This window comes from Limanda limanda, chromosome 23, assembly GCF_963576545.1.
Source record: "Limanda limanda chromosome 23, fLimLim1.1, whole genome shotgun sequence".
Classification (NCBI taxonomy): Eukaryota; Metazoa; Chordata; class Actinopteri; order Pleuronectiformes; family Pleuronectidae; genus Limanda; species Limanda limanda.
The window spans coordinates 12,172,472-12,244,560 of NC_083658.1; the positions used below are offsets into that span (position 1 = coordinate 12,172,472).

The 72,089-nt window shown below is 40.2% G+C and overlaps 1 protein-coding gene across 1 annotated transcript; it reads left to right on the forward strand.

Annotated features, from left to right (window-relative positions):
• The first annotated feature begins 11,417 nt into the window (after positions 1-11,417).
• Positions 11,418-27,355, forward strand: slx9 (SLX9 ribosome biogenesis factor). The gene is made up of 6 exons (XM_061067274.1): positions 11,418-11,659; positions 15,467-15,587; positions 21,222-21,299; positions 21,899-22,076; positions 26,790-26,855; positions 26,972-27,355. Exons 1-6 carry the CDS (start codon positions 11,492-11,494, stop codon positions 27,096-27,098), a joined length of 738 nt encoding a protein of 245 aa, XP_060923257.1. The 5' UTR covers positions 11,418-11,491; the 3' UTR covers positions 27,099-27,355.
• The last annotated feature ends 44,734 nt before the right edge of the window (positions 27,356-72,089 follow it).

The window sequence follows — 72,089 nt, forward strand, 5'->3', positions numbered from 1 at the left end:
GACACACGGAGCTTCTCTTTTCTGCTTCTCCTTCCTCTTCTCCATACTTATCACATCAAAGTAATTCTTATCTGATCAGTACATGTTACTAACTAGACCCCTTTCCCCGAGTTTCTGTGCCTTATCCCACGCAGATGCAGGGCCACAGCTGTGGCCGCACCATGGATTATGATTGTGGATCGCGCGTCAGAGGTCGCAATGGTGGATCCAGTTTGGTGGATTCTGTATCGTGCCAGCTGATCGTAGTGGTAATGGAGGATCCTTTGTCGCATTGATGCTGGATCGTGATCTTGCTGGCTGCTGACCAGAGACTATGATTGCAGCAGGACTACTTGACATATAGTATTGAAGTTATCCTTCAAAAATGTTTACCCTTATCGATGCTGCTAAAAAACTTTAATCCCGATGATGTTTTCCTACACTTGACATCTATTGCACTTCTGTCTGTCCTGGGAGAGGGATCCCTCACATGTGGCTCTCTCTGAGGTTTCTACATATTTTTACCCACCATATATTTTCCTTACTCTTGTTAAGGGTTAAGGACAGAGGATGTCACACCATGTTAAAGCCCTATGAGATGAATTGTTATTTGTGAATGTGGGCTATACAAATAAAATTTGATGTCACTAAACAGTGACATCAAATTTTATGACATCAAATCAAAACAAATAAAATTTGATTTGTATCCAGGTACGTCTACTTCAGCTCTGACAGTTTGAAATTAGATAATAAAGTGGTCAGAATCTGGTCAGAAAACTACACTCTTTTGTCACGTCTTCACAACATCCAGGATCCACCTGATGTCCTACTCTACGGTCGATGTTTTTTATTCATTGCTTTATAAACAGTCTTTTTAAAGACTCACTCCTTTCTTAGTAATACCTTCCTGCACGTGCAGTAGACCTATTCGTAGCCTAATCCAAGGAGTAATTTGCTCCACAGTCTTTTTAGAAAGCTTGTAGCCCCAAGAGCTAGCCTTCTAGCTAGCTAACTTCTTCCAACTGCAGCTAGCCCTTTTCTCCTTAACACCTACCTTTACATCTTCAATCATCCACCGTGTTGCAACAAATAAAACACCAGTACTTGAATACTATTCTGTGCTGTCCCTGTCTACATTGTGTACTGTTGGTTTTGTTAGGAACCATTGCTTAGTGTAACGGTGTAAATATGTTGATTTTTAAAATCCTGTCCAACTCGGAACTGCAGTCATAATTTTTTAAGGTATTTCTTTTATTTTGCCGTGTTTATTTTATTTTTAGGGCCACGACAGGAACTTCCGGGGATTATTGGGGATTAGTGGGGCGCAACATCTTTTTTCTCTCAGATGCAGTTACCCCAGCACTGAGTAAGTTGTGTCCCTTCGGTCTGTCAGTGTTTTAGTTGATTATGGTTAATTTAGTGTTTAAAACGTGTTTAATAATATGCATCTTTTGTAACTTTTCTTTTATAGATGATTGTGTTCCATTTGTGGTTTCAGGTATGTTTGTTCATAGTAGTATAATGTAAATCTATACGATCACGATGTTAGCCAGATGCAGTTACCCCAGCACTGAATGATTGTGTTCCATTTTTGGTTTCAGACACAGAAAATAAAGTTTAAACTATTTTACCAAGCCTGAGTCATGAGGGATGAATGAAAAGAGCAGCAGTACAAACACAGATCGTCACACTAGCACACCGCCGCTCCCATAACGCGCACTACGCGCTGTGCGTAGGGCACCAAGTCCTGAGGGGGAACCAAAAAATAGGCAACTGAAAGATCATCATAGTTCTAATAATTATGTAGCCGAGCGTTTGGTTGTGTCATAGGTCCGGCCTCAGCCGATAAAGGACACGAGAGCAGGTCATGCGCTCGGGACAGCACACCCGTTTATTCTCCGCTCACTTTGCAACTTCACTCATCACAGAACCCACTTTCTTTAAAACCCCCTTTCAAAATAAGAGTCACTACCAACAACCCGCTCAGAACAGGAAATACAAGTCAACCCTCAACAATAACGTCATTAAATAAAATAGCTTACAATTTTAATGCCGATATTATTTCAGTATAGCAATATTAGGCAGCTTTTGGGCATATATATCACAAAACAAGCAGAACAAGAGATATATTTAATTGCTCAAAAAAAAGTTACATGACAAGTCCTGTCATTGAGAGTCCATCAGCAGGTGACAATGTAGCGACCCGTGTGCCCCCTCCAAATTATCCTGCTCTTTGGCCACCACAAGTTTTAGACGCAGATCGTGTTGAAATAGTACGAAGAGGTCCATTTAAAATCCCATCAGATTTTAATTTTCCAAGGGGACTAGATGGCAGGGCGTTTAATAGTAGCCTACAATTCAAAACACTCTCAAATGGAGAGAAAATCATGAGAAGTTGGCTTGTTTACTTGCAACAAAGCAAAGCTGTGAAGATTTTCTCAATACTTGGATGTGTGTGTTTGTTCTACATAGTGTGTTTACAAAGTAAAGTAAAATTGTGTGAATTTTCTGCTTCTAAATCTTTGCTTTATTAAAGAAGATTGCTAATTTGTATACTTCTGCTATTAGTTTGTATTTATGGATGACTATTTAATTTCTACGAAGATTTTGCACATCCCAATACGTGTGTGTATGTATGTTTTGGCTGTTCTGTGTACTGTGTTTACAAAGTAGATTTTCCTTTTTCGTTTTAATAAAATGTTTAACTGGTGGGGGGGGGGGCATCATAAAGGAGTTACACTTAGGGCACCGAAATGGCTAGCAGCGGCACTGTCTGTCATTTTACGGACCATTTTTTAAATCTCACAGTTATACGATAATAATAACAAAGTGCGTCCCTTTTCAGCTCAATACGGGACGGGTGCTTTTGTTTCTAAATACGGGACGATTCCGTATTTCAAGGGACGGTTGGCAACCCTATGTCAGGCCTATCAATAACAATATTCTATCTATCTATCTATATATGGTGGTGTAGTTGAGGACGGCGGTGGCGGGCGGCGGGGGGCCCCAACTACCCCTAACCAGCTTTGGGGGGGCCCCGCTTTCAAAAGTTTGAGAACCCCTGGTGTAGACGATACCACACTTGACTGTTACCTGACGGAGCATGGACTGCCCATGGCAGGGAAAAGGAGGGGATAGCAGACACTTATTAAGTGGGTCTCGCCAAATGTGCAATTGACACACTGCGTTATACACAGAGAAGTGCTAGTGTCAAAGCAGCTTAGTCCTGAACTACACAAGGTTTTGGCTGCTGTTGATAATGTGGTCAATTTCATCAAAACAAGACCACTGAAAGCATGGCTGTTCTCTGCACTTTGTGACAAGATGGAAGCTCGACATTCAGCAGTGCTAAATCTCAGCAAAGCGGGGTGGGTCTCGCAAGGTAAATTGTTTGAGCTCAGAGAGGAATTTCGGGTGTTTTTGTCTGAGGAGAAGATGCACGAACTTGCAAAAAAGTTTAGTGATGAACTATTTCTGATGAAACTGGCCTACCTCAGCGATGTATTTGGAAAGCTGAATGAATTCAATCTTCAGCTTCAAGTCAGAGACAAGCACTTTCCACACCTGGCTGACAAGATCAGTGTATTCACCCGAAAGCTTGAGATGTGGGGCAGGAGATTTTATCAAGGAAATACTAATTCCTTTGAGAATTTGAGTGAGTTTGCTGACACCAGTGATAGTTTTCATTTCAGCCAATAAGTTGATAAGACTTGAGTTCTCACATAGTGACTTGCCCATCTTTCTTACCAAATATCTACATGTGCTATTTTTGGTTATAGTTTGAACTTTATCAACTTTGAAACAAAGTGATTACAATTTAATTCATTTGTTCTCTATTTTGGAAAAAGTACAGACTGATGGAGGCATGTAGTGACAAATGTAACAAAAAGTACTTAAATTAAGTTCAACTTTAGCAAAGTGATTTCTTTCTAAAGCTCATTACTGAAAGAAATGTGAACGTTATGTTCATGTGTATGTTATGTCACTACACAGGTTTAACTTGGCCCATATTTTCATCATTTTGTTGGAGCAGGGGCACAAAAAATATTTTCCCTCCACAGTGGGGCAGGACAGAAAAAGTTAGAGAACCACTTCTCTAACCTGAGGATAACCCCTGTCTCTCAGTCAATGAAAGGTGTTATCACACACAATTTACAGTCATTGGTAGCTCGAACAGTCTAACAGTGTTACGTGTCTAAACGCTGACATGGTCACTGATATTTTGGAAAACTAAGTTACTAAAATGAACAATCCTCATAACTCTGGAAATAAACACAACACTGAAGATTATTTGAATTATACAGGTGTAATTAATATGCAAAAAAAAGTACACAGCCTGCAATGCTTTAGTGACTGAACAAACTGTACACAGGAAGTTTAGCATGGTTGTATTCTGTAAAGGGTATTGGGTTTAGACAGCACCTGAAGGCAGCAACAAAAATGAAACTCATAGGGTAAATCTGATTCGATTGGTAAACAATGCTTTCTGTCATCTTGTTGACCTCTGGTAATGCATCGGGTCAAGCTAGCCTCCACTCCGAAACACACGGTCAAAAACAATACGTTACTGGGGAGCAAGTTAAATTTATTTCTAAATAAAAGGCAGCCTTCCTGTAAATGGGACATCACATTTGTACATGTAAATGCAGGAAGGAAATATTGAGGTTCCAAAATAATCAACTAATTGATATTTGACTCACTCTGTGAATAAGTAAGACATTTGAATGAAGAAAAATCTGTCATTAAGAAACTACCTATTTCCACTGACTTATTTCACTTCAGAATGACAGATAACCACCTCAGAGTCTCATTCTGATAACATCAGGACAACTTGATGAGAATTTGGAGAATACTTGTACAAAAGGCATATTTTTAATACAGGACACACATAGCTGAAAGCCTTTCCTGAACCCTGCTGTTCTACTCATGTATTCATGAATAGCCCACACAGGGCACGGTGTACTTAGCTCATTGTCCACCCACTAAGAAAAACAGGCAAAAACCAAGGGTTAAAAAAAGGTGAAGTTTTATTCTTCTTACAAACAGGCAACACGTGTCTTTCTCTTTGTCCTACACACAGTCCAAGAACAAAAAAAAAACGTCCCAGCAAAGATAAAGGTTCTTTAAGCTGAACAGCATTAGAAGAAAACTCAACTTAGAATGTCCACTGTTTCACGGTCTGGTTATGTACAGAATGAGGCCATTGACCACACATATCTCATGCCAGAGGACTGGATTAGTTGCCCCAGAATCCACCTGAGGGCCCATTTCCTCGAGGATTTCCTACTTGATATGCTGATAACAATGTTATGGTACTGAGAGAGCATGGACGCAGTGGCACTCTATTCTTGAAGTAATTTTTCTTTCTCAGATATTGCGTATTGCAATAAATAGTTAAATGTTCTATATCAATTTGTATTGGGTCTGTTATAAGGATAACTGTGACTTTTGTAAGTCACAAGGCACTGCTGGCCTTCCAATCGCATTTGTAAATGCTTTGTAAGGCATAGATGGTCCTCACTTTAGATGAGGTCATACAAAATACTTAACTAGCAACTAGTAACCATCTGAATTAATCATGAACTAAAGTATTAATAAGTATTTACAAACAGAGGTGTCAAGTAACGAAGTACAAATACTTCGTTACCTTACTTAAGTAGAAATGTTGGGTATCTATACTTTACTGGAGTATTTATTTTTCAGACGACTTTTTACTTCTACTCCTTAAATTTTCACGCAAATATCTGTACTTTCTACTCCTTACATTTTTTAAATAGCCTCGTTACTCTGATTTTATTTTGGCACACAACCGCACCGGAGGGTTCCGAAAAAGGAGGAGAGCAAAGCCAGAGCTGCGCGCGGCACCGTCCTCGCAGCATCCGCCATCCATCCGCCTCCGCCTCCGATGACGCGCCTATGTGCCTCGCTGTCAGGTCCGTCGGAGCAGGCCAGCAAAGGCGCACGGAGGTGGGGTTCAGAAGAGCGGAGAAGGAGAAGGAGGCACCGCACGGTCGTAGACTGGGCTCAGACAAAGTGGAGGAGACAGAAAGAGAAGGGGGGGGGGGGAGCACTCGCGTGCCAACCCACACACCTCGGCAGACACGCTGGCCCTGGGGCGCAGCGCGAGACCCTAAGCACCTGTGGGGGGGTTTGTGTGCCATGCTCGACCAGAGTCGAATCAGGTTGTACCGGTAATGATCCTTCCGCAGGTTCACCTACGGAAACCTTGGTACGACTTTTACTTCTAGGTATAGGTTATTGATAACATTCCACTGAAGTTTGACTTGCATTATTACAATACTTATTGGCAACTAGTTATCATATGTCTTCCGCTCCATGAAACGCATGTTAATGCATTTTATTACAATGTATTTTCATTGTAATAAAATGTGATGATTTTCAATAGGCATATATGCAGCTGAAACGGGTAGCCTAGTGCATCCCACATTTTTCAACATAACATTTTAATATAACATGATAGTCATAATGGCCTTTAGAAAACTGTTTTATTAGGAGGAGGTGGGGTAGTGCACTATAGGCCCCTGAGAGGCGGCTTAAGAGTTTGTCCTTAATGGAAAAATGTTTTCCCTTACATTACTTTTACTTTTATACTTTAAGTAGTTTTGAAACCAGTACTTTTACACTTTTACTTAAGTAAAAAGCTTGAGTAGATACTTCAACTTCTACAAAAGTATTTTTAAACCCTAGTATCTATACTTCTACTTGAGTAATGAACGTGAATACTTTTGACACCTCTGTTTACAAAAGACCTATTAATTAACTCACTAACCATTGGTGCATGTCTAACTCATCAGGAACTGTAAGGTCCACAGTTCCTCATCTTCATGCCAAAGTTTATAGAAAAAGTGTGAATGTGTGGCGAATACCTGTACTGTAAAGTGATTTGAGTTGTTTTTAACAATAGAAAAGCATTGTATAAATACACACCAATTAAGGGACGTTGAGTGCATGCTGAACATTTTCAAAAGATAGAGATATAAGGAGCACTGAAGGTTTGTGCTGTACTCTTTAATTTATTAGCTCTTTCTATGTTTGATGTTATAAAACATTATAGATTCCAATTAGCTTATTTAAAAGTTTACGGTCAAGCGGAGTATCCTCCTAATCTCTGGATTTATTTTGTCTTCTCAGGTTCGTCATATTCACCTCTTACCCAAAGATGGGACAAGTATTTTTTTTTTCCTCCGTATTTGAACACATTAGGATAACAGGACTGGAATAGTTTTAGGGCTAACTATAAGAATTGCTTTTAATATCATTCTTATTTTCTTATTGTATGTTAACAAATACTATGCCAAAAAAAGTGACTGTTCTAAACTATATATATATTACACACACACACATATATATTGTATATAATGTTTTTGGTTCAAGTTCCAACATATGTGTTCCTGTGATTAACTTGAAATGTCTCTTGTTTTAGTAAGGGAGGCAGGTAAGATCACTGTATTGTATTTTCTTTACTTTTGGTTGAAATAAGTAAATTAGTTAAGATTATAGGTAGTTTTGGCTGTGCTCTTCCTAAAACTTTTTCTACCTAATTTATCAAATAAATCACTTTTGTTTTGGACTGCAAATCTGCTGTGGCACTGGTCATCTTTGGGAGTGGGGAAAGAGGGGAGCCAGACCTATGTTATATGCAGGTCTCTCCTTGGCCAGGCGTAATACCCTACCATTCTAAGCATTTTGTGAAGTGCACAATGCACTAACCTTAACCTATTTAACACTATTTGATTTCTCCTATTTCCACCCCTTGCTGTGTTAACTTTAACACTCTGCTAAATATAATACAAAAGCCTCTCTCTCTCCTCTCTGCTTAACTATGTTTCCTGAACACACTACAACCGGTTTCACAGCCATATCTGTCAGGATTTGGGGAAGCAGATGGACCCAGGATATAGAGGTTTAACAAAAATAGTATTCTAATGTCAACAGAGTCTTTAACCAACCAAAAACAAAACATAAACACTAAAGGGGAAAAAACTGGCCCTTGGCCAACAAGCTTCTAGCATTCCATTGTTAGAGGATTAGCATTGTTGTGATTATTATACCTTAAGCGTGGAGCCATTAAATTGTGTACCTTTGGGCATTCAATAAATTTGGCTATCAGAAAAATAGTGAATATTAATATTACAAAATATTAACATTCATGTGTATAATAATGGGTTATCTCAGAACAGCGGAACTTTAGTCAAAATCAGCTTGACAAGTGCAGTTGTCTGCAGTTCCTATATGTAGCAGGTATAAAAAGTAATGTTGCATTCCACCAAAAATCCCTTTGCTTTTGTCTAGCATTGATTTTTGTATTGGGTGTTTTACATGTGTTTGGCGTCCTCTATTGGTCCTGGGTTGATATAGTATTTATTTTCCCGACTCTCGACAGAATGTTCTGGAGCTGACTGAGAGCGGCATGTGACCAAGCTGTTTTGCTGAAATTCTGAATAGTTGGCTGAGAGCGAGAAATAAAAGTCCTGTGCAAAAAGCAAGTTCCGGTCGTCTTAATTAAGACACAACGCAGAGTTTATTACACCAAGGAGAGACAGGTTACATAAAGATATATATATCGATGGAAAGTATCAGGAACCTGAAAATGGTGCCCTCCCCTCCATTTTACAAGTCCTAGCCTTTGTCACTGGGGCATGATCACACATTGGCTGTTAATCAAGCAGGCTTCAAGAGACAGATGTCTTCTGCCACCACAAGTTTGTTAAAAAAAACTATGCAACTTGGACATTGTAGCCAATACATGACAATTTTCTACCACTTTGGATTGGATTGGATTGGATTCAATTTATTGTCATTACACAGAGTCAGGGCCGGGTCTAGGCAGGGGCAAGAGGGGGCCTGGCCCCCTCAAATAAATGTTGTGCCCCCTCAAACTAAATCCCAATTTATAATAATAATTATATAATAAAGCACAATGCCCCCTCAAGATTTGTGGCTGCCCCCTCATACATGCCTGTCTAGACCCGGCCCTGCACAGAGTACAAGTACAGAGGCAACAAAATGTAAAGAAAGGTTGAAAGATTACAGCATAACATGAGGGGAGGGAGGAGGGAAAACACAACCCCCAGACTATGCTCCTAGAGGAGTACAGTTTGGGAACAGCAAAAAAAAAACCAGCACATAAGCACAAACATTTTAAACATGACTTGCAACGGGCAGGGGGGAGGGGGGATGGAGGTAAGCCAGTGACTGGGTGTTCCAAGCCCAGCCAGTTGGGGGATGGAGGTAAGCCAGCCTGACAAGCAGCCATCCGGTCCTTCAGCCTCGCGGCGCTGGTCACAGACCTGCCTGTCACACTGGAGGTACGAAGCAGGCAAAGGCGTGGGATGGGGGGTGTGGGTGATGCATATCTGTGTGTAGTATGTAGGTTTGTATGTATGTAAAGTTCGTGTATAAGTAGGCCTGTGTTGTCGCCTCCCCCAAGGCCACATCGGACAGATTCTCAGTTCGCAAGATTGTCGTTGCCATGGAAACAGCCTCGATAAGGTCCTAGACAGGGACAACAATCCACAGGTGTCTGTGGGGGGGGAAGGGAAAGCAAGAGTGTCTCACAGCAGCGCTCTTCAGGGGAGTTGATGTTCCAGCAACGGCCTTGGCCGGGCCCGTGCTGGCTGGGGGGGGGCCGAAAGATAAGATTGGGAGTGTTTGGACTTGCAGTAGCCGCATTCCAATTTGCGCGTCTACTCTCCTTTCTCCATCTTTTCCACCAGGTCTCCGAATCGATCCGATTTCCTTTGCAGAGCCGTGAGCTTCTCCATGTTGTTATCCATCTGGCGGTTAAAATCCGCGGTCTGAGTGCCAACAGCTCTGCCCAGCGCATATATCATCAAGGGCAGCTTTAAGGGGCTCTTGACAGCTGTCACCGTTTCCATTATTTAGATAGGGAGATACAGCGGAACAAGTCCCAATTTGCAATTTATATACTAAGTATACTATATACTTACAAAATAATGATTCAGACAGCTGACGACAACAACACCATCCCTCTTAAGTAATTTTGGTAATATGTATTTAATAGATGAAACTGTTATACACTCACACACACACAAACAAACACACCCACACACACACAAAGATATAATGTATAATGATATAATCAAAAAGTCCATGCTCTAGTATAAGGACAGGAAAGAAACAAGGTTTCCCCTATGACATCTTCATAGGAGTACATTCAAAAGGCTTTGATTAATTAATTTGCAGTGCTTTTTCAAACTAATAAGGCGGGTAAGGGGATAATTATTTTAAGGATTGCTGTATGCTTTATCCACCAATAGACATTCAATTCAAAAGACTTTGTATTCAATACACAGGAAGAAAGAGGTGTTCAAAATAATTAAAATTAGATTTAAACATTACATTCATTGCAGAAAACTTAATATACCCGCCCCACCTATTTAATTAATTAATTAAAAATTGTACAGAAGATATATAATATCTATGAGGGGTACAGCCGAATCTGACCTAATTTTCGAATTTATCTTTCTCCACTTTACTGATTGTTTCTTGCCATAATCGAATCAAATGTACTTGATTTATATTTATTATTATTATTATTATCGTTTGTTTATTGTTGTGCAGCTTTATTCTCCTGCCTGCTTTCTGTACTACCTATTAAATAATTAATGCTGCATACATTGTGCTTGGAAACTGCATTACAAGTGCATAGACTAATCATTATTTTGAGCCCATTCTGACACAGGGTCATCATCGAATAACGAGGGCAGATAATGTTTATGAAGGATACAGAGCTCTGCATATTTGATTTTGTTACAACATTGTGTACTTGCTTGCCCAACTTGTTGTATTATATCAGAAAAGGTAAATTCTGCGACAAAGTATTTTTGATGTACATTTTGCAGATTATCAGTTGAGCAGCAATTGTTATGGAGGACTCTGACTTGTAATGTATTTCAGTGTAGTATTGATACACAGCACAGAAACTAGTTTCAGCATAATTTTCTAGATATAAACAAATATTTGTTTTCAAATGTAAATACATACGTTGTCAGACATGCCCATTTCATAGTAAATTAATACTTACCTGCTGTCTTACCACAGTAAAAGTAGGTAATATTACTAAATCCCTGGATCAATAGTTAAAGGGTGGAACCATTACACTGTGCTGTTTTTAACCGAGTCTTTAGCTTCGGTACACCAGTTACCCTACCGTGTTCACGGAAGCATGCTCTGTAGTTAATATTTTTCCACAATAAAAGCCTTGAATAGTCATATGATATGTGTACGTGTTTTAGGTACAACGAGTATGCACTGTAAACAAAACATTGAAGCAACAGGAGTCCACATATAATTTATTTATCACTTTTCCATAAGTTAATTTGTACAAAAAGGACATTCAACTCTTGAATTGTAGCTGGCAGGGTCACTTCCGGTGATATTGTCGCGGACTTGACACAGGGGGCAGGAACACGACTGTAACTCTCAAACGGGCGATTTTTGTTTTGAGATTTACACAAAATACAGTCTGATGGCTTGGAAGGTAAGACACGTCCGACAGAAGCTTCACCAGGAGGCAGTGAAGCTGGACCGGTCTTGCAGTCTCGATGCTCCCACCGACTTAGTGTTGTCCCCCAATGTCCGGGACAAACCTCGCATGATGCATCCACGTCCAGAGAGCGACCGGAGGAACAATCAGGTCTGTTCTAAGAAACGTGACACCTCACTGACTTTTAATAGTTGTGAACCAAGAACCAGTGCCGAACTTGTGTCGTTAGTCAGTAAGTTACCTGCCGATGTTCCAGTTTAACTTGAACTTTGTTTTCTTGTTAGCTTTTCGACGTAAATGCCAGCGCCATATAATCGCAGATTCGACATATTTATGAACACTACACTGCAAAAGCCCACGTTAAAATGCCACAACCATACATAAATATAAACTGTTTGCAAGACCCGTCAACATACACGTGGGCGCGTGGAAGCAGTCGTTGGTGAAGACTGAAGACACGGTCGAGGCAGCCATTTCTTTAAATTTGATGGCTGCCTATTTGAGGTGTTACGGTAGGGTGCATGGAGCGCCTAAAAAGGGAGAAAGACAATACCTTTACACGTCCCTTCTTTAAGACGTTTAATGAATAAATTAAAAAAACCTTGAAATTGGAAACACTATAATGGCAGTAATGTTCCAAATTAGATATTATATAGTAAATGAATGACAAACAATATTACTCGCATTGTTAAATACGTCAAATAAAAAAAAAATCTATAATGTGACTAAATTATTAATTGAACGCTTTTTAAGATTTATTCATGTTAAGTGTCATAATTTTTCTTCACCAACGTGTCATGGCTTCCCGGACCAATTTTGAGGTGGATCTAATGAAAAAGCTTTGTCTTGCCATGTCAAAGTAAAACACATGGTTCTTCCTGTCACATCTAAGAGGCGCTGTGACCATTATTGTTTATTGACATATAGATGTCTTCAGGGCGGGTTTCTTATCACACATCGGAGTAAAGACATGGAAAGTACAGCTTCTTGAATGTTCTTGGCGAAACATTTTGAATCGGCATGAGGCTTAGGACACTTCCTTTTACAAAAACAAAGTATCATTTTTTTTTTTCATTTTGTATCCACAGGACACCAAAATGTGATATTTCCTGTTTCAGCTAGTGGGCGCTATGACTATAATTGAATATTATCATAAGGATCTATTCTGGTGGGATAATTGTTGTACATGTGAAGTTTAATGTACAATATACATGGCCATTATAAGCACTTCCTGTCTAAATGTCAAAAATCACACAAAATGTGTATGTTCAATCCAAAAACTTTATATTGGGTGTGCTGAAGAGTGTCAAGACGATTTTTCGTGTCTTGGCATAATACACACGTGCCAAATTTGGCAGACCGGTTGTTAGTTTTGAAACAGGGATGGGATTTGATACACTGATAAATGGTCAATCTGAAATTTGGATATTCTTACATACTGTTTGTTGTTCACTCTCTATCATGTGTTATCTGATTGAGTCTGGTGGATCCATTTGAATTTGTACTGAAGCGGATTTGCCCGGCAGTAGTGATAAAATTGTGTTTGTGGGCGTGCATGTTTGTGTGTGTGGCGTAGCAGAAACTGCAGACACAAAGCAGAACACAACAAGAAGAGGCCCATATATATCACAAGTAGTTCAAAAAATATCCAGCAATGTGCAAAGCACATATTGTATAGAACAGTAAGACCTGGATGCAATAATACACTGCTCTAAAAGATTAGGGAAACAATTAAATCACACATCAGAACTTGATGAATGAATTGATCAAGTTCAAAAATCGTGTATATGTACACAGTATAATTAGTTGAGAACAAAATTACGTAACAACGGTCAATGGAAACCAAATCCTCCACCCATTGAGGGCTGGATTTAAAACGACACAGAAATTCAAAGTAAAGAATTTTTGTCCCAGGCTGATCCAACCTGCGTGAATTTGATCACAGCAACTCATTATGTGACTCAGTAGTGTGTATGGGCTCTACATGTCTGTATGCACTCCCGACAACATCTGGGCAGTGTATGGTGTACCTGGGGGATCATCACAACCTCATTGTTGCAGAAGAAGCCCCATTTAACCATGACTATAAATATGAATTCACTCAACGTTTGAGTCATGAGAAAAGAGCAGAGGAGCAGAGTCTGTTAATGCACCTGGCTGCGGTGGTGCTGCCAAGAGGGGTGCAGCTAGAGGGCCCACCTGGATACAGTAAAGGCTATAATCAAAGTTTTTCACCAAACAAGTCTTGATGTGAAATATTCAAAATAATAACATAACTATTGACTTATTATTTATTAATTTATTGCCTTCCACGCTGCTTAACAAAATCCTAGAGGAAACACTGAGTTAATTTTGATATGTCATGATATATGTTTGGTATGTGTATTGTAATGACCACTATGTGCACTATTTGCAAAAAAAAAGCAGTTTCCATTGAGGTGGAAATGTTCACATATTCTTCACACCTTGATTTTCACAATTAATTAGGTGATTCTTTTGCCAGTATCAAAGTTTAGGGTTAGGTTTGTGGCTGGGGTGTGTTGATGAGATGTGTCCAACACTGAAGGCTTAAGATAGAACTTTCTGTGTCCTCTTGCACCATCTCCATTGTACACACACCAAACACCAAACAAGCCTTAGTGCATTGATGTGGAGAGCGTCCGAATAATGGATTTTTCCTGGAGGAAACACTGCACTGGAACAAATGTATACACGTTGTAGGCTGTATATACTAGGGCTGCCGCGATTAGTCGACGTCATCGATGACGTGGACGCTGATAATGCGTCCAATATTTTTAGTCGACGCGTTGGCCCCACACAAATTATGAATTTACCTTTTAGATTTCTGAAACGTTTCATTTCAATTAATTATAACAAATGTTCTTCTTCAATATCACTACGTGACGCCGGGTTTACACCGGACGCCAAAGCACTGAGCCGCTCCACGCAGCACAGCGCTATTCTCAATCGCGCTGGCCCGGCTGTTCACACGGGACGCGCTTTTCTCAGCGCCGGTCAGCCCGCGATCTGGCTTTCTCCGCTTGTTGTTTTATGTAACCCGTTAAATGTACTGGTTAATGATGATGGTCTTCATAGCCCCCCTCTCTTTCTCTCTTCCTCTCTCTGTCTATCTGCTTGTGTGCTTGTAGTGGATGGGCAGAGGGGGTCATTTAATTATGTGATTGGGAAAATAAAAACTCCAGGACAACAGAAGGGGAATACAAAGTATGGGATGCATATTTGATCATTTATATCATATAAAATATGTTATTAATATCGTTTAAAATCTTTTTCCAATGTGTTTCCTGGCGCAATACACTTGCGGCGAGCGAAAAAAAAAGACTGGTATTGTTTAATGTTATTCACAACAGTTGATTGACATGTAGGTTTAGCTAATAGGAACCCCCTACGTTGGAAAGTTGTGGACCAATAGGAGGAGGCAATGAATGTTGGGGGCGGGGTCAGACACGGAAGTGAAGACCCGAATAGAGATGTCAACATTAGTAGACAGTCTGTCCCACACACATTATTAAGCGAACTCGACAGACTCGACGCCTAAACCATCAGTGCAGGGCGCGAGGCGCATCGCAGCCATTGTGAACCGCACAAAGGTTTAACAGGGGGGTGGATAGGAGGCGCATGGCTTTCTTTGGCGCTGCGCGGTGCGGTGCTGCGCTTCGGAAAATGAAATGGTCACTTTGATTTTTTGGAGGAAAATTAATCGTTTAGATTAATCGACTAATCGGTAAAATAGTCGACAGATTAATCGATAGAAAAATAGTCGTTAGTGGCAGCCCTAATATATACACACAATGAAAGATATTTCTATGATATGACAAGGTCATTTCAGGATACAACTATTTCAACTACTTATGCAACTCAGTAAAGTTTCATTTTGAAGTTGCATTTAGTAAAGATGAAGTGTATTGTTAATTTACATATTCTGAAACCCCACAGCCCCTGGCAGAGAGCCCCTTCCCGACTGGAATCTTTGCTGGCACTAAAATCACCCCAGAAGCTCTGGTACAAACCCTGAAGTTTGTGGAAACTCCAGATACACCCATACTTGGCAGAGAAGGTAAGATGTTGGCCGTTCATCAGATGGATTGGATCAGTCATTCCCAAAGTGTGGGCCGGGGCCCCCTCGTTGGCCGCGAAGCCACTGTTGGTGGGCTGTGAGAGGTCATTAAAAAATGTATGAATAAGTTATAGATTAGTAAATAAGAAATAGTTATGATTGATTTAAAAAAAACATCACAGGTGAGGAAACAAAGCCATGAGATTTTAATTGTACATTATTCTCATTTTATCAGCAGGTGTCATTGCTTTTGCCGTCCGTCACATTAACACCTCAATTATTAGCGGAGAATCATAGGTGAGGGAAAACTTTGAGATGTGCTGGGTCGAGCTAGCTGGAGCAGTGGCTGTCAGGTCGAAAGAGGCAAGCTGTTTATGACCAAGGGGAATTAGAAAATCAAACTGAATCATTTAAAACAAAAAAGAGGACTCGCATAAAGTACTCAAGTGAATACCTGTCACTGGGATTAACGAGTGCCTGTGTGTGTGCTGTGCTCTGAGATGCTAGCTAACAAGGCCCTGAAACCATGTAAACTGCGCTGCCATTTAGAAACTAAACATGGACAATATTTATCCAAGCCTTGAGAATTTTTGGAAATAAGCTGAGAGAGTATATGAGTCAAAGGTAATCAATCGAATCCACGTGCCCTGGGAGTGAAAATGCCATGCAGTACAGGCGTTATACTGCACAGATAAGATGAAGCCACACACCATTGAGGATGATTGAAATCCGCCTGCAGCCAAAGAGATGGTTGGAGTGGTGATTGGTGAGAAAGCGGCTAAACAACCCTAACCCTAACCCAACTCATCAGGAGCATTCCCAAACGTTGTCATATCACATACAGGCACATGGAGGCCATACACAGTACTGAGAAACATTATTAGTTTCTGTCATAAAAGTCCCACAAGTTGGATCAGAATGTAATTTCTGTTTTTTTCTTTGATTTTGTGTATGATTCTGAATCCAGCGCTTAATGGGTTAATGATTTTGGTTCCCATTGACAGTTGTTGCATAATTTATTTTAACAAATTTTAGAACGTAAACAGTAATCAGTAAAGATCTTCAACTTGATCAATTTGTTCATCAAGATGTGATGTGTGATTTAAATGTTCCCTTCATTTTTTGGAGCAGTTCACGTTAGGATGAGCTCAGGTCAGGTGAAAACTCGTGTGACTGACGGCTGCCAGGTCATTTTATTTATAGCTAAATTATTATTAATTGTTAAATATTCTTAATGTAGGGCCATGGGGATGATTTCACAAAAACGTATATATTAAAAAAAAGAAAATATGCTTATAAACGTTAACGTGGCCGGCGGCACATGTTAACATTTATGATAACTGTTTAATACTTCAATGTGGTAGAAACAAGAGCTTTACTTAAGTCTTCCAGGACGAACATAAGTGCAATAGATGCCACATGTAATGGAAAACATCAGAAAGATAAGGTTATTTGCAGCATTGATCTGGATCTGCCTACAATAAGGCAAAGGGACTCCGGGGAAGAAGTCAGAAACATGTATTGATGAGATATTCATTCCTTTGATGTGATAAGGAGGGAGAAGAGGAAGGAAAAGCTGTGAAGAGAAGCTCTGTGTGTCAAGTGTCCCCAGACATTCTAGACCTACAGCAGCATAACTAAGCAGGTCCAAGACAAGCCTGGACCGGCCCTAACTATAAGCTTTATCGTAAAGGAAGGTTTTAAGCCTATTCTTAAATGAACAGATGGTGTCTGCGTCCTGAACTGAAAGTGGGAGAGGATTCCACAGGGGAGGGCTTGATAGCTGAAAGCTCTGGCTCCTACTCGACTTCAGGGAAGACAAATGCGCCTGATTTCTGGGAGCGCAGTGTTGTAGTGGGTTGATATGGTACTATCAGCTCTTTAAGGTATTATAATGCCATTTTATTAAGGGCCTTGAAGGTGAGGAGGAATTAACCACTTTACTGTTTTAACTGTATTAATATAACTATTTAACTATACCGGTTTAACCTTACAGTTTGAACTTCACTGATTTTACTTTACTGTTTTATCTTCACTGGTTTAACTTCCCTGTTTAAATTTAACTAATTTAACTACACTGGTTTAACTTCCCTGTTCTAACATTTCTGGTTTAACTTAACGGTTCGTTTTAACTTCACTGATTTAACAGTTTCAACTACACTGATTTAACTTCACTGTTTTAAATTCACTGTTTTAACTTCAATGTTTTATCTTCTCTGATTCAATTTCCACTGTTTTAACTAGGGATGGGCATTCGATTAAATTGTCTTAATCAATCGTCGGGAGAGTTAATGACGAATTTTCGATTAATCATTAATATTTTTATATTAAAATTCACTATTTATGGGCTGTTAAAATGCAGTGAAAATAGAAAAAACACAGCGTGTTTCGTCATTGAGATCTTTATTACAAGATGAACAACTCTTGTGGCAGTTAAACGGGATCGTTCAATGGTTACACTTGAAAATATGCGCTGCTGTACTCTTCAGCCCCGCTGAGAGAGCAGCTAGCCGCTGAGAGCTGACGGTTCTCGACCTCTCAGTCCGGCCGTTGTCACGTTCTCACTCCCGGAGCCCCTCCACCAGACCCGGCTTTGTCCGGGTCCGAAGAGGCTAGCTTTCGAGCTAGCCTCCGCTAGCTGCGGAGCTCGGCTGAATGTCCGCACACGGACCCTCAGTCTACGGGGAAGGGAACCCGGAGAGACCCGGGTCTGGGTGAGGTTCCGGGATTGATGACATGACAACAACCGGACTGAGAGGTCGAGAACCGTCAAATCCATCTAGCTCCCAGCGGCTAGCCGCCGGTCCCCCAGCGGAGCTTGTCGAGTATAGCTCCGGGCTTCTTCCTTCAGCTGCTAACGTCGTCACTGTGCTGCGTTCAGGCAAATCGGATATTCTGCCCTCCTACTCATGCGCTCATGGAGACGTATAGCTTCGCAGTGTTGGCAGTGAACGCAACATAATTTCGTCGAAGACAAAATAATGTCCTCGACGAAATTCTTTATGATCAATTAATCGATCGTCGATTAATTATGCCCATCCCTAGTTTTAACTTCACATGTTAAACTTTACTAGTTTAACGCACACATGAGTGTTCACTTCATACATCATACTCCGCCCTGTTCACGCCCACTTTCAACCATAAATGGTCAATGCAAAGCACCTCATGAATATAAAATGATCCTGCTGACCAATGAGTTTCCACCATGAGTCATGACAGTCATGGCATCAAGCGATGTGGAGGGGAAACAAAACTTTGACACTGAAATCGAGGTGTTTGTTAGTGAGGTGAGGAGCGATTTTATGGGACAGCAGTGATGCTGCTGTTAATACTGTGAGTTACAGTTAAGACTATAGAAATATCGGAGCATGAAAATCTAATTCAAAGGTGAAAGGAAAAAAAAACACACTGTCAGAATGTGGGGGATCTTATTATATCTCATGTTCGTGTTTTAGTCATCCAAAATTGCAGGATTAATATATTCAGAGACAGCTGTGATGTCCCCAATTTATAGAATTTAACTGAATACTGGGATGGTTCGGTTCCGTTGATGGATCTGTGTGATACTGATAATCATGGGACAACAAATCTTTGTGACCGCTGAACCCTCGTTTCCTCCTCATCCTTCCATTCGGGTGTATCCATCAAGCAGCATTACGCACAAATGTAACAGCAGTATCTATTTATTTAGAGCAATCGTACCAATTACCTCACATCAGTGGATCCTAACCTCCACTCTGGAATATTATTTGGAAATAGAAGTTTGAAAGTGAATAGTTTTGATCTCCAGTGTGCTCTGTGCATCCGGTGGCACTGTCATGTTCACTGCAGCAATTAGATCAGTAGTCCCCAACCTTTTTTGCGCTACGGACCGGTTGGATGTCAGACAATATTTTCACGCACCTGCCTTTCTCTGTGGCTACGGGGGCCCTCTGGTACGGTATTTAACAAAATTAACGAATTGTTAATACGCTGCCTCAAATTAATTATTGCGTGGTAAGTTACCAGCAAGACGGAGACGGACGGATACCAGGGCTCCATGCACACGCTGCGCTTCTGTGCACTTTGGAGAGTTTTTTTTGTTATTTAAAATAAAAAATTAATTTTTTCATTAAATAGAATTCCACCGATATCACTACAGATATGATGTCGGAAATGGCAACAGAGTTTTTAGTGCTATTGTGGCGATCTCAGGGTATTCTGCCGTGACTTTAATCCACAACACTGGCACAGTTGTTTTCTCAGATATACTTTTAAGGCCGCGATCATTTGCGATCTCCAGCAGCAGATTTTCTTCTTGCACAGACATGCTGGATTCACCTGGTTTGTTGACAAATACCATGTGGGTTTGTGTTCAGCGAAAAAGTCAAGTGACCGAGACTAGCGTCTTGACATGTTTAAAGCATGAGTCATAATGGAGAGGATCCGGTCATTTGTTTTATTTTGAAAAATGACCGGATAATAAATAAAACAGAACAAATTTAAGTTGTTTATTCTTTCTGTGCGGCCCGGTACTGGGCCACGGCCGGGGGTTGGGGACCACTGGATTAGATGATACACTCTGCTGTTAAATGGAATCTGAACATTATTTGCTGTTATTTGTTTGAGCGAGTAAAAGTAGAAAGTCGTCAGGAAATGTAATACTCAAGTGAAGTACAATATGTGAAAAATCGACTCTGTGATTGTTCCTTGGGACAAACTCACTTCCCTGCAGCAGCAACACAGCTCTGTCACATATTCTCCTTTGAAATTGCTATTATTTAGCAATCAGCTTTTAAATTTAGCTTGAGGTTGTTCGAGCCATGTGATGACTGAAAATAAAGACAATAAAGATCGCTACTTCATTAAAAAAAAGTAATTTAATAAACTTTGCTGCATATAAGGGTACTGTTGACACAAAAGCAAAGAAAAATCAAGTTTTTGTCCATTTAAAACCAAGGACAGGCAAAGTGCTAATAAAAAAAATTATACAAAAAAGGACAGGGAAAATAACATTATTAAAAACGTCAACAAACCAAACTACAGTCTTCTTCGGACTAAATAATTGTGATTAAAAAAAAAGACGTTTGTCAGGCAATAGGATAACATTTCGCTTTTAAACTCGTTATAAAAAAGTTTAAACCATATTTTTGTAATGGATTCTAGAATCCTGCGCACAGGTATATACGTGTATATATAACATCTGACAGAGGCGAGTCCGCATCGTCTACGTTACGATGTCACACGTGCCCCCTCCTCAAATGCGCGTATCCTGCTTACATGGAGAGCAGGTCCGCCGTACAGATTTTGCAGATAGTTTTTTTCGGGCTGTTAAGAGTGAAGTTCTACCGAACTTTTTACTTTCTGAGGCAGCGGGCACCACAATTGGTCCATGTTTTGTCGCTATTGCACATGCGCCACTTTCAGAGATAGGAAGGGAGCGAGATGGCTCACTCCTCAGGTACTTCCATCAGCACCTGCAGTAAAACGACGTTTAGTTCCGCTGCGCGGCACGACAATCACGCGCTATGACGTAACCAACGATTCATCGACGAGTAAATTCATCGGCAGTTTGTTTATTTCTCATTGAAAATTAGATATTCTTTACGTTTTTTTGGCATGATGCTTATCCTCTTCTCATTGTCACTTTCACAGGTCCTGACAGAACCCTGATAGGGCGCCAGCCAGCCAAGAAAGACAAGAGAAATGGGAGAAGGGAGAAGTGGCTGAACAGTAAGTTCTTATACACACTCAGTACTTCAGGAGGAATTTATTAGGCCTGAGCACCGACAGTGCCAAGGCCCTAGCACCTTCCACACCGGCAAGATCAGTGCATTCACACGAAAGCTTGGTGTGGAAAGAGAGTAACCACTCCTAGGACAGAGGGCTGTCTGGATTCTGCATCCATTTGCCACGTCCTCTCTCTGTTAGATGGGCTTTTCTGCGCTCAGAGATCTCACTGAAAAGATCTCACTGAAAACAAAGTACAGATCTAGGCTCAACATTGAACATGACTTAAGATCGACTTTATCAAGCCTACAGCCCTGTTTTGAAAAGATGTGCAGTGCAAAACAGTCTCATTGCAGCCACTAATGCAGTGGCTGCAATGAGACTTGAGTACTCACAAAGTATAAGTAAGCAAGTTATCTTTTTGGATACAGATTCAGCTTTATTAACTTGATTGTACAAAGTGATTGTAAACTTAATTTTTGCTCCTTTATTTTGGAAAAAGTAATTTTTCTGACATTCAAAATTCAACATTCACTACAGCTTTGTCTGTAATTTTGGTGGTTATTGTACAAGGTAATTTGCTTCCTGCCTTTTACGCTCAGAGATCCGCTCCATCAAACAGGCCCAAGAGGAGCAGGCGGCCAAGGCCCACAGGCAGGCCATGCCTGTGGTTGGAGACCTGAGACCGCTTGCAGATGCCCTGCCAGACCTCTGTCCATTTAATGGCCCAACTACTGCCACAATCTCCACTGCTCGTCGCATGAGCAGAAAAAACAAAATGTGAGTGCCAAGGTGCCATCTCAGTAGACATCAAGTGTCAATGTGATAGCTGTTGTTGATTTTCATAAATGGTACTCCATAATTCTCACATTGTTTGTCCTTAAGAATAGGCAAACCATAACAGAAAAAAACTGAAAAAAGTTTAAGCCGTTTTTAGACATTAACTTGGAAACGTAATCTTTCAACCAGCAGCACATACTTTGTATACAGAAAAGGTGTTCCATTTATAATGTTATTTGTGTAAAGGAAACATGATTGAGACAAAATTTGGATTTCAGAATAGTTGGCTATGCTACTGTTAGATTTTATACGAGGGAGGGATAAGGGGGTTGATGTGATACATTTATAAGGGAAGATGTGTCATTTAGGGAGATAAGTGTAGGGAATAAGCAAGAATATATTACAGTAGAGATATGGACAATTGAGGGAGAGTTTGTTATTAATTATTACAATCCTTGTAGGAATCTAGAGTTGGATAAGCTATCACAAATGAAAGGGCTGGATGGTAGCAGTGTGTTGGTATGTGGGGACTTTATGGCTCATAGTACATTGTGGAGAGGCATAAGAACAGATGTTTATGCGGAGGTTATTGAAGACCTGCTAGAAGGAAAACGGTCTTGTCCTTTTTTATTATCTTCCCTTTAGCCCCGGAGGAGGATAAGCAGATAGTTAGGCTAAAAACATGGTGTACATGACAACGTTTTTATCCGACTTTGAATGTTCGGGCTTAAGGACACTCGGATGACACCATAGAAGAAGTATGAAGGCTTTTTTTTTTTTTAATCTTTTTTTAAATTTTTTTCAATTATATTGGATTTGGCTGCAACACTATTTACACCTGAAACTCAAATACTTCTCCATCGGCATAGTGGTGAGTAGATAATTCAGCACTGTAGCCAGGCTGACAGAGAGTCACACCTCCACCGAACCCAGTATTCTGCGTTCCCTAAATAGCAATATATTTATGACCTTTTTTAATGATAAAATTCTAACAGAAATCAAATCAACCATCTCCTGGCCTTAATTGGCACTAATACTCTTTCCAGAACAGAAATCTCAGAAACGGCTGAGAATCCTACCAATTATTTAGATAGCATCTGTCTGAACACCCTTGAACAGCTGACCAAAATAATCTCATGTTCTAAACCAACAACCTGTACATAATTGGTAGTATGTTACTGAACACAATCAATCCGTCATTATCATCAGGATATGTACCACAGTCCTTTTAAAATTGCTGTAATCAAACCCCTTCTAAAAAAAACACTAGGCCCTAGGTTAGTGGCAGCCCTAAACTAGGGCTGCCGGGAAACACATTGGAAAATGATTTTAAACGATATTAATGACATATTTTATATGATATAAATGATCAATTATGCATCCCATACTTTGTATTCCCCTTCTGTTGTCCTGGAGTTTTTATTTCCCCAATCACATAATTAAATGACTCCCTCTGCCCATCCACTACAAGCACACAAGCAGATAGACAGAGAGAGGAAGAGAGAAAGAGAGGGGGGGCTATGAAGACCATCATCATTAACCAGTACATTTAACGGGTTACATACAACAACAAGCGTAGAAACCAGTATCGCGGGCTGAGCGGCGCAGTGCTTCGGCGTCCGGTGTAAACCCGGCGTTACTTAGTGATTTTGAAGAAGAACATTTGTTATAATGAATTGAAATGAAGCATTTTAGAAATCTAAAAGGTAAATTCATAATTGTGTGGGTCCGACGTTACAACTTAAAATATTGATGTCGACGCATTTTCAGCGTCGACGTCATCGATGACGTCGACTAATCCCGGCAGCCCTACCCTAAACCCAGAGGTTTTAGCCAATAACAGACTGATATCCAACCTCCTGTCTAAAATCCTTGAAAACGTTATAGCCAATCAGCTGTGCAAATTATTCCAGGGAAATAATGTATCTGATGACTTTCAGTTGAGGTTTAGAGCTAATTATAGCACAGAGCACAGCCTTGGCAAAAGTCACTAATGACCTTCTAATAGTTTCAGATCAGGGATTTGTTTCTTTCCTCATTCTGTTAGATGTATTACGTCAGGTGTTATTACGTCAACACCTGTCTTCTCTCTGGTAGTGTCCCAGCTGCCTTTAAACATGCTGTTGTTAAAGAAAGACAACCTTGATCCCTATGTTCTCTCTAATTTCAGGCCCATTTCTAAGCTGCCCTTCCTGTCCAAAATCCTAGAGAAAGTAGTTCTCACCCAGTTGCAGGCATTCATCAACAATAATGAAAAGTCAATTTTTAAACCGCATCACAGTCACGAAACAGCTCTTTTAAGAGTTTTTAACGATTTTATTTTAACTGTTGATTCAGGAAATTCTGTTATCCTAGTGCTCCTAGACCTGACGTCCGCTTTTGACACGGTCGATCACAGAATCCTAATGTGACGTCTGGAAAACTTTGTAGGGATTAAAGGTACAGCACTCAGGTCCTTTAAGTCTTACCTAGAAGTTTTTCGGTCCACCTGGGTGAATACTCCTCTGAGAAGGTCCAACTTACATGTGGGGTACCTCAAGGATCCGTTCTAGGACCTGTCCTTTTCTCTCTATAAATGCTGCCCCTAGCATCAATCTTTGAAAAACATGTCTCCTTTCACTGCTTTGCTGACGACATTCACATATACTTGCCCCTAAACCACAAAACCAAGACATCACTGCAGCCACTCCTTGAGTGCTTAAATGACGTAAAATCATGGATGGATTCAAACTTCCTCATATTTTGACATCAATAAGACTGAGGTTATCATTTGGACAATCAGAACTGCAAGATGTGGACAATCTTGGGCCATTGGCTTCTTATACTCGCTCAACTGTAAAGAGTCTTGTCGTTCTTTTTGACAGGGCTTTTAATTTTGATAAGCAAATCTCCTCAGTAGTCAGAGCTAGCTTTTTTCAACTGCGACAAATTACAAAGGTAAAGGCCTAGTTATCACAAAAGGACCTAGAGAGAATTATACATGCGTTCTTAACCTCCCGTCTGGATTAGTATAAATCCCTGTATGTAGGTTTAGACAAATCGTCCATTAAACGCCTGCAGCTAGTCCAAAATGCTGCTCGCCTGCTGACTAGGACAAAAAAGAGAGACCATATAACACCCAAGTTGCGCCTTCTACACTGGCTTCCTGTCTGTCACAGGATCATTTTTAAAATCGAACTTTTAACTTTTAAATCTCTTAACGGGGGGCTATGGCTGAGGTGTATAGCGGTCGTCCTCAAACTGTACTGTAAAGAGCTTTGAGTGGTCATCAAGACTAGAAAAGCGCTTTATAAATACAAAACCAAAACTATTAACAGACTGGCACCGTCTTATTTATAAGAACTTCTCATTATGCACACTCCAGTTAGGGAACTGAGATCAGCCACTCAACTGCTCCTCGACAAACCTCAGACAAGACTAGTAACAAGAAGAGATTGCGCATTCGCAGTGGCCGTCCCAAACCTGTCGAGCAACCTACCACTTCACATTAGATCTGCCCCGTCTTTAACACAATTTAAATCGCGTTTCATCGGAGCTGACATTTTTCTTATTGTATTTCTTATATTTTATTTTGTTTTATTATTTTTATTTTACATTAATAATTGTATTTTATTTATATTACTTGAACTTTAATGTATGTTTAATGTACTTGAACTTTAATGTATTTAGTTTTTACTGTCCTTTGGTCGTACCACTCCACCTGTAAAGCACTTTGGTCAACCAAGTTGTTTTTAAATGTGCTATATAATAAAATAGCCATTGAGATTGACATCGCTACACTGGCTTATGGTTAAATCTAGAATAGAATAAAAAATTCTCCTCCTCACCTTCATGGCCCTTAATAATATGGCACTTGAAGGTGCCTGGCATCTGATGGTGGTGGTGAACCATGATTGAGGTGGCAGCTGATGGTGGATACTGATGGCGGCAGTGGACAATGACTATGGACTATAGTGGCATCCCATCGTGAAGGTGGATCATGATCATGGCTGCTGACCATAGACTATGAAAACAACAAGCCTGCTTGATATACAATATTTTCTCTTCAGATACTCGACCATTACTGACAATAATCTATCAAGTAATTGAACTTCCATTATGCTACAAAGTGTTTATTCTAATCAATCCTGCAAATGATGTTCTCCATTACACGTGGCATCTATTGCACTTCTGTCCGTCTTCGGAGAGGGATCTTTTACATGTGGCTCTCTCTGAAGGTTCTTTTTACTGTGTTAAAAGTTTTTTTTTGTAGTTTGCCCTGTAAGACAAATTGTGATTTGTGAATATGGGCTATACAAATAATATTTGATTGATTGAAACTGTTATTAAAACAAAACAAAAATGTCTGAATATTGATTACATCACCCTCTCACCACCAAATTTGACTGTTATAAATTTTGTTTTTTTAACACACAACTTTCCCATACCTATGGGCTACTAGGAGACCACTAAAGCTATTAGTGGTTTCAGGAGGCTGTTATCACACACACAAGCAACAAAATAACTTTTATTTATCACAAAATTGTACTATTAGCCATGGTTTATGAGCTCATGTATACCTACACAATATCAACAGGCAAATGGCTGAGGGATAAGTATTTACCCAGGGTGCAGTCTTCAATGCAAATGTTAGAAATATCTGTGTGATGTCTAATTCCATGTCTAGGTTCGCTCTGTTATCATTTCCCTGTGTGTTGTCCCCTCTCTCGTCAGGCCAGTGAAGAGGCCTGAGCCAACAGATTTCAGTCAGATGAAACAGTCACAGAAACGTAAACTCATGTAAGCAGCTTTTTCCTTCTTTTTATTTTTCACTCTGTTGTTCATTCATAATTCCTATACAATTAGCAGTGAATTTCCAAAGCTCTTAACAGTGTTATGTTTTGCTGTTATTACAGAGAAACCGAGAGCACCCGCTTCAGTGATGTTATAAAGACCCTCTGTGGAAACATGAACCCTCTGGCTGATATTGGTGAGCAGTTAAGGAAGAGGATGAGGCAGGAGGAAGAGCACAGTCCCAGCTAACAGCAGCAACGGCAAATGTTAAACTGGGAGAGATCAAGAACTTCTACAAACTCAAATCATCCCAACGGGTATTTGACTTTTTCTGGGAAACTCGACCCTGTCCACTCTGGTTAAAAAGGAGGAAGAACCTGAAAACTAGTACTCTCGTCAGTAACACGACAGATGCTGACAGGTGCCATATAAAGATGCAAAAATGGTTGGCAAATGTCAAAATGATGGCTTATGCACATTATTGCAATAATAAAATGTTCAATTAATTTATCGCTCATTTAATGTGTATTCTCTACTACATCATCCTTTACAGCACTGATTTAGAAGCCCAGGAAAGTCACAAACTGAATTCTGATGAGCAGAAAATTGCAATTTTTGGTATTTTTATAAAGCAGACATCCTCTTACATGTCCAATCTTCCGAGGGGCAGTTCAAAATCAGTATGTAGTGATTGTTAAAAGCAGCAATGTGAAACAAAACCACATAATAGTGTAAATAAAAATTGGGACGTAATAGTTTAAGTCCCAATTAAAAATGCAGGACAAGCTAGACTTCTCTTACTGAACACATTCATGTTCACTAACAGAAGTGAGGTCTAACATATTCATGTTCAGTAAGAGAAGTGAGATCTAGCTTGTGGGGGTGGTCTGAGAAGACTGCAAAGTGAAAAATGACTCAGGCAACACATCAGCCTGTTTTCTAAGAGCATCTTCACAATAATTCCTATTTCGGAGTGTGGGTTCATTGTTCTTCTTTCAAAACCAGATCCAAAATCCGCTACCATGGCAATTCCATGGGACATGAACAACTTGTCAGGACACCAGTGAGCCACAATTTGAATGAAATTATTTTTATCAGTTTTGAGTTTGTCAGTGAGCTGAACATCTACATCATGGATGATTGTGGGTGAGGGGTAAAGTGGGTGATTTTCTATCCAGAAAGGTTGACGTATCAATCACAGTCTTCCCCATCCCGCATGTCAAAGTGTCTTCAAGCAAGATACTCAATGCGTGAATGGCATCTACTGTTAAGCATTTTGATTGGTCATCAAGATTTGAAAAGTGCTATATGCAAAAATATTTCTGCCACTGGCAGTTTTACAAGCCTGGGAATGTTGGGAGGTGACCCCCCTGCTCCTAAGCCTAGGGGAGGCTTTCACATGCAAATGACAATGCTCTGATCTTTACAAATGCAAATCAGGATAGTTTCCCTCAGTGTAGATAACACCTTTTTCTAAAAGGTACCAACTAAACTCTCTGGCGTTAGTACACCAGGCTTAAAATAAATATAAAACCTGAAATTGTAAATTGTTTAACTTAAGTAAGTAAGTGCTATAATGAATTACATTGTATACCATGAGCAAAGGTCAATGCTATGAACATTTTTTGAAACAGTGCACTTTATTTCAACATTTTATTATAATCCAAAACAATGAGGCTCAGAAAGTCAGTTTCCCTGGACAGGAGTGACAACCCACCTCTCAGAGGATGGTGAAAACTGCCCAACGCGTCACCGGTTCCACACTCCCCACCATTGAGGCTGTCCAGAGCAAGAGATGTCTGCGGAGGGCGCGCAGCATCGTCAAGGACAGCTCACACCCCAGTCACAGACTGTTTGCCCTCCTCCCTTGTGGAAGGCGCTACAGGGCCCTCCCCTCCGTTCCCGGACCAGCAGGTTCAGGAACTGCACCACAGTGATAGCAGCCGCCCCCCCATCCCCACACACACCTCCTCCAGTGACTATACTTACCCCCTCCACGCTAGCTTGGACTTCCACACATTCTCCTCCAACCACTGAACATTTGCACTAGACTGTTATTTTTTAGTGTATAGTGTATTCATATTTATATATTTATCTTGCTCATAGTGTATTCATCGTTCTTATATCATACAATACCTCCTAATACTGTCCATATTCCATATATATTTCTTACTGTACATATCTTATTTATTTACATATTCCACTTTAAATATGCACAATACTCTGCACTTTTACTGCCTTTTTTTGCACTTCTGGTTACTGTGCAATGACAATAAAGTTGAATCTAATCTAATCTAATGTGTTTAGCATCAACAATAAGCAATAACCAGCAATCCGCTCAACAGGAAGAAATTATGCTGGGTATGATGTGTCTGTGACCTGTAAGCTCCAAACTTCTACTGGCTTTCCATAAAATGATCTGTCCGGATGGGAATGAAGCCAGGAAACTTGGACATTGACATGTTTAATTGCAATACATTTTCTCATGACATTAAGAACTATAAACTGCTTCATAATGCCTGGTTCAGTTAATGGGTCAAGGATGGGTTCCTCAAAACTGTTACTGTTTACACCACTTAGCGTAAACATATGCTGACCTTTCCGATCTAGTTCCATCTATGGAGTATGTTACATTCAGATCTGTTACCCTTTTACATGTCATGGCAAAACGGTTAACGTCAGTAATACAATTTTCAGGATACATCTTATGATACATAATTTGAACTTTAATTGTCTTATTGTTCTTATTAAACTTTCTCAGTATTCCATTAACACACTTTTATTCAAAGCAACTTACTTAGTGCATTCAACTATGAGGGTACAAACACAGAACAGCAAGAATCATGTTAAGTAATGTTAAGTAATCAATTAAGTACATTTACTTAACACCAGAAAGAATAAACTGGTCCTCATGTAGCAGGTTTTAGATATAATGCATTCCACCAAAAATCCCTCTGCTTTTGTTTATTATTGGTTTATTTGTATTGGGGTTTTTTATATGTATTGGTACATGTGTTATATGTTGGACATTGTATTTATTTTCCCGGCTCTCGTCCGAATCCATTGGAGCTGGCTGAGAGCGGTACGTATTTTGTACAGATTGTACTGAGAATCCATTGGAGCTGGCTGAGAGCGGCATGTGACCAAAAGTACCAACGATGTTTTCTGTTCTTTTTTCCCCCTGTACAATATGTTCAACATATAACATCAAGCATTACATGAATAAATGTATAATCTTCACTAACTGCAGTGCTTTTGGGAAAGGCTTACTAATAAATAATAATATATGTGAATATATAAATTATTAGTAACAACTATATATTATTTATTATGAATAATATTGTTTGATGGAAATCTGGAGATACAAGAGGCTGCAAACAACAAAGTTATCTACGTGTATTTAATAAGGGATTTTCTTCAGAAAGGATAAACACAGAGAAACCACAAGGATCTAAGGAGGACTTTCTCTCAGAGTAGGCAGTGTTTGGGAGAGAGAGAGAGAGAGAGAGAGTAATGTAAAGTGCCTAGAAGTAACCCATGAATTGTTTTTTTCCCTAACACAAAGAGTGAGACATTTCCAGGCATTTTCAGCACTCAGGGTTGGGGCTTTAGAGTGGGTCCCCGGGTTCGGCTGGTGCTTGAGGTTTTTTCTTCCATTTATTGTATTTTTCCCTAACCAAACGTGTGGGACATTTCTAGGCATTTTTGCTATAGCGTAAAGTGCCTAGAAGTGTCCCATTTATTGTGTTTTTCCCCAACACAAAGAGTGAGACATTTCTAGGCATTTTCAGCACTTACATTGGGGGCTTTAGAGTGGGTCCCCGGGTTCGGCTGGTGCTGGAGGTTTTTTCTTCCATGTATTGTATTTTCCCTTAACCAAACGTGTGGGACATTTCTAGGCATTTTTGCTATAATGTTAAGTGCCTACAAGTGTCCCATGTATTGTATTTTTCCCCAACACAAAGAGTTAGACATTTCTAGGCATTTCCAGCACTCACGATGGGGGCTTAAGACTGGGTCCCCGGGCTCGGCTGTTGCTGGACGTGGGTCTCTCCCTGTGGAGGGGTACTTTGGTACGGTTCAGTGAAATTTGACTAAGTGTCAATGGGAGTACCAGGGGGGCGAGGGTCTTTGACTCACGCCAATGGGTGAGCACTCAGGGTGGGGGCTTAAGACTGGGTCCCTGGGCTCGGCTGGTGCTGGACGTAGGTCTCTCTCTCTCTCTGTGGAGGGGTAATTTGATCCAGAGCCGGCAGGGCTGGATGTCCTGAAAGTGGGCCAGTGGATGGGGGTCTGAAGGGGGAAAAACTGTGTGGTTTCTCCTGTCTTAGTTTATTTTTGGCTATAATGATAAGTTTCTAAAAGTGTTCCAAGTATTGCAGATATACCTAACCACAAGTGTGAGACATTTCTAGGCATTTCGCCTCAATGATAAGTGCAAATCTTGAACTAAAAGAGGCTGGTGAACAATTATGACATACAGCCCCGTCCGCAATGCACAATTCTGGCTTTATTTTTGCCTGAAATCCGTAAGATTTTCGTGAAAAAATGTCACTGGCGCCTCCAACCGGAGAGTGGCTGATTTCTTCTGGGAATAGACCCTCATTTGCGGGTAAAATTTCAGGCGGAGTGCCTGGAACATGGAGAAAAAAAAAAGTTATGAAAATGAATCAAATGCCTGTGTCCCTGTGTCCCTGACTGTGTGTAATGCTATGTGGGATATACTGGGTCATCTGAGCGGGATACACATATGTGTCTAATTTCATTGAAATAAATGAATTGGATCCAAAAGAGTACTGAAAATGAATTAAATGCCTGTGTCCCTGTGTCCCTGACTGTGTGATTGTGACATCTCCTGGCTCATACTGTGTCTAATTTCATTGAAATACATGAATTTGATCCAAAAAAGTACTGAAAATGAATTAAATGCCTGTGTCCCTGAGTGTGTCTAATGCCATCTCCTGGGTCATCTGGGGGGCCAAACTGTGTCTAATTTCATTAAAATACATGAATTGGATCCAACAAAGTACTGAAAATGAATTAAATGCCTGTGTCCCTGTGTCCCATAGTGTTTAATGCCATGTATCCTGCCTCACACTGTGTCTAATTTCATTGAAATACATGAATTGGATCCAAAAAAGTACTGAAAATGAATTAAATGCCTGTGTCCCTGTGTCCCTGAGTGTGATTGTGACATGTCCTGGCTCCCACTGTGTCTAATTTCATTGAAAATACATGAATTGGATCCAAAATGAATTAAATGCCTGTGTTCCTGAGTTTGAAATACGATGACATGGGTCATCTGGGGGGCCAAACTGTGTCTAATTTCATTAAATGTCATCCCAAATGTCACTAGCTGGAAATGGGGAGATAAGCCTTTTTTGGCAACAATGGTTAAAATCTTGACTTTTTCATCACATATCAGCTCAAATGTCACAAAAGAGCTGGTAACGTGGGATGAGCCTTTTTTGGAAGCAATGGTTAATTTTTCCTCACACATCATCCCAAATGTCACTAAACAGCTGGAAACGGGGAGATAAGCCTTTTTTGGAAGCAATGGTTAAAATCTTGACTTTTTCATCACATATCAGCTCAATTGTCAGAAAGCGCTGGAAACAGGGAGATAAGCCTATTTTTGGAAGAAATGGTTAAATTCTTGAATTTTTCATCACACATCATCCCAAATGTCACTAAACAGCTGGAAACGGGGAGATAAGCCTTTTTTGGAAGAAATGGTTAAAATCTTGACTTTTTCATCACATATCAGCTCAAGTGTCAGAAAGCGCTGGAAACAAGGAGATAAGCCTTTTTTTGGAAGAAATGGTTAAAATCTTGACTTTTTCATCACACATCATCCCAAATGTCACTAAACAGCTGGAAACGGGGAGATAAGCCTTTTTTGGGAAGAAATGGTTAAATTCTTGAATTTTTCATCACACATCATCCCAAATGTCGCTAAACAGCTGGAAACGAGGAGATAAGCCATTTTTGGAAGCAATGGTTAACATCTTGACTTTTTCATCACATATCAGCTCAAGTGTCAGAAAGCGCTGGAAACAGGGAGATAAGCCTTTTTTTGGAAGAAATGGTTAAATTCTTGAATTTTTCATCATACATCATCCCAAATGTCACTAAACAGCTGGAAACGGGGAGATAAGCCTTTTTTGGAAGCATTGATTAAGATTTCTGACTTTTTCATCACATGTCAGCCCAAGTGTCAGAAAAGCGCTGGAAACAGGGAGATCTGCCTTTTTTTGGAAGAAAAGGTTAAATTCTTGAATTTTTCATCACACATCATCCCAAATGTCACTAAACAGCTGGAAACGGGGAGATAAGCCTTTTTTGGAAGCATTGATTAAGATTTTTGACTTTTTCATCACATGTCAGCCCAAGTGTCAGAAAAGCGCTGGAAACATGGAGATAAGCCTTTTTTGGAAGAAATGGTTAAATTCTCGAATTTTTCATCACACATCATCCCAAATGTCACTAAACAGCTGGAAACGGGGAGATAAGCCTTTTTTGGGAAGAAATGGTTAAATTCTTGAATTTTTCATCACACATCATCCCAAATGTCGCTAAACAGCTGGAAACGAGGAGATAAGCCATTTTTGGAAGCAATGGTTAACATCTTGACTTTTTCATCACATATCAGCTCAAGTGTCAGAAAGCGCTGGAAACAGGGAGATAAGCCTTTTTTTGGAAGAAATGGTTAAATTCTTGAATTTTTCATCATACATCATCCCAAATGTCACTAAACAGCTGGAAACGGGGAGATAAGCCTTTTTTGGAAGCATTGATTAAGATTTCTGACTTTTTCATCACATGTCAGCCCAAGTGTCAGAAAAGCGCTGGAAACAGGGAGATCTGCCTTTTTTTGGAAGAAAAGGTTAAATTCTTGAATTTTTCATCACACATCATCCCAAATGTCACTAAACAGCTGGAAACGGGGAGATAAGCCTTTTTTGGAAGCATTGATTAAGATTTTTGACTTTTTCATCACATGTCAGCCCAAGTGTCAGAAAAGCGCTGGAAACATGGAGATAAGCCTTTTTTGGAAGAAATGGTTAAATTCTCGAATTTTTCATCACACATCATCCCAAATGTCACTAAACAGCTGGAAACGGGGAGATAAGCCTTTTTTGGAAGCATTGATAAAGATTTCTGACTTTTTCATCACATGTCAGCCCAAGTGTCAGAAAAGCGCTGGAAACAGGGAGATCTGCCTTTTTTTGGAAGAAAAGGTTAAATTCTTGAATTTTTCATCACACATCATCCCAAATGTCACTAAACAGCTGGAAACGGGGAGATAAGCCTTTTTTGGAAGCATTGATTAAGATTTCTGACTTTTTCATCACATGTCAGCCCAAGTGTCAGAAAAGCGCTGGAAACAGGGAGATAAGCCTTTTTTGGAAGAAATGGTTAAATTCTAGAATTTTTCATCACACATAAGCCCAAAAGGCACTAAACAGCTGGATAACGGGGAGATAAGCCTTTTTTGGAAGCAATGGTTAACATTTTGACTTTTTCATCACATATCAGCTCCAGTGTCAGAAAAGCGCTGGAAACAGGGAGATAAGCCTTTTTTGGAAGAAATGGTTAAATTCTTGAATTTTTCATCACACATCATCCCAAATGTCACTAAACAGCTGGAAACGGGGAGATAAGCCTTTTTTGGAAGCATTGATTAAGATTTCTGACTTTTTCATCACATGTCAGCCCAAGTGTCAGAAAAGCGCTGGAAACAGGGAGATCTGCCTTTTTTTGGAAGAAAAGGTTAAATTCTTGAATTTTTCATCACACATCATACCAAATGTCACTAAACAGCTGGAAACGGGGAGATAAGCCTTTTTTGGAAGCAATGGTTAACATTTTGACTTTTTCATCACATATCAGCTCCAGTGTCAGAAAAGCGCTGGAAACAGGGAGATCTGCCTTTTTTTGGAAGAAAAGGTTAAATTCTTGAATTTTTCATCACACATCATCCCAAATGTCACTAAACAGCTGGAAACGGGGAGATAAGCCTTTTTTGGAACCATTGATTAAGATTTCTGACTTTTTCATCACATGTCAGCCCAAGTGTCAGAAAAGCGCTGGAAACAGGGAGATAAGCCTTTTTTGGAAGAAAAGGTTAAATTCTTGAATTTTTCATCACACATCATCCCAAATGTCACTAAACAGCTGGAAACGGGGAGATAAGCCTTTTTTGGAAGCATTGATTAAGATTTCTGACTTTTTCATCACATGTCAGCCCAAGTGTCAGAAAAGCGCTGGAAACAGGGAGATAAGCCTTTTTTGGAAGAAATGGTTAAATTCTAGAATTTTTCATCACACATAAGCCCAAAAGGCACTAAACAGCTGGATAACGGGGAGATAAGCCTTTTTTGGAAGCAATGGTTAACATTTTGACTTTTTCATCACATATCAGCTCCAGTGTCAGAAAAGCGCTGGAAACAGGGAGATAAGCCTTTTTTGGAAGAAATGGTTAAATTCTTGAATTTTTCATCACACATCATCCCAAATGTCACTAAACAGCTGGAAACGGGGAGATAAGCCTTTTTTGGAAGCATTGATTAAGATTTCTGACTTTTTCATCACATGTCAGCCCAAGTGTCAGAAAAGCGCTGGAAACAGGGAGATCTGCCTTTTTTTGGAAGAAAAGGTTAAATTCTTGAATTTTTCATCACACATCATACCAAATGTCACTAAACAGCTGGAAACGGGGAGATAAGCCTTTTTTGGAAGCAATGGTTAACATTTTGACTTTTTCATCACATATCAGCTCCAGTGTCAGAAAAGCGCTGGAAACAGGGAGATCTGCCTTTTTTTGGAAGAAAAGGTTAAATTCTTGAATTTTTCATCACACATCATCCCAAATGTCACTAAACAGCTGGAAACGGGGAGATAAGCCTTTTTTGGAACCATTGATTAAGATTTCTGACTTTTTCATCACATGTCAGCCCAAGTGTCAGAAAAGCGCTGGAAACAGGGAGATAAGCCTTTTTTGGAAGAAATGGTTAAATTCTTGAATTTTTCATCACACATCATCCCAAATGTCACTAAACAGCTGGAAACGGGGAGATAAGCCTTTTTTGGAAGCAATGGTTAACATTTTGACTTTTTCATCACATATCAGCTCCAGTGTCAGAAAAGCGCTGGAAACAGGGAGATCTGCCTTTTTTTGGAAGAAAAGGTTAAATTCTTGAATTTTTCATCACACATCATCCCAAATGTCACTAAACAGCTGGAAACGGGGAGATAAGCCTTTTTTGGAAGCATTGATTAAGATTTTTGACTTTTTCATCACATGTCAGCCCAAGTGTCAGAAAAGCGCTGGAAACAGGGAGATCTGCCTTTTTTTGGAAGAAAAGGTTAAATTCTTGAATTTTTCATCACACATCATCCCAAATGTCACTAAACCGCTGGAAACGGGGAGATAAGCCTTTTTTGGAACCATTGATTAAGATTTCTGACTTTTTCATCACATGTCAGCCCAAGTGTCAGAAAAGCGCTGGAAACAGGGAGATCTGCCTTTTTTTGGAAGAAAAGGTTAAATTCTTGAATTTTTCATCACACATCATCCCAAATGTCACTAAACAGCTGGAAACGGGGAGATAAGCCTTTTTTTGGAAGCATTGATTAAGATTTCTGACTTTTTCATCACATGTCAGCCCAAGTGTCAGAAAAGCGCTGGAAACAGGGAGATCTGCCTTTTTTTGGAAGAAATGGTTAAATTCTCGAATTTTTCATCACACATCATCCCAAATGTCACTAAACAGCTGGAAACGGGGAGATAAGCCTTTTTTGGAAGCATTGATTAAGATTTCTGACTTTTTCATCACATGTCAGCCCAAGTGTCAGAAAAGCGCTGGAAACAGGGAGATAAGCCTTTTTTGGAAGAAATGGTTAAATTCTTGAATTTGTCATCACACATCATCCCAAATGTCACTAAACAGCTGGAAACGGGGAGATAAGCCTTTTTTGGAAGCAATGGTTAACATTTTGACTTTTTCATCACATATCAGCTCCAGTGTCAGAAAAGCGCTGGAAACAGGGAGATCTGCCTTTTTTTGGAAGAAAAGGTTAAATTCTTGAATTTTTCATCACACATCATACCAAATGTCACTAAACAGCTGGAAACGGGGAGATAAGCCTTTTTTGGAACCATTGATTAAGATTTCTGACTTTTTCATCACATGTCAGCCCAAGTGTCAGAAAAGCGCTGGAAACAGGGAGATAAGCCTTTTTTGGAAGAAATGGTTAAATTCTTGAATTTTTCATCACACATCATCCCAAATGTCACTAAATAGCTGGAAACGGGGAGATAAGCCTTTTTTGGAAGCAATGGTTAACATTTTGACTTTTTCATCACATATCAGCTCCAGTGTCAGAAAAGCGCTGGAAACAGGGAGATCTGCCTTTTTTTGGAAGAAAAGGTTAAATTCTTGAATTTTTCATCACACATCATCCCAAATGTCACTAAACAGCTGGAAACGGGGAGATAAGCCTTTTTTGGAACCATTGATTAAGATTTCTGACTTTTTCATCACATGTCAGCCCAAGTGTCAGAAAAGCGCTGGAAACAGGGAGATCTGCCTTTTTTTGGAAGAAAAGGTTAAATTCTTGAATTTTTCATCACACATCATCCCAAATGTCACTAAACAGCTGGAAACGGGGAGATAAGCCTTTTTTGGAACCATTGATTAAGATTTCTGACTTTTTCATCACATGTCAGCCCAAGTGTCAGAAAAGCGCTGGAAACAGGGAGATCTGCCTTTTTTTGGAAGAAAAGGTTAAATTCTTGAATTTTTCATCACACATCATCCCAAATGTCACTAAACAGCTGGAAACGGGGAGATAAGCCTTTTTTGGAAGCATTGATTAAGATTTCTGACTTTTTCATCACATGTCAGCCCAAGTGTCAGAAAAGCGCTGGAAACAGGGAGATCTGCCTTTTTTTGGAAGAAATGGTTAAATTCTCGAATTTTTCATCACACATCATCCCAAATGTCACTAAACAGCTGGAAACGGGGAGATAAGCCTTTTTTGGAAGCATTGATTAAGATTTCTGACTTTTTCATCACATGTCAGCCCAAGTGTCAGAAAAGCGCTGGAAACAGGGAGATAAGCCTTTTTTGGAAGAAATGGTTAAATTCTTGAATTTTTCATCACACATCATCCCAAATGTCACTAAACAGCTTGAAACGGGGAGATAAGCCTTTTTTGGAAACATTGATTAAGATTTCTGACTTTTTCATCACATGTCAGCCCAAGTGTCAGAAAAGCGCTGGAAACAGGGAGATCTGCCTTTTTTTGGAAGAAAAGGTTAAATTCTTGAATTTTTCATCACACATCATCCCAAATGTCACTAAACAGCTGGAAACGGGGAGCTAAGCCTTTTTTGGAACCATTGATTAAGATTTCTGACTTTTTCATCACATGTCAGCCCAAGTGTCAGAAAAGCGCTGGAAACAGGGAGATAAGCCTTTTTTGGAAGAAATGGTTAAATTCTTGAATTTTTCATCACACATCATCCCAAATGTCACTAAACAGCTGGAAACGGGGAGATAAGCCTTTTTTGGAAGCATTGATTAAGATTTCTGACTTTTTCATCACATGTCAGCCCAAGTGTCAGAAAAGCGCTGGAAACAGGGAGATCTGCCTTTTTTTGGAAGAAAAGGTTAAATTCTTGAATTTTTCATCACACATCATCCCAAATGTCACTAAACAGCTGGAAACGGGGAGCTAAGCCTTTTTTGGAACCATTGATTAAGATTTCTGACTTTTTCATCACATGTCAGCCCAAGTGTCAGAAAAGCGCTGGAAACAGGGAGATAAGCCTTTTTTGGAAGAAATGGTTAAATTCTCGAATTTTTCATCACACATCATCCCAAATGTCACTAAACAGCTGGAAACGGGGATATAAGCCTTTTTTGGAAGCATTGATTAAGATTTCTGACTTTTTCATCACATGTCAGCCCAAGTGTCAGAAAAGCGCTGGAAACAGGGAGATAAGCCTTTTTTGGAAGAAATGGTTAAATTCTTGAATTTGTCATCACACATCATCCCAAATGTCACTAAACAGCTGGAAACGGGGAGATAAGCCGTTTTTGGAAGCAATGGTTAACATTTTGACTTTTTCATCACATATCAGCTCCAGTGTCAGAAAAGCGCTGGAAACAGGGAGATCTGCCTTTTTTTGGAAGAAAAGGTTAAATTCTTGAATTTTTCATCACACATCATCCCAAATGTCACTAAACAGCTGGAAACGGGGAGATAAGCCTTTTTTGGAAGCATCGATTAAGATTTCTGACTTTTTCATCACATGTCAGCCCAAGTGTCAGAAAAGCGCTGGAAACAGGGAGATCTGCCTTTTTTTGGAAGAAAAGGTTAAATTCTTGAATTTTTCATCACACATCATCCCAAATGTCACTAAACAGCTGGAAACGGGGAGATAAGCCTTTTTTGGAACCATTGATTAAGATTTCTGACTTTTTCATCACATGTCAGCCCAAGTGTCAGAAAAGCGCTGGAAACAGGGAGATCTGCCTTTTTTTGGAAGAAAAGGTTAAATTCTTGAATTTTTCATCACACATCATCCCAAATGTCACTAAACAGCTGGAAACGGGGAGCTAAGCCTTTTTTGGAACCATTGATTAAGATTTCTGACTTTTTCATCACATGTCAGCCCAAGTGTCAGAAAAGCGCAGGAAACAGGGAGATAAGCCTTTTTTGGAAGAAATGGTTAAATTCTTGAATTTTTCATCACACATCATCCCAAATGTCACTAAACAGCTGGAAACGGGGAGATAAGCCTTTTTTGGAAGCATTGATTAAGATTTCTGACTTTTTCATCACATGTCAGCCCAAGTGTCAGAAAAGCGCTGGAAACAGGGAGATCTGCCTTTTTTTGGAAAAAAAGGTTAAATTCTTGAATTTTTCATCACACATCATCCCAAATGTCACTAAACAGCTGGAAACGGGGAGATAAGCCTTTTTTGGAACCATTGATTAACATTTTGACTTTTTCATCACATATCAGCTCCAGTGTCAGAAAAGCGCTGGAAACAGGGAGATAAGCCTTTTTTGGAAGAAATGGTTAAATTCTTGAATTTTTCATCACACATCATCCCAAATGTCACTAAACAGCTGGAAACGGGGAGATAAGCCGTTTTTGGAAGCAATGGTTAACATTTTGACTTTTTCATCACATATCAGCTCCAGTGTCAGAAAAGCGCTGGAAACAGGGAGATCTGCCTTTTTTTGGAAGAAAAGGTTAAATTCTTGAATTTTTCATCACACATCATCCCAAATGTCACTAAACAGCTGGAAACGGGGAGATAAGCCTTTTTTGGAAGCATCGATTAAGATTTCTGACTTTTTCATCACATGTCAGCCCAAGTGTCAGAAAAGCGCTGGAAACAGGGAGATCTGCCTTTTTTTGGAAGAAAAGGTTAAATTCTTGAATTTTTCATCACACATCATCCCAAATGTCACTAAACAGCTGGAAACGGGGAGATAAGCCTTTTTTGGAAGCATTGATTAAGATTTCTGACTTTTTCATCACATGTCAGCCCAAGTGTCAGAAAAGCGCTGGAAACAGGGAGATCTGCCTTTTTTTGGAAGAAAAGGTTAAATTCTTGAATTTTTCATCACACATCATACCAAATGTCACTAAACAGCTGGAAACGGGGAGATAAGCCTTTTTTGGAAGCAATGGTTAACATTTTGACTTTTTCATCACATATCAGCTCCAGTGTCAGAAAAGCGCTGGAAACAGGGAGATCTGCCTTTTTTTGGAAGAAAAGGTTAAATTCTTGAATTTTTCATCACACATCATCCCAAATGTCACTAAACAGCTGGAAACGGGGAGATAAGCCTTTTTTGGAAGCATTGATTAAGATTTTTGACTTTTTCATCACATGTCAGCCCAAGTGTCAGAAAAGCGCTGGAAACAGGGAGATCTGCCTTTTTTTGGAAGAAAAGGTTAAATTCTTGAATTTTTCATCACACATCATCCCAAATGTCACTAAACCGCTGGAAACGGGGAGATAAGCCTTTTTTGGAACCATTGATTAAGATTTCTGACTTTTTCATCACATGTCAGCCCAAGTGTCAGAAAAGCGCTGGAAACAGGGAGATCTGCCTTTTTTTGGAAGAAAAGGTTAAATTCTTGAATTTTTCATCACACATCATCCCAAATGTCACTAAACAGCTGGAAACGGGGAGATAAGCCTTTTTTTGGAAGCATTGATTAAGATTTCTGACTTTTTCATCACATGTCAGCCCAAGTGTCAGAAAAGCGCTGGAAACAGGGAGATCTGCCTTTTTTTGGAAGAAATGGTTAAATTCTCGAATTTTTCATCACACATCATCCCAAATGTCACTAAACAGCTGGAAACGGGGAGATAAGCCTTTTTTGGAAGCATTGATTAAGATTTCTGACTTTTTCATCACATGTCAGCCCAAGTGTCAGAAAAGCGCTGGAAACAGGGAGATAAGCCTTTTTTGGAAGAAATGGTTAAATTCTTGAATTTGTCATCACACATCATCCCAAATGTCACTAAACAGCTGGAAACGGGGAGATAAGCCTTTTTTGGAAGCAATGGTTAACATTTTGACTTTTTCATCACATATCAGCTCCAGTGTCAGAAAAGCGCTGGAAACAGGGAGATCTGCCTTTTTTTGGAAGAAAAGGTTAAATTCTTGAATTTTTCATCACACATCATACCAAATGTCACTAAACAGCTGGAAACGGGGAGATAAGCCTTTTTTGGAACCATTGATTAAGATTTCTGACTTTTTCATCACATGTCAGCCCAAGTGTCAGAAAAGCGCTGGAAACAGGGAGATAAGCCTTTTTTGGAAGAAATGGTTAAATTCTTGAATTTTTCATCACACATCATCCCAAATGTCACTAAATAGCTGGAAACGGGGAGATAAGCCTTTTTTGGAAGCAATGGTTAACATTTTGACTTTTTCATCACATATCAGCTCCAGTGTCAGAAAAGCGCTGGAAACAGGGAGATCTGCCTTTTTTTGGAAGAAAAGGTTAAATTCTTGAATTTTTCATCACACATCATCCCAAATGTCACTAAACAGCTGGAAACGGGGAGATAAGCCTTTTTTGGAACCATTGATTAAGATTTCTGACTTTTTCATCACATGTCAGCCCAAGTGTCAGAAAAGCGCTGGAAACAGGGAGATCTGCCTTTTTTTGGAAGAAAAGGTTAAATTCTTGAATTTTTCATCACACATCATCCCAAATGTCACTAAACAGCTGGAAACGGGGAGATAAGCCTTTTTTGGAACCATTGATTAAGATTTCTGACTTTTTCATCACATGTCAGCCCAAGTGTCAGAAAAGCGCTGGAAACAGGGAGATCTGCCTTTTTTTGGAAGAAAAGGTTAAATTCTTGAATTTTTCATCACACATCATCCCAAATGTCACTAAACAGCTGGAAACGGGGAGATAAGCCTTTTTTGGAAGTATTGATTAAGATTTCTGACTTTTTCATCACATGTCAGCCCAAGTGTCAGAAAAGCGCTGGAAACAGGGAGATCTGCCTTTTTTTGGAAGAAATGGTTAAATTCTCGAATTTTTCATCACACATCATCCCAAATGTCACTAAACAGCTGGAAACGGGGAGATAAGCCTTTTTTGGAAGCATTGATTAAGATTTCTGACTTTTTCATCACATGTCAGCCCAAGTGTCAGAAAAGCGCTGGAAACAGGGAGATAAGCCTTTTTTGGAAGAAATGGTTAAATTCTTGAATTTGTCATCACACATCATCCCAAATGTCACTAAACAGCTGGAAACGGGGAGATAAGCCTTTTTTGGAAGCAATGGTTAACATTTTGACTTTTTCATCACATATCAGCTCCAGTGTCAGAAAAGCGCTGGAAACAGGGAGATCTGCCTTTTTTTGGAAGAAAAGGTTAAATTCTTGAATTTTTCATCACACATCATACCAAATGTCACTAAACAGCTGGAAACGGGGAGATAAGCCTTTTTTGGAACCATTGATTAAGATTTCTGACTTTTTCATCACATGTCAGCCCAAGTGTCAGAAAAGCGCTGGAAACAGGGAGATAAGCCTTTTTTGGAAGAAATGGTTAAATTCTTGAATTTTTCATCACACATCATCCCAAATGTCACTAAATAGCTGGAAACGGGGAGATAAGCCTTTTTTGGAAGCAATGGTTAACATTTTGACTTTTTCATCACATATCAGCTCCAGTGTCAGAAAAGCGCTGGAAACAGGGAGATCTGCCTTTTTTTGGAAGAAAAGGTTAAATTCTTGAATTTTTCATCACACATCATCCCAAATGTCACTAAACAGCTGGAAACGGGGAGATAAGCCTTTTTTGGAAGCATTGATTAAGATTTCTGACTTTTTCATCACATGTCAGCCCAAGTGTCAGAAAAGCGCTGGAAACAGGGAGATCTGCCTTTTTTTGGAAGAAAAGGTTAAATTCTTGAATTTTTCATCACACATCATCCCAAATGTCACTAAACAGCTGGAAACGGGGAGATAAGCCTTTTTTGGAACCATTGATTAAGATTTCTGACTTTTTCATCACATGTCAGCCCAAGTGTCAGAAAAGCGCTGGAAACAGGGAGATAAGCCTTTTTTGGAAGAAATGGTTAAATTCTTGAATTTTTCATCACACATCATCCCAAATGTCACTAAACAGCTGGAAACGGGGAGATAAGCCTTTTTTGGAAGCATTGATTAAGATTTCTGACTTTTTCATCACATGTCAGCCCAAGTGTCAAAAAAGCGCTGGAAACAGGGAGATCTGCCTTTTTTTGGAAGAAAAGGTTAAATTCTTGAATTTTTCATCACACATCATCCCAAATGCCACTAAACAGCTGGAAACGGGGAGATAAGCCTTTTTTGGAAGCATTGATTAAGATTTCTGACTTTTTCATCACATGTCAGCCCAAGTGTCAGAAAAGCGCTGGAAACAGGGAGATCTGCCTTTTTTTGGAAGAAAAGGTTAAATTCTTGAATTTTTCATCACACATCATCCCAAATGTCACTAAACAGCTGGAAACGGGGAGATAAGCCTTTTTTGGAACCATTGATTAAGATTTCTGACTTTTTCATCACATGTCAGCCCAAGTGTCAGAAAAGCGCTGGAAACAGGGAGATAAGCCTTTTTTGGAAGAAATGGTTAAATTCTTGAATTTTTCATCACACATCATCCCAAATGTCACTAAACAGCTGGAAACGGGGAGATAAGCCTTTTTTGGAAACATTGATTAAGATTTCTGACTTTTTCATCACATGTCAGCCCAAGTGTCAGAAAAGCGCTGGAAACAGGGAGATCTGCCTTTTTTTGGAAGAAAAGGTTAAATTCTTGAATTTTTCATCACACATCATCCCAAATGTCACTAAACAGCTGGAAACGGGGAGCTAAGCCTTTTTTGGAACCATTGATTAAGATTTCTGACTTTTTCATCACATGTCAGCCCAAGTGTCAGAAAAGCGCTGGAAACAGGGAGATAAGCCTTTTTTGGAAGAAATGGTTAAATTCTTGAATTTTTCATCACACATCATCCCAAATGTCACTAAACAGCTGGAAACGGGGAGATAAGCCTTTTTTGGAAGCATTGATTAAGATTTCTGACTTTTTCATCACATGTCAGCCCAAGTGTCAGAAAAGCGCTGGAAACAGGGAGATCTGCCTTTTTTTGGAAGAAAAGGTTAAATTCTTGAATTTTTCATCACACATCATCCCAAATGTCACTAAACAGCTGGAAACGGGGAGCTAAGCCTTTTTTGGAACCATTGATTAAGATTTCTGACTTTTTCATCACATGTCAGCCCAAGTGTCAGAAAAGCGCTGGAAACAGGGAGATAAGCCTTTTTTGGAAGAAATGGTTAAATTCTCGAATTTTTCATCACACATCATCCCAAATGTCACTAAACAGCTGGAAACGGGGATATAAGCCTTTTTTGGAAGCATTGATTAAGATTTCTGACTTTTTCATCACATGTCAGCCCAAGTGTCAGAAAAGCGCTGGAAACAGGGAGATAAGCCTTTTTTGGAAGAAATGGTTAAATTCTTGAATTTGTCATCACACATCATCCCAAATGTCACTAAACAGCTGGAAACGGGGAGATAAGCCGTTTTTGGAAGCAATGGTTAACATTTTGACTTTTTCATCACATATCAGCTCCAGTGTCAGAAAAGCGCTGGAAACAGGGAGATCTGCCTTTTTTTGGAAGAAAAGGTTAAATTCTTGAATTTTTCATCACACATCATCCCAAATGTCACTAAACAGCTGGAAACGGGGAGATAAGCCTTTTTTGGAAGCATCGATTAAGATTTCTGACTTTTTCATCACATGTCAGCCCAAGTGTCAGAAAAGCGCTGGAAACAGGGAGATCTGCCTTTTTTTGGAAGAAAAGGTTAAATTCTTGAATTTTTCATCACACATCATCCCAAATGTCACTAAACAGCTGGAAACGGGGAGATAAGCCTTTTTTGGAACCATTGATTAAGATTTCTGACTTTTTCATCACATGTCAGCCCAAGTGTCAGAAAAGCGCTGGAAACAGGGAGATCTGCCTTTTTTTGGAAGAAAAGGTTAAATTCTTGAATTTTTCATCACACATCATCCCAAATGTCACTAAACAGCTGGAAACGGGGAGCTAAGCCTTTTTTGGAACCATTGATTAAGATTTCTGACTTTTTCATCACATGTCAGCCCAAGTGTCAGAAAAGCGCAGGAAACAGGGAGATAAGCCTTTTTTGGAAGAAATGGTTAAATTCTTGAATTTTTCATCACACATCATCCCAAATGTCACTAAACAGCTGGAAACGGGGAGATAAGCCTTTTTTGGAAGCATTGATTAAGATTTCTGACTTTTTCATCACATGTCAGCCCAAGTGTCAGAAAAGCGCTGGAAACAGGGAGATCTGCCTTTTTTTGGAAAAAAAGGTTAAATTCTTGAATTTTTCATCACACATCATCCCAAATGTCACTAAACAGCTGGAAACGGGGAGATAAGCCTTTTTTGGAACCATTGATTAACATTTTGACTTTTTCATCACATATCAGCTCCAGTGTCAGAAAAGCGCTGGAAACAGGGAGATAAGCCTTTTTTGGAAGAAATGGTTAAATTCTTGAATTTTTCATCACACATCATCCCAAATGTCACTAAACAGCTGGAAACGGGGAGATAAGCCGTTTTTGGAAGCAATGGTTAACATTTTGACTTTTTCATCACATATCAGCTCCAGTGTCAGAAAAGCGCTGGAAACAGGGAGATCTGCCTTTTTTTGGAAGAAAAGGTTAAATTCTTGAATTTTTCATCACACATCATCCCAAATGTCACTAAACAGCTGGAAACGGGGAGATAAGCCTTTTTTGGAAGCATCGATTAAGATTTCTGACTTTTTCATCACATGTCAGCCCAAGTGTCAGAAAAGCGCTGGAAACAGGGAGATCTGCCTTTTTTTGGAAGAAAAGGTTAAATTCTTGAATTTTTCATCACACATCATCCCAAATGTCACTAAACAGCTGGAAACGGGGAGATAAGCCTTTTTTGGAAGCATTGATTAAGATTTCTGACTTTTTCATCACATGTCAGCCCAAGTGTCAGAAAAGCGCTGGAAACAGGGAGATCTGCCTTTTTTTGGAAGAAAAGGTTAAATTCTTGAATTTTTCATCACACATCATCCCAAATGTCACTAAACAGCTGGAAACGGGGAGCTAAGCCTTTTTTGGAACCATTGATTAAGATTTCTGACTTTTTCATCACATGTCAGCCCAAGTGTCAGAAAAGCGCAGGAAACAGGGAGATCTGCCTTTTTTTGGAAGAAAAGGTTAAATTCTTGAATTTTTCATCACACATCATCCCAAATGTCACTAAACAGCTGGAAACGGGGAGATAAGCCTTTTTTGGAAGCATTGATTAAGATTTCTGACTTTTTCATCACATGTCAGCCCAAGTGTCAGAAAAGCGCTGGAAACAGGGAGATCTGCCTTTTTTTGGAAGAAAAGGTTAAATTCTTGAATTTTTCATCACACATCATCCCAAATGTCACTAAACAGCTGGAAACGGGGAGCTAAGCCTTTTTTGGAACCATTGATTAAGATTTCTGACTTTTTCATCACATGTCAGCCCAAGTGTCAGAAAAGCGCAGGAAACAGGGAGATAAGCCTTTTTGGAAGAAATGGTTAAATTCTTGAATTTTTCATCACACATCATCCCAAATGTCACTAAACAGCTGGAAACGGGGAGATAAGCCTTTTTTGGAAGCATTGATTAAGATTTCTGACTTTTTCATCACATGTCAGCCCAAGTGTCAGAAAAGCGCTGGAAACAGGGAGATAAGCCTTTTTTTGAAGAAATGGTTAAATTCTTGAATTTTTCATCACACATCATCCCAAATGTCACTAAACAGCTGGAAACGGGGAGATAAGCCTTTTTTGGAAGCAATGGTTAACATTTTGACTTTTTCATCACATATCAGCTCCAGTGTCAGAAAAGCGCTGGAAACAGGGAGATCTGCCTTTTTTTTGGAAGAAAAGGTTAAATTCTTGAATTTTTCATCACACATCATCCCAAATGTCACTAAACAGCTGGAAACGGGGATATAAGCCTTTTTTGGAATCATTGATTAAGATTTCTGATTTTTTCATCACATGTCAGCCCAAGTGTCAGAAAAGCGCTGGAAACAGGGAGATAAGCCTTTTTTGGAAGCATCGATTAAGATTTCTGACTTTTTCATCACATGTCAGCCCAAGTGTCAGAAAAGCGCTGGAAACAGGGAGATCTGCCTTTTTTTGGAAGAAAAGGTTAAATTCTTGAATTTTTCATCACACATCATCCCAAATGTCACTAAACAGCTGGAAACGGGGAGATAAGCCTTTTTTGGAAGCATTGATTAAGATTTCTGACTTTTTCATCACGTCAGCCCAAGTGTCAGAAAAGCGCTGGAAACAGGGAGATCTGCCTTTTTTTGGAAGAAAAGGTTAAATTCTTGAATTTTTCATCACACATCATCCCAAATGTCACTAAACAGCTGGAAACGGGGAGATAAGCCTTTTTTGGAACCATTGATTAAGATTTCTGACTTTTTCATCACATGTCAGCCCAAGTGTCAGAAAAGCGCTGGAAACAGGGAGATAAGCCTTTTTTGGAAGAAATGGTTAAATTCTTGAATTTTTCATCACACATCATCCCAAATGTCACTAAACAGCTGGAAACGGGGAGATAAGCCTTTTTTGGAACCATTGATTAAGATTTCTGACTTTTTCATCACATGTCAGCCCAAGTGTCAGAAAAGCGCTGGAAACAGGGAGATCTGCCTTTTTTTGGAAGAAAAGGTTAAATTCTTGAATTTTTCATCACACATCATCCCAAATGTCACTAAACAGCTGGAAACGGGGAGCTAAGCCTTTTTTGGAACCATTGATTAAGATTTCTGACTTTTTCATCACATGTCAGCCCAAGTGTCAGAAAAGCGCTGGAAACAGGGAGATAAGCCTTTTTTGGAAGAAATGGTTAAATTCTCGAATTTTTCATCACACATCATCCCAAATGTCACTAAACAGCTGGAAACGGGGATATAAGCCTTTTTTGGAAGCATTGATTAAGATTTCTGACTTTTTCATCACATGTCAGCCCAAGTGTCAGAAAAGCGCTGGAAACAGGGAGATAAGCCTTTTTTGGAAGAAATGGTTAAATTCTTGAATTTGTCATCACACATCATCCCAAATGTCACTAAACAGCTGGAAACGGGGAGATAAGCCTTTTTTGGAAGCATTGATTAAGATTTCTGACTTTTTCATCACATGTCAGCCCAAGTGTCAGAAAAGCGCTGGAAACAGGGAGATCTGCATTTTTTTGGAAGAAAAGGTTAAATTCTTGAATTTTTCATCACACATCATCCCAAATGTCACTAAACAGCTGGAAACGGGGAGATAAGCCTTTTTTGGAAGCATTGATTAAGATTTCTGACTTTTTCATCACATGTCAGCCCAAGTGTCAGAAAAATGCTGGAAACAGGGAGATCTGCCTTTTTTGGAAGAAAAGGTAAATTCTTGAATTTTTCATCACACATCATCCCAAATGTCACTAATCAGCTGGAAACGGGGAGATAAGCCTTTTTTGGAAGCAATGGTTAACATTTTGACTTTTTCATCACATATCAGCTCCAGTGTCAGAAAAGCGCTGGAAACAGGGAGATCTGCCTTTTTTTTGAAGAAAAGGTTAAATTCTTGAATTTTTCATCACACATCATCCCAAATGTCACTAAACAGCTGGAAACGGGGAGATAAGCCTTTTTTGGAAGCATTGATTAAGATTTCTGACTTTTTCATCACATGTCAGCCCAAGTGTCAGAAAAGCGCTGGAAACAGGGAGATAAGCCTTTTTTGGAAGAAATGGTTAAATTCTCGAATTTTTCATCACACATCATCCCAAATGTCACTAAACAGCTGGAAACGGGGAGATAAGCCTTTTTTGGAAGCATTGATTAAGATTTCTGACTTTTTCATCACGTCAGCCCAAGTGTCAGAAAAGCGCTGGAAACAGGGAGATAAGCCTTTTTTGGAAGAAATGGTTAAATTCTTGAATTTGTCATCACACATCATCCCAAATGTCACTAAACAGCTGGAAACGGGGAGATAAGCCTTTTTTGGAAGCAATGGTTAACATTTTGACTTTTTCATCACATATCAGCTCCAGTGTCAGAAAAGCGCTGGAAACAGGGAGATCTGCCTTTTTTGGAAGAAAAGGTTAAATTCTTGAATTTGTCATCACACATCATCCCAAATGTCACTAAACAGCTGGAAACGGGGAGATAAGCCTTTTTTGGAAGCAATGGTTAACATTTTGACTTTTTCATCACATATCAGCTCCACTGTCAGAAAAGCGCTGGAAACAGGGAGATCTGCCTTTTTTTGGAAGAAAAGGTTAAATTCTTGAATTTTTCATCACACATCATCCCAAATGTCACTAAACAGCTGGAAACGGGGAGATAAGCCTTTTTTGGAACCATTGATTAAGATTTCTGACTTTTTCATCACATGTCAGCCCAAGTGTCAGAAAAGCGCTGGAAACAGGGAGATAAGCCTTTTTTGGAAGAAATGGTTAAATTCTCGAATTTTTCATCACACATCATCCCAAATGTCACTAAACAGCTGGGAAACGGGGATATAAGCCTTTTTTGGAAGCATTGATTAAGATTTCTGACTTTTTCATCACATGTCAGCCCAAGTGTCAGAAAAGCGCTGGAAACAGGGAGATAAGCCTTTTTTGGAAGAAATGGTTAAATTCTTGAATTTGTCATCACACATCATCCCAAATGTCACTAAACAGCTGGAAACGGGGAGATAAGCCTTTTTTGGAAGCATTGATTAAGATTTCTGACTTTTTCATCACATGTCAGCCCAAGTGTCAGAAAAGCGCTGGAAACAGGGAGATCTGCCTTTTTTTGGAAGAAAAGGTTAAATTCTTGAATTTTTCATCACACATCATCCCAAATGTCACTAAACAGCTGGGAAACGGGGATATAAGCCTTTTTTGGAAGCATTGATTAAGATTTCTGACTTTTTCATCACATGTCAGCCCAAGTGTCAGAAAAGCGCTGGAAACAGGGAGATAAGCCTTTTTTGGAAGAAATGGTTAAATTCTTGAATTTGTCATCACACATCATCCCAAATGTCACTAAACAGCTGGAAACGGGGAGATAAGCCGTTTTTGGAAGCAATGGTTAACATTTTGACTTTTTCATCACATATCAGCTCCAGTGTCAGAAAAGTGCTGGAAACAGGGAGATCTGCCTTTTTTGGAAGAAAAGGTTAAATTCTTGAATTTTTCATCACACATCATCCCAAATGTCACTAAACAGCTGATAACGGGGAGACAAGCCTTTTTTGGAAGCATCGATTAAGATTTCTGACTTTTTCATCACATGTCAGCCCAAGTGTCAGAAAAGCGCTGGAAACAGGGAGATCTGCCTTTTTTTGGAAGAAAAGGTTAAATTCTTGAATTTTTCATCACACATCATCCCAAATGTCACTAAACAGCTGGAAACGGGGAGATAAGCCTTTTTTGGAAGCATTGATTAAGATTTCTGACTTTTTCATCACATGTCAGCCCAAGTGTCAGAAAAGCGCTGGAAACAGGGAGATCTGCCTTTTTTTGGAAGAAAAGGTTAAATTCTTGAATTTTTCATCACACATCATCCCAAATGTCACTAAACAGCTGGAAACGGGGAGCTAAGCCTTTTTTGGAACCATTGATTAAGATTTCTGACTTTTTCATCACATGTCAGCCCAAGTGTCAGAAAAGCGCTGGAAACAGGGAGATAAGCCTTTTTTGGAAGAAATGGTTAAATTCTTGAATTTTTCATCACACATCATCCCAAATGTCACTAAACAGCTGGAAACGGGGAGATAAGCCTTTTTTGGAAGCATTGATTAAGATTTCTGACTTTTTCATCACATGTCAGCCCAAGTGTCAGAAAAGCGCTGGAAACAGGGAGATCTGCCTTTTTTTTGGAAGAAAAGGTTAAATTCTTGAATTTTTCATCACACATCATCCCAAATGTCACTAAACAGCTGGAAACGGGGAGATAAGCCTTTTTTGTAACCATTGATTAACATTTTGACTTTTTCATCACATATCAGCTCCAGTGTCAGAAAAGCGCTGGAAACAGGGAGATCTGCCTTTTTTTGGAAGAAAAGGTTAAATTCTTGAATTTTTCATCACACATCATCCCAAATGTCACTAAACAGCTGGAAACGGGGAGCTAAGCCTTTTTTGGAACCATTGATTAAGATTTCTGACTTTTTCATCACATGTCAGCCCAAGTGTCAGAAAAGCGTTGGAAACAGGGAGATAAGCCTTTTTTGGAAGAAATGGTTAAATTCTTGAATTTTTCATCACACATCATCCCAAATGTCACTAAACAGCTGGAAACGGGGAGCTAAGCCTTTTTTGGAACCATTGATTAAGATTTCTGACTTTTTCATCACATGTCAGCCCAAGTGTCAGAAAAGCGCTGGAAACAGGGAGATCTGCCTTTTTTTGGAAGAAAAGGTTAAATTCTTGAATTTTTCATCACACATCATCCCAAATGTCACTAAACAGCTGGAAACGGGGAGCTAAGCCTTTTTTGGAAGCATTGATTAAGATTTCTGACTTTTTCATCACATGTCAGCCCAAGTGTCAGAAAAGCGCTGGAAACAGGGAGATCTGCCTTTTTTTTGGAAGAAAAGGTTAAATTCTTGAATTTTTCATCACACATCATCCCAAATGTCACTAAACAGCTGGAAACGGGGAGATAAGCCTTTTTTGTAACCATTGATTAACATTTTGACTTTTTCATCACATATCAGCTCCAGTGTCAGAAAAGCGCTGGAAACAGGGAGATCTGCCTTTTTTTGGAAGAAAAGGTTAAATTCTTGAATTTTTCATCACACATCATCCCAAATGTCACTAAACAGCTGGAAACGGGGAGCTAAGCCTTTTTTGGAACCATTGATTAAGATTTCTGACTTTTTCATCACATGTCAGCCCAAGTGTCAGAAAAGCGTTGGAAACAGGGAGATAAGCCTTTTTTGGAAGAAATGGTTAAATTCTTGAATTTTTCATCACACATCATCCCAAATGTCACTAAACAGCTGGAAACGGGGAGCTAAGCCTTTTTTGGAACCATTGATTAAGATTTCTGACTTTTTCATCACATGTCAGCCCAAGTGTCAGAAAAGCGCTGGAAACAGGGAGATCTGCCTTTTTTTGGAAGAAAAGGTTAAATTCTTGAATTTTTCATCACACATCATCCCAAATGTCACTAAACAGCTGGAAACGGGGAGCTAAGCCTTTTTTGGAACCATTGATTAAGATTTCTGACTTTTTCATCACATGTCAGCCCAAGTGTCAGAAAAGTGCTGGAAACAGGGAGATAAGCCTTTTTTGGAAGAAATGGTTAAATTCTTGAATTTTTCATCACACATCATCCCAAATGTCACTAAACAGCTGGAAACGGGGAGATAAGCCTTTTTTGGAAGCAATGGTTAACATTTTGACTATTTCATCACATATCAGCTCCAGTGTCAGAAAAGCGCTGGAAACAGGGAGATCTGCCTTTTTTTGGAAGAAAAGGTTAAATTCTTGAATTTTTCATCACACATCATCCCAAATGTCACTAAACAGCTGGAAACGGGGAGATAAGCCTTTTTTGGAACCATTGATTAACATTTTGACTTTTTCATCACATATCAGCTCCAGTGTCAGAAAAGCGCTGGAAACAGGGAGATAAGCCTTTTTTGGAAGAAATGGTTAAATTCTTGAATTTTTCATCACACATCATCCCAAATGTCACTAAACAGCTGGAAACGGGGAGATAAACCTTTTTTGGAAGCAATGGTTAACATTTTGACTTTTTCATCACATATCAGCTCCAGTGTCAGAAAAGCGCTGGAAACAGGGAGATCTGCCTTTTTTTGGAAGAAAAGGTTAAATTCTTGAATTTTTCATCACTCATCATCCCAAATGTCACTAAACAGCTGGAAACGGGGAGATAAGCCTTTTTTGGAAGCATTGATTAAGATTTCTGACTTTTTCATCACATGTCAGCCCAAGTGTCAGAAAAGCGCTGGAAACAGGGAGATAAGCCTTTTTTTGAAGAAATGGTTAAATTCTTGAATTTTTCATCACACATCATCCCAAATGTCACTAAACAGCTGGAAACGGGGAGATAAGCCTTTTTTGGAAGCAATGGTTAACATTTTGACTTTTTCATCACATATCAGCTCCAGTGTCAGAAAAGCGCTGGAAACAGGGAGATCTGCCTTTTTTTGGAAGAAAAGGTTAAATTCTTGAATTTTTCATCACACATCATCCCAAATGTCACTAAACAGCTGGAAACGGGGAGATAAGCCTTTTTTGGAACCATTGATTAAGATTTCTGACTTTTTCATCACATGTCAGCCCAAGTGTCAGAAAAGCGCTGGAAACAGGGAGATAAGCCTTTTTTGGAAGAAATGGTTAAATTCTCGAATTTGTCATCACACATCATCCCAAATGTCACTAAACAGCTGGAAACGGGGATATAAGCCTTTTTTGGAAGCATTGATTAAGATTTCTGACTTTTTCATCACATGTCAGCCCAAGTGTCAGAAAAGCGCTGGAAACAGGGAGATAAGCCTTTTTTGGAAGAAATGGTTAAATTCTTGAATTTGTCATCACACATCATCCCAAATGTCACTAAACAGCTGGAAACGGGGAGATAAGCCTTTTTTGGAAGCAATGGTTAACATTTTGACTTTTTCATCACATATCAGCTCCAGTGTCAGAAAAGCGCTGGAAACAGGGAGATCTGCCTTTTTTTGGAAGAAAAGGTTAAATTCTTGAATTGTTCATCACACATCATCCCAAATGTCACTAAACAGCTGGAAACGGGGAGCTAAGCCTTTTTTGGAACCATTGATTAAGATTTCTGACTTTTTCATCACATGTCAGCCCAAGTGTCAGAAAAGCGCTGGAAACAGGGAGATAAGCCTTTTTTGGAAGAAAAGGTTAAATTCTTGAATTTTTCATCACACATCATCCCAAATGTCACTAAACAGCTGGAAACGGAGAGCTAAGCCTTTTTTGGAACCATTGATTAAGATTTCTGACTTTTTCATCACATGTCAGCCCAAGTGTCAGAAAAGCGCTGGAAACAGGGAGATAAGCCTTTTTTGGAAGAAATGGTTAAATTCTTGAATTTTTCATCACACATCATCCCAAATGTCACTTAATAGCTGGAAACGGGGAGATAAGCCTTTTTTGGAAGCAATGGTTAACATTTTGACTTTTTCATCACATATCAGCTCCAGTGTCAGAAAAGCGCTGGAAACAGAGAGATCTGCCTTTTTTTGGAAGAAAAGGTTAAATTCTTGAATTTTTCATCACACATCATCCCAAATGTCACTAAACAGCTGGAAACGGGGAGATAAGCCTTTTTTGGAAGCATTGATTAAGATTTCTGACTTTTTCATCACATGTCAGCCCAAGTGTCAGAAAAGCGCTGGAAACAGGGAGATCTGCCTTTTTTTGGAAGAAAAGGTTAAATTCTTGAATTTTTCATCACACATCATCCCAAATGTCACTAAACAGCTGGAAACGGGGAGATAAGCCTTTTTTGGAAGCATTGATTAAGATTTCTGACTTTTTCATCACATGTCAGCCCAAGTGTCAGAAAAATGCTGGAAACAGGGAGATCTGCCTTTTTTTGGAAGAAAAGGTTAAATTCTTGAATTTGTCATCACACATCATCCCAAATGTCACTAAACAGCTGGAAACGGGGAGATAAGCCTTTTTTGGAAGCAATGGTTAACATTTTGACTTTTTCATCACATATCAGCTCCAGTGTCAGAAAAGCGCTGGAAACAGGGAGATCTGCCTTTTTTTGGAAGAAAAGGTTAAATTCTTGAATTTTTCATCACACATCATCCCAAATGTCACTAAACAGCTGGAAACGGGGAGATAAGCCTTTTTTGGAACCATTGATTAAGATTTCTGACTTTTTCATCACATGTCAGCCCAAGTGTCAGAAAAGCGCTGGAAAAAGGGACATAAGCCTTTTTTGGAAGAAATGGTTAAATTCTCGAATTTTTCATCACACATCATCCCAAATGTCACTAAACAGCTGGAAACGGGGATATAAGCCTTTTTTGGAAGCATTGATTAAGATTTCTGACTTTTTCATCACATGTCAGCCCAATTGTCAGAAAAGCGCTGGAAACAGGGAGATAAGCCTTTTTTGGAAGAAATGGTTAAATTCTTGAATTTTTCATCACACATCATCCCAAATGTCACTAAACAGCTGGAAACGGGGAGATAAGCCTTTTTTGGAAGCATTGATTAAGATTTCTGACTTTTTCATCACATGTCAGCCCAAGTGTCAGAAAAGCGCTGGAAACAGGGAGATCTGCCTTTTTTTGGAAGAAAAGGTTAAATTCTTGAATTTTTCATCACACATCATCCCAAATGTCACTAAACAGCTGGAAACGGGGAGCTAAGCCTTTTTTGGAACCATTGATTAAGATTTCTGACTTTTTCATCACATGTCAGCCCAAGTGTCAGAAAAGCGATGGAAACAGGGAGATCTGCCTTTTTTTGGAAGAAAAGGTTAAATTCTTGAATTTTTCATCACACATCATCCCAAATGTCACTAAACAGCTGGAAACGGGGAGATAAGCCTTTTTTGGAAGCATTGATTAAGATTTCTGACTTTTTCATCACATGTCAGCCCAAGTGTCAGAAAAGCGCTGGAAACAGGGAGATCTGCCTTTTTTTGGAAGAAAAGGTTAAATTCTTGAATTTTTCATCACACATCATCCCAAATGTCACTAAACAGCTGGAAACGGGGAGATAAGCCTTTTTTGGAAGCATTGATTAAGATTTTTGACTTTTTCATCACATGTCAGCCCAAGTGTCAGAAAAGCGCTGGAAACATGGAGATAAGCCTTTTTTGGAAGAAATGGTTAAATTCTCGAATTTTTCATCACACATCATCCCAAAAGGCACTAAACAGCTGGATAACGGGGAGATAAGCCTTTTTTGGAAGCAATGGTTAACATTTTGACTTTTTCATCACATATCAGCTCCAGTGTCAGAAAAGCGCTGGAAACAGGGAGATAAGCCTTTTTTGGAAGAAATGGTTAAATTCTTGAATTTTTCATCACACATCATCCCAAATGTCACTAAACAGCTGGAAACGGGGAGATAAGCCTTTTTTGGAAGCATTGATTAAGATTTCTGACTTTTTCATCACATGTCAGCCCAAGTGTCAGAAAAGCGCTGGAAACAGGGAGATCTGCCTTTTTTTGGAAGAAAAGGTTAAATTCTTGAATTTTTCATCACACATCATACCAAATGTCACTAAACAGCTGGAAACGGGGAGATAAGCCTTTTTTGGAAGCAATGGTTAACATTTTGACTTTTTCATCACATATCAGCTCCAGTGTCAGAAAAGCGCTGGAAACAGGGAGATCTGCCTTTTTTTGGAAGAAAAGGTTAAATTCTTGAATTTTTCATCACACATCATCCCAAATGTCACTAAACAGCTGGAAACGGGGAGATAAGCCTTTTTTGGAAGCATTGATTAAGATTTCTGACTTTTTCATCACATGTCAGCCCAAGTGTCAGAAAAGCGCTGGAAACAGGGAGATAAGCCTTTTTTGGAAGAAATGGTTAAATTCTCGAATTTTTCATCACACATCATCCCAAAAGGCACTAAACAGCTGGATAACGGGGAGATAAGCCTTTTTTGGAAGCAATGGTTAACATTTTGACTTTTTCATCACATATCAGCTCCAGTGTCAGAAAAGCGCTGGAAACAGGGAGATAAGCCTTTTTTGGAAGAAATGGTTAAATTCTTGAATTTTTCATCACACATCATCCCAAATGTCACTAAACAGCTGGAAACGGGGAGATAAGCCTTTTTTGGAAGCATTGATTAAGATTTCTGACTTTTTCATCACATGTCAGCCCAAGTGTCAGAAAAGCGCTGGAAACAGGGAGATCTGCCTTTTTTTGGAAGAAAAGGTTAAATTCTTGAATTTTTCATCACACATCATACCAAATGTCACTAAACAGCTGGAAACGGGGAGATAAGCCTTTTTTGGAAGCAATGGTTAACATTTTGACTTTTTCATCACATATCAGCTCCAGTGTCAGAAAAGCGCTGGAAACAGGGAGATCTGCCTTTTTTTGGAAGAAAAGGTTAAATTCTTGAATTTTTCATCACACATCATCCCAAATGTCACTAAACAGCTGGAAACGGGGAGATAAGCCTTTTTTGGAACCATTGATTAAGATTTCTGACTTTTTCATCACATGTCAGCCCAAGTGTCAGAAAAGCGCTGGAAACAGGGAGATAAGCCTTTTTTGGAAGAAATGGTTAAATTGTCGAATTTTTCATCACACATCATCCCAAATGTCACTAAACAGCTGGAAACGGGGATATAAGCCTTTTTTGGAAGCATTGATTAAGATTTCTGACTTTTTCATCACATGTCAGCCCAATTGTCAGAAAAGCGCTGGAAACAGGGAGATAAGCCTTTTTTGGAAGAAATGGTTAAATTCTTGAATTTTTCATCACACATCATCCCAAATGTCACTAAACAGCTGGAAACGGGGAGATAAGCCTTTTTTGGAAGCATTGATTAAGATTTCTGACTTTTTCATCACATGTCAGCCCAAGTGTCAGAAAAGCGCTGGAAACAGGGAGATCTGCCTTTTTTTGGAAGAAAAGGTTAAATTCTTGAATTTTTCATCACACATCATCCCAAATGTCACTAAACAGCTGGAAACGGGGAGCTAGGCCTTTTTTGGAACCATTGATTAAGATTTCTGACTTTTTCATCACATGTCAGCCCAAGTGTCAGAAAAGCGCTGGAAACAGGGAGATCTGCCTTTTTTTGGAAGAAAAGGTTAAATTCTTGAATTTTTCATCACACATCATCCCAAATGTCACTAAACAGCTGGAAACGGGGATATAAGCCTTTTTTGGAAGCATTGATTAAGATTTCTGACTTTTTCATCACATGTCAGCCCAAGTGTCAGAAAAGCGCTGGAAACAGGGAGATCTGCCTTTTTTTGGAAGAAAAGGTTAAATTCTTGAATTTTTCATCACACATCATCCCAAATGTCACTAAACAGCTGGAAACGGGGAGATAAGCCTTTTTTGGAAGCATTGATTAAGATTTTTGACTTTTTCATCACATGTCAGCCCAAGTGTCAGAAAAGCGCTGGAAACATGGAGATAAGCCTTTTTTGGAAGAAATGGTTAAATTCTCGAATTTTTCATCACACATCATCCCAAATGTCACTAAACAGCTGGAAACGGGGAGATAAGCCTTTTTTGGAAGCATTGATAAAGATTTCTGACTTTTTCATCACATGTCAGCCCAAGTGTCAGAAAAGCGCTGGAAACAGGGAGATCTGCCTTTTTTTGGAAGAAAAGGTTAAATTCTTGAATTTTTCATCACACATCATCCCAAATGTCACTAAACAGCTGGAAACGGGGAGATAAGCCTTTTTTGGAAGCATTGATTAAGATTTCTGACTTTTTCATCACATGTCAGCCCAAGTGTCAGAAAAGCGCTGGAAACAGGGAGATAAGCCTTTTTTGGAAGAAATGGTTAAATTCTAGAATTTTTCATCACACATAAGCCCAAAAGGCACTAAACAGCTGGATAACGGGGAGATAAGCCTTTTTTGGAAGCAATGGTTAACATTTTGACTTTTTCATCACATATCAGCTCCAGTGTCAGAAAAGCGCTGGAAACAGGGAGATAAGCCTTTTTTGGAAGAAATGGTTAAATTCTTGAATTTTTCATCACACATCATCCCAAATGTCACTAAACAGCTGGAAACGGGGAGATAAGCCTTTTTTGGAAGCATTGATTAAGATTTCTGACTTTTTCATCACATGTCAGCCCAAGTGTCAGAAAAGCGCTGGAAACAGGGAGATCTGCCTTTTTTTGGAAGAAAAGGTTAAATTCTTGAATTTTTCATCACACATCATACCAAATGTCACTAAACAGCTGGAAACGGGGAGATAAGCCTTTTTTGGAAGCAATGGTTAACATTTTGACTTTTTCATCACATATCAGCTCCAGTGTCAGAAAAGCGCTGGAAACAGGGAGATCTGCCTTTTTTTGGAAGAAAAGGTTAAATTCTTGAATTTTTCATCACACATCATCCCAAATGTCACTAAACAGCTGGAAACGGGGAGATAAGCCTTTTTTGGAACCATTGATTAAGATTTCTGACTTTTTCATCACATGTCAGCCCAAGTGTCAGAAAAGCGCTGGAAACAGGGAGATAAGCCTTTTTTGGAAGAAATGGTTAAATTCTTGAATTTTTCATCACACATCATCCCAGATGTCACTAAACAGCTGGAAACGGGGAGATAAGCCTTTTTTGGAAGCATTGATTAAGATTTTTGACTTTTTCATCACATGTCAGCCCAAGTGTCAGAAAAGCGCTGGAAACAGGGAGATCTGCCTTTTTTTGGAAGAAAAGGTTAAATTCTTGAATTTTTCATCACACATCATCCCAAATGTCACTAAACAGCTGGAAACGGGGAGATAAGCCTTTTTTGGAACCATTGATTAAGATTTCTGACTTTTTCATCACATGTCAGCCCAAGTGTCAGAAAAGCGCTGGAAACAGGGAGATCTGCCTTTTTTTGGAAGAAAAGGTTAAATTCTTGAATTTTTCATCACACATCATCCCAAATGTCACTAAACAGCTGGAAACGGGGAGATAAGCCTTTTTTGGAAGCATTGATTAAGATTTCTGACTTTTTCATCACATGTCAGCCCAAGTGTCAGAAAAGCGCTGGAAACAGGGAGATAAGCCTTTTTTGGAAGAAATGGTTAAATTCTTGAATTTGTCATCACACATCATCCCAAATGTCACTAAACAGCTGGAAACGGGGAGATAAGCCTTTTTTGGAAGCAATGGTTAACATTTTGACTTTTTCATCACATATCAGCTCCAGTGTCAGAAAAGCGCTGGAAACAGGGAGATCTGCCTTTTTTTGGAAGAAAAGGTTAAATTCTTGAATTTTTCATCACACATCATACCAAATGTCACTAAACAGCTGGAAACGGGGAGATAAGCCTTTTTTGGAACCATTGATTAAGATTTCTGACTTTTTCATCACATGTCAGCCCAAGTGTCAGAAAAGCGCTGGAAACAGGGAGATAAGCCTTTTTTGGAAGAAATGGTTAAATTCTTGAATTTTTCATCACACATCATCCCAAATGTCACTAAATAGCTGGAAACGGGGAGATAAGCCTTTTTTGGAAGCAATGGTTAACATTTTGACTTTTTCATCACATATCAGCTCCAGTGTCAGAAAAGCGCTGGAAACAGGGAGATCTGCCTTTTTTTGGAAGAAAAGGTTAAATTCTTGAATTTTTCATCACACATCATCCCAAATGTCACTAAACAGCTGGAAACGGGGAGATAAGCCTTTTTTGGAAGCATTGATTAAGATTTCTGACTTTTTCATCACATGTCAGCCCAAGTGTCAGAAAAGCGCTGGAAACAGGGAGATCTGCCTTTTTTTGGAAGAAAAGGTTAAATTCTTGAATTTTTCATCACACATCATCCCAAATGTCACTAAACAGCTGGAAACGGGGAGATAAGCCTTTTTTGGAACCATTGATTAAGATTTCTGACTTTTTCATCACATGTCAGCCCAAGTGTCAGAAAAGCGCTGGAAACAGGGAGATCTGCCTTTTTTTGGAAGAAAAGGTTAAATTCTTGAATTTTTCATCACACATCATCCCAAATGTCACTAAACAGCTGGAAACGGGGAGATAAGCCTTTTTTGGAACCATTGATTAAGATTTCTGACTTTTTCATCACATGTCAGCCCAAGTGTCAGAAAAGCGCTGGAAACAGGGAGATCTGCCTTTTTTTGGAAGAAAAGGTTAAATTCTTGAATTTTTCATCACACATCATCCCAAATGTCACTAAACAGCTGGAAACGGGGAGATAAGCCTTTTTTGGAACCATTGATTAAGATTTCTGACTTTTTCATCACATGTCAGCCCAAGTGTCAGAAAAGCGCTGGAAACAGGGAGATCTGCCTTTTTTTGGAAGAAAAGGTTAAATTCTTGAATTTTTCATCACACATCATCCCAAATGTCACTAAACAGCTGGAAACGGGGAGATAAGCCTTTTTTGGAAGCATTGATTAAGATTTCTGACTTTTTCATCACATGTCAGCCCAAGTGTCAGAAAAGCGCTGGAAACAGGGAGATCTGCCTTTTTTTGGAAGAAATGGTTAAATTCTCGAATTTTTCATCACACATCATCCCAAATGTCACTAAACAGCTGGAAACGGGGAGATAAGCCTTTTTTGGAACCATTGATTAAGATTTCTGACTTTTTCATCACATGTCAGCCCAAGTGTCAGAAAAGCGCTGGAAACAGGGAGATAAGCCTTTTTTGGAAGAAATGGTTAAATTCTTGAATTTTTCATCACACATCATCCCAAATGTCACTAAACAGCTGGAAACGGGGAGATAAGCCTTTTTTGGAAGCATTGATTAAGATTACTGACTTTTTCATCACATGTCAGCCCAAGTGTCAAAAAAGCGCTGGAAACAGGGAGATCTGCCTTTTTTTGGAAGAAAAGGTTGAATTCTTGAATTTTTCATCACACATCATCCCAAATGTCACTAAACAGCTGGAAACGGGGAGATAAGCCTTTTTTGGAAGCATTGATTAAGATTTCTGACTTTTTCATCACATGTCAGCCCAAGTGTCAGAAAAGCGCTGGAAACAGGGAGATCTGCCTTTTTTTGGAAGAAAAGGTTAAATTCTTGAATTTTTCATCACACATCATCCCAAATGTCACTAAACAGCTGGAAACGGGGAGCTAAGCCTTTTTTGGAACCATTGATTAAGATTTCTGACTTTTTCATCACATGTCAGCCCAAGTGTCAGAAAAGCGCTGGAAACAGGGAGATAAGCCTTTTTTGGAAGAAATGGTTAAATTCTTGAATTTTTCATCACACATCATCCCAAATGTCACTAAACAGCTGGAAACGGGGAGATAAGCCGTTTTTGGAAGCAATGGTTAACATTTTGACTTTTTCATCACATATCAGCTCCAGTGTCAGAAAAGCGCTGGAAACAGGGAGATAAGCCTTTTTTGGAAGAAATGGTTAAATTCTTGAATTTTTCATCACACATCATCCCAAATGTCACTAAACAGCTGGAAACGGGGAGATAAGCCTTTTTTGGAAGCATTGATTAAGATTTCTGACTTTTTCATCACATGTCAGCCCAAGTGTCAAAAAAGCGCTGGAAACAGGGAGATAAGCCTTTTTTGGAAGAAATGGTTAAATTCTTGAATTTGTCATCACACATCATCCCAAATGTCACTAAACAGCTGGAAACGGGGAGATAAGCCTTTTTTGGAAGCAATGGTTAACATTTTGACTTTTTCATCACATATCAGCTCCAGTGTCAGAAAAGCGCTGGAAACAGGGAGATCTGCCTTTTTTTGGAAGAAAAGGTTAAATTCTTGAATTTTTCATCACACATCATCCCAAATGTCACTAAACAGCTGGAAACGGGGAGATAAGCCTTTTTTGGAAGCATCGATTAAGATTTCTGACTTTTTCATCACATGTCAGCCCAAGTGTCAGAAAAGCGCTGGAAACAGGGAGATAAGCCTTTTTTGGAAGAAATGGTTAAATTCTTGAATTTTTCCTCACACATCATCCCAAATGTCACTAAACAGCTGGAAACGGGGAGATAAGCCTTTTTTGGAAACATTAATTAAGATTTCTGACTTTTTCATCACATGTCAGCCCAAGTGTCAGAAAAGCGCTGGAAACAGGGAGATCTGCCTTTTTTTGGAAGAAAAGGTTAAATTCTTGAATTTTTCATCACACATCATCCCAAATGTCACTAAACAGCTGGAAACGGGGAGATAAGCCTTTTTTGGAACCATTGATTAAGATTTCTGACTTTTTCATCACATGTCAGCCCAAGTGTCAGAAAAGCGCTGGAAACAGGGAGATAAGCCTTTTTTGGAAGAAATGGTTAAATTCTTGAATTTTTCATCACACATCATCCCAAATGTCACTAAACAGCTGGAAACGGGGAGATAAGCCTTTTTTGGAAGCATTGATTAAGATTACTGACTTTTTCATCACATGTCAGCCCAAGTGTCAAAAAAGCGCTGGAAACAGGGAGATCTGCCTTTTTTTGGAAGAAAAGGTTAAATTCTTGAATTTTTCATCACACATCATCCCAAATGTCACTAAACAGCTGGAAACGGGGAGATAAGCCTTTTTTGGAAGCATTGATTAAGATTTCCTCTCCTGGAACCATCACCTTATCGTGGTGGAGAGGTTTGCGTGTCCCTGTGAACCTGAGGGCTGTGTTGTCTGGAGCCTTGTGCTCCTGGTAGGGTCTCTCATGGCAGAGTGGTCTCAGGTGAGGGGCCAGACTAAGAATGGTTCAAAAACCCTCAATGAATATCGTTACAAGAGGAGATGGGACCCAGCCCGGAGGAAGCCCGGGGCCCCCGTCTGGAGCTAGGCCCAGACGGAGGGCTCGATGGCGAGCGCCTGGTGGCCGGGTTTGCCACGGAGCCCGGTCGGGCACAGCCCGAACAAACTACGTGGCACCCCCCCTCTCTTCATCTCATGGGCCCACCACCTGTGGGAAGACCCGTTGGGGTCGGGTGCGCAGCCACATGGGTGGCAGCGAAGGTCAGGGGTCTCGACGGACCAGACCCGGGCGGCAGAAGCTGGCTCTGGGGACGTGGAACGTCACCTCGCTGTGGGGAAAGGAGCCGGAGCTTGTGAGGGAGGTGGAGCGCTACCAGTTAGATCTGGTGGGGCTTACCTCCACGCACAGTCTCGGCTCTGGTACCGTACTCCTGGATAAGGGTTGGACTCTATTCTTCTCCGGAGTTGCCAAGGGCGTGAGGCGCCGGGCGGGTGTGGGGATACTCATAAATCCCCGGCTGAGCGCCGCGGTGTTGGAGTTTACCCCGGTAGACGAGAGGGTCGCCTCCCTGCGCCTAAGGGTTGTAGGGGGGAAAACTCTGACTGTTGTTTGTGCGTATGCACCAAACAGCAGCTCAGAGTACTCGGCCTTCTTGGAGACCCTGAATGGAGTCCTGCATGGGGCTCCAGTAGGGGACTCCGTAGTTCTGCTGGGTGACTTCAACGCCCACGTGGGCAACGATGGAGATACCTGGAGAGGCGTGGTGGGGAGGAACGGCCTCCCTGATCTGAACCCGAGCGGTCGTTTGTTATTGGACTTCTGTGCTAGTCATGGATTATCCATAACAAACACCATGTTCGAACATAAGGGTGCTCATAAGTGTACCTGGTACCAGAGTACCCTAGGCCGAAGATCAATGATCGATTTTGTGATCGTGTCATCTGATCTGAGGCCGCATGTTTTGGACACTCGGGTAAAGAGAGGGGCGGAACTGTCAACCGACCACCATCTGGTTGTGAGTTGGATCAGGGAATGGGGGAAATTTCCGGATAGACCTGGTAAGCCCAAACGAGTAGTGCGGGTGAACTGGGAACGTCTGGAGGAGGCCCCCGTCCTAGGTATCTTCAACTCACACCTCCGGCGGAGTTTTTCTGGCATTCCTGTGGAGGTTGGGGACATTGAGCCGGAGTGGGCGGTGTTCAAAGCCTCCATTGCTGAAGCTGCGGCGGCTAGCTGTGGCCTCAGGGTCTTAGGTTCCTCAAGGGGCGGTAACCCTCGGACACCGTGGTGGACACTGGTGGTCAGGGAAGCCGTCCGATTGAAGAAGGAGGCCTTCCGGGATATGATATCCTGGAGGACTCCTGACTCGGTTGCAGGGTACCGACAGGCCCGAAGGGCTGCAGCTGCTGCCGTGTCGGAGGCTAAGCAGCGGGTGTGGGAGAAGTTCGGAGAGGTCATGGAGAAGGACTTTCGGTCGGCACCAAAGTGTTTCTGGAAGACCATCCGGCACCTCAGGAGGGGGAAACGGGGAACCATCCAAGCTGTGTACAGTAAGGATGGGACTCTGTTGACCTCAACTGAGGAGGTCGTCGGACGTTGGAAGGAACACTTTGAGGAACTCCTGAATCCGAATAACACGCCCTCTATGTTGGAGGCAGAGCTCGAGGTTGATGGTGTTTCGTCGTCAATTTCCCTGGTGGAGGTCACTGAGGTAGTCAAACATCTCCGCAGTGGCAAAGCCCCAGGGATTGATGAGATCCAGCCAGAAATGCTAAAGGCTCTGGGTGTTGAGGGGCTGTCATGGTTGACACGCCTATTCAACATCGCGTGGGAGTCGGGTACAGTGCCAAAGGAGTGGCAAACCGGGGTGGTGGTTCCCCTGTTCAAAAAGGGGGACCAGAGAGTGTGTACCAATTATCGGGGTATCACACTTCTCAGCCTCCCTGGTAAAGTCTACTCCAAGGTGCTGGAAAGGAGGGTTCGGCCGATCGTCGAACCTCAGATTGAAGAGGAACAATGCGGTTTTCGCCCCGGACGTGGAACTACGGACCAGCTCTTCACTCTCGCAAGGATCCTGGAGGGGGCCTGGGAGTATGCCCATCCGGTCCACTTGTGTTTTGTGGATCTGGAGAAGGCGTATGACCGGGTCCCCCGGGAGAAACTGTGGGAGGTGCTGCGGGAGTATGGGGTAAGGGGGTCTCTCCTCAGGGCCATCCAATCCCTGTACTCCCAAAGCGAGAGCTGTGTTCGGGTCCTCGGCAGCCAGTCAGTTTCGTTCTCAGTGGGTGCTGGTCTCCGCCAGGGCTGCGCCTTGTCACCAATCCTGTTTGTGATATACATGGACAGGATATCGAGGCGTAGTCGTGGTGGGGAGGGGTTGCAGTTCGGTGGTCTGAGGATCTCGTCACTGCTTTTTGCGGATGATGTGGTCCTCATTGGATCATCGGCTTGTGACCTTCAGCACTCACTGGATCGGCTGGCGGCCGAGTGTGAAGCGGCTGGGATGAGGATCAGCACCACTAAATCTGAGGCCATGACTCTTAGCAGGAAACCGATGGATTGCTTACTCCGGGTAGGAAATGAGTCCTTAGCCCAAGTGAAGGAGTTCAAGTACCTCGGGGTCTTGTTCGCGAGTGAGGGTACTATGGAGCGTGAGATTGGCCGGAGAATCGGAGCAGCGGGGGCGGTATTGCGTTCGCTTTACCGCACCGTTGTAACGAAAAGAGAGCTGAGCCGCAAGGCAAAGCTCTCGATCTACCGGTCGATCTTCGTTCCTATCCTCACCTATGGTCATGAGGGCTGGGTGATGACCGAAAGGACGAGATCGCGGGTACAAGCGGCCGAGATGAGTTTTCTCAGAAGGGTGGCTGGCGTCTCCCTTAGAGATAGGGTGAGAAGCTCAGTCATCCGTGAGGGACTCGGATTAGAGCCGCTGCTCCTTTACTTAGAAAGGAGTCAGCTGAGGTGGTTCGGGCATCTGGTAAGGATGCCCACTGGGCGCCTCCCTTGGGAGGTGTTTCAGGCACGTCCAGTGGGGAGGAGACCTCGGGGAAGACCCAGGACTAGGTGGAGAGATTATATCTCAACACTGGCCTGGGAACGCCTCGGGATCCCCCCGTCAGAGCTGGTCAATGTGGCCCGGGAAAGGGAAGTCTGGGGCCCCCTGCTTGAGCTGCTCCCCCCGCGACCCGACCCCGGATAAGCGGATGAAGATGAGATGAGATGAGATGATTAAGATTTCTGACTTTTTCATCACATGTCAGCCCAAGTGTCAGAAAAGCGCTGGAAACAGGGAGATCTGCCTTTTTTTGGAAGAAAAGGTTAAATTCTTGAATTTTTCATCACACATCATCCCAAATGTCACTAAACAGCTGGAAACGGGGAGCTAAGCCTTTTTTGGAACCATTGATTAAGATTTCTGACTTTTTCATCACATGTCAGCCCAAGTGTCAGAAAAGCGCTGGAAACAGGGAGATAAGCCTTTTTTGGAAGAAATGGTTAAATTCTTGAATTTTTCATCACACATCATCCCAAATGTCACTAAACAGCTGGAAACGGGGAGATAAGCCTTTTTTGGAAGCAATGGTTAACATTTTGACTTTTTCATCACATATCAGCTCCAGTGTCAGAAAAGCGCTGGAAACAGGGAGATAAGCCTTTTTTGGAAGAAATGGTTAAATTCTTGAATTTTTCATCACACATCATCCCAAATGTCACTAAACAGCTGGAAACGGGGAGATAAGCCTTTTTTGGAAGCATTGATTAAGATTTCTGACTTTTTCATCACATGTCAGCCCAAGTGTCAAAAAAGCGCTGGAAACAGGGAGATAAGCCTTTTTTGGAAGAAATGGTTAAATTCTTGAATTTGTCATCACACATCATCCCAAATGTCACTAAACAGCTGGAAACGGGGAGATAAGCCTTTTTTGGAAGCAATGGTTAACATTTTGACTTTTTCATCACATATCAGCTCCAGTGTCAGAAAAGCGCTGGAAACAGGGAGATCTGCCTTTTTTTGGAAGAAAAGGTTAAATTCTTGAATTTTTCATCACACATCATCCCAAATGTCACTAAACAGCTGGAAACGGGGAGATAAGCCTTTTTTGGAAACATTGATTAAGATTTCTGACTTTTTCATCACATGTCAGCCCAAGTGTCAGAAAAGCGCTGGAAACAGGGAGATAAGCCTTTTTTGGAAGAAATGGTTAAATTCTTGAATTTTTCATCACACATCATCCCAAATGTCACTAAACAGCTGGAAACGGGGAGATAAGCCTTTTTTGGAAACATTGATTAAGATTTCTGACTTTTTCATCACATGTCAGCCCAAGTGTCAGAAAAGCGCTGGAAACAGGGAGATCTGCCTTTTTTTGGAAGAAAAGGTTAAATTCTTGAATTTTTCATCACACATCATCCCAAATGTCACTATACAGCTGGAAACGGGGAGCTAAGCCTTTTTTGGAAGCAATGGTTACCATTTTGACTTTTTCATCACATATCAGCTCCAGTGTCAGAAAAGCGCTGGAAACAGGGAGATCTGCTTTTTTTTGGAAGAAAAGGTTAAATTCTTGAATTTTTCATCACACATCATCCCAAATGTCACTAAACAGCTGGAAACGGGGAGATAAGCCTTTTTTGGAACCATTGATTAAGATTTCTGACTTTTTCATCACATGTCAGCCCAAGTGTCAGAAAAGCGCTGGAAACAGGGAGATAAGCCTTTTTTGGAAGAAATGGTTAAATTCTCGAATTTTTCATCACACATCATCCCAAATGTCACTAAACAGCTGGAAACGGGGAGATAAGCCTTTTTTGGAAGCATTGATTAAGATTTCTGACTTTTTCATCACATGTCAGCCCAAGTGTCAGAAAAGCGCTGGAAACAGGGAGATAAGCCTTTTTTGGAAGAAATGGTTAAATTCTTGAATTTGTCATCACACATCATCCCAAATGTCACTAAACAGCTGGAAACGGGGAGATAAGCCTTTTTTGGAAGCAATGGTTAACATTTTGACTTTTTCATCACATATCAGCTCCAGTGTCAGAAAAGCGCTGGAAACAGGGAGATCTGCCTTTTTTTGGAAGAAAAGGTTAAATTCTTGAATTTTTCATCACACATCATCCCAAATGTCACTAAACAGCTGGAAACGGGGATATAAGCCTTTTTTGGAAGCATTGATTAAGATTTCTGACTTTTTCATCACATGTCAGCCCAAGTGTCAGAAAAGCGCTGGAAACAGGGAGATAAGCCTTTTTTGGAAGAAATGGTTAAATTCTTGAATTTGTCATCACACATCATCCCAAATGTCACTAAACAGCTGGAAACGGGGAGATAAGCCTTTTTTGGAAGCATCGATTAAGATTTCTGACTTTTTCATCACATGTCAGCCCAAGTGTCAGAAAAGCGCTGGAAACAGGGAGATCTGCCTTTTTTTGGAAGAAAAGGTTAAATTCTTGAATTTTTCATCACACATCATCCCAAATGTCACTAAACAGCTGGAAACGGGGAGATAAGCCTTTTTTGGAAGCATTGATTAAGATTTCTGACTTTTTCATCACATGTCAGCCCAAGTGTAGGAAAAGCGCTGGAAACAGGGAGATCTGCCTTTTTTTGGAAGAAAAGGTTAAATTCTTGAATTTTTCATCACACATCATCCCAAATGTCACTAAACAGCTGGAAACGGGGAGATAAGCCTTTTTTGGAACCATTGATTAAGATTTCTGACTTTTTCATCACATGTCAGCCCAAGTGTCAGAAAAGCGCTGGAAACAGGGAGATAAGCCTTTTTTGGAAGAAATGGTTAAATTCTCGAATTTTTCATCACACATCATCCCAAATGTCACTAAACAGCTGGAAACGGGGATATAAGCCTTTTTTGGAAGCATTGATTAAGATTTCTGACTTTTTCATCACATGTCAGCCCAAGTGTCAGAAAAGCGCTGGAAACAGGGAGATAAGCCTTTTTTGGAAGAAATGGTTAAATTCTTGAATTTGTCATCACACATCATCCCAAATGTCACTAAACAGCTGGAAACGGGGAGATAAGCCTTTTTTGGAACCATTGATTAAGATTTCTGACTTTTTCATCACATGTCAGCCCAATTGTCAGAAAAGCGCTGAAAACAGGGAGATAAGCCTTTTTTGGAAGAAATGGTTAAATTCTCGAATTTTTCATCACACATCATCTCAAATGTCACTAAACAGCTGGAAACGGGGATATAAGCCTTTTTTGGAAGCATTGATTAAGATTTCTGACTTTTTCATCACATGTCAGCCCAAGTGTCAGAAAAGCGCTGGAAACAGGGAGATAAGCCTTTTTTGGATGAAATGGTTAAATTCTTGAATTTGTCATCACACATCATCCCAAATGTCACTAAACAGCTGGAAACGGGGATATAAGCCTTTTTTGGAAGCATTGATTAAGATTTCTGACTTTTTCATCACATGTCAGCCCAAGTGTCAGAAAAGCGCTGGAAACAGGGAGATCTGCCTTTTTTTGGAAGAAAAGGTTAAATTCTTGAATTTTTCATCACACATCATCCCAAATGTCACTAAACAGCTGGAAACGGGGAGCTAAGCCTTTTTTGGAACCATTGATTAAGATTTCTGTCTTTTTCATCACATGTCAGCCCAAGTGTCAGAAAAGCGCTGGAAACAGGGAGATAAGCCTTTTTTGGAAGAAATGGTTAAATTCTTGAATTTTTCATCACACATCATCCCAAATGTCACTAAACAGCTGGAAACGGGGAGATAAGCCTTTTTTGGAAGCAATGGTTAACATTTTGACTTTTTCATCACATATCAGCTCCAGTGTCAGAAAAGCGCTGGAAACAGGGAGATCTGCCTTTTTTTGGAAGAAAAGGTTAAATTCTTGAATTTTTCATCACACATCATCCCAAATGTCACTAAACAGCTGGAAACGGGGAGCTAAGCCTTTTTTGGAACCATTGATTAAGATTTCTGACTTTTTCATCACATGTCAGCCCAAGTGTCAGAAAAGCGCTGGAAACAGGGAGATAAGCCTTTTTTGGAAGAAATGGTTAAATTCTTGAATTTTTCATCACACATCATCCCAAATCTCACTAAACAGCTGGAAACGGGGAGATAAGCCTTTTTTGGAAGCATTGATTAAGATTTCTGACTTTTTTATCACATGTCAGCCCAAGTGTCAGAAAAGCGCTGGAAACAGGGAGATCTGCCTTTTTTTGGAAGAAAAGGTTAAATTCTTGAATTTTTCATCACACATCATCCCAAATGTCACTAAACAGCTGGAAACGGGGAGATAAGCCTTTTTTGGAACCATTGATTAACATTTTGACTTTTTCATCACATATCAGCTCCAGTGTCAGAAAAGCGCTGGAAACAGGGAGATAAGCCTTTTTTGGAAGAAATGGTTAAATTCTTGAATTTTTCATCACACATCATCCCAAATGTCACTAAACAGCTGGAAACGGGGAGATAAGCCTTTTTTGGAAGCAATGGTTAACATTTTGACTTTTTCATCACATATCAGCTCCAGTGTCAGAAAAGCGCTGGAAACAGGGAGATCTGCCTTTTTTTGGAAGAAAAGGTTAAATTCTTGAATTTTTCATCACTCATCATCCCAAATGTCACTAAACAGCTGGAAACGGGGAGATAAGCCTTTTTTGGAAGCATTGATTAAGATTTCTGACTTTTTCATCACATGTCAGCCCAAGTGTCAGAAAAGCGCTGGAAACAGGGAGATAAGCCTTTTTTTGAAGAAATGGTTAAATTCTTGAATTTTTCATCACACATCATCCCAAATGTCACTAAACAGCTGGAAATGGGGAGATAAGCCATTTTTGGAAGCAATGGTTAACATTTTGACTTTTTCATCACATATCAGCTCCAGTGTCAGAAAAGCGCTGGAAACAGGGAGATCTGCCTTTTTTTGGAAGAAAAGGTTAAATTCTTGAATTTTTCATCACACATCATCCTAATGTCACTAAACAGCTGGAAACGGGGAGATAAGCCTTTTTTGGAACCATTGATTAAGATTTCTGACTTTTTCATCACATGTCAGCCCAAGTGTCAGAAAAGCGCTGGAAACAGGGAGATAAGCCTTTTTTGGAAGAAATGGTTAAATTCTCGAATTTTTCATCACACATCATCCCAAATGTCACTAAACAGCTGGAAACGGGGATATAAGCCTTTTTTGGAAGCATTGATTAAGATTTCTGACTTTTTCATCACATGTCAGCCCAAGT

Coding starts and splice junctions, on each gene's coding strand:
- slx9 (XM_061067274.1), top strand. CDS start 11,492: ATGGCTTGGAAGGTAAGACACGTCCGACAGAAGCTTCACCAGGAGGCA. Junction 15,588..21,221: donor ACCCATACTTGGCAGAGAAG/GTAAGATGTTGG, acceptor TCACTTTCACAG/GTCCTGACAGAACCCTGATA. Junction 22,077..26,789: donor ATGAGCAGAAAAAACAAAAT/GTGAGTGCCAAG, acceptor CTCTCTCGTCAG/GCCAGTGAAGAGGCCTGAGC.